The following is a 72,089-nucleotide window of genomic DNA, read 5'->3' on the forward strand; positions in this document are numbered from 1 at the left end:
TCAAATATCCAAGCCAAACATTGAGCATTTGTTCTTTTCTGTCACTTACTTTGTCAATCAAGGTCCAAGTCCCATATGGTCTGCCTCATTTTCATCTTCTTTCCGAGATTTCAGCAGTGGCTTCTCATAGACTGCCTTGCCTCCAATCTTACCTTCTTCAAATCCATTTTCCAATCTTGTGCCAAAATAATCTTTCTAAAATACAAATTTTATCAAGTTAATCCCTTGCATAAAATCCTAAAATGGTTCCCTCTAGCTTTCAGAAAGTGGTTGAAAGTCCTTTGAACCCAAGACTCATAATTATTTACTCCTGCCCACTTTTTTCACTCCATCTCCTAGAATGCCCTAAATAGGATCATCTTTTCAGGTATTCAGACTATTCGTAAGTGTCTTTAAATCTCTACCAAGAATGGACTCTCTCATCCCACAACACTCTTTTTTTATAGCTACTTCCAACTCATCTTCAAAACACTGCTCAAATATCACCATTTTCAGGAAATCATTTCTCATTTATCCCTCCATTTCCAGGTCAGATTTAGTTCCCTTTTGTGTACTCCTCTATCCGAGCATTTATAGTTCCAATGTACTAGACTATGAAGTTCCTAAAAACCAGAACTTATTCATCGATCTGTTCCTAGCACTCAACATAACGTCTGGGATGGAACAGGCATTCAATAAACATATTTTCAAAAAGAAAGAGAAAGAGGGGAGAAGGGAGCCTAGGTAAGTTTGAAAATCTATTTTAGAAACTGGATAGTTTCCACTGATTAATGGAAGACAAATATAGCTGGATAGTTAGTGGCCTAACTGTGCCCCACCTAACTTAAGCAAATTTTGGTGCTGCTAGACATCAACTAATAAAATGAAACCTAACCTCTAGAAAATCGGTCTAGCACCATCTGATAAAAATAGCCTCCAGCACCCTTCAAGCACTTGATAAAAATGGCCCCAAGATAGCACAAATCCTGTTCTACCCACATTACCTTATAAGAGATTATTAACAATAAGAAAATAAGCAACCAAAAGGGCCTAAGGAGGGGTTCTGGAATTCAAATAAAAGAAGCACTGTAAGGGAACTTCATGGGGTCATTTTATCCAAATTAATTCTAAAGTTAAATCTGTCTCATTATTTACTAACACTACAGATGGATATTCTAAATTTATTGTGGTAACTATTGTCAATTATCTTTGCAGGAATATTTGTATGAGTATATACGTTTTTGTGTCTGCATGTCTGTTTATTATTAGAGTAGTTCTGTTAATTATAGAGTCATTAAGGATCGATGATTAATAGATATTGAAAATTAAACAATGTCCCCTTTTGTAGTTTGTCCTAAAACTTCCTTGCCAAAGCTTTGCATATATAGATAATATCAGCCTTTTCATTTCATTCCCATTTTCTAACCGAATAGATTGCCCTGAATTCCTTGCCAGTAACTCAACACAACCAGAAAGGCACTTATCTTTCTCCTCTTCCTTAAATAGATTTCACCAACTGATTCCTCTGCTTCTATTATGTTCTTAACCTTTTTACAATGCTCCAGCCTCCAAATACCAAAATTATCTTTAAACTCTCCCTTTGCAACACTACTAGTATATATACATATATACATATATATGGTTTTGTGTGTGTGTGTATATATATATATATATATTCAACCAAATACCCAGTACTATCAAATATAATTCTAAAATTCATCTTAAATTTGTCACATTCTTTGTTTCTATTGATGTCATCAGAGTTCAAGCCTGTTTCTAATCTATACAATGTTTTCTCATCTGTACTATTGTCTAATAGTATAATCTATGCCACTTTCTAATCTATACTACTGCAATAGCCTCCTAACTTCTAACCTTTTGTCCTTTTCCACTTCATTCGAAGTTACACATTGCCAAAACACTCTTCTCAAACCTGTGCTTACAAAGTGCAGTTCTAAATGTGTTACCCCATGACAACTGTAAGAATATCAAAAAAAGATAAAATGTCACAATTCAAACAATTTTTGAGACTCACAACTGCTTACTTTGTAAAACCCAAGTGCCTTGTCATGGCATTCAAGTATTACAGGACCTGAAATTATTAAAAAGGAACTTAAATAGCACCTTAAAGAAAGCTCTCTAAACCCTCTCCCCTTTCCTGTCTCACATTTTTACCATGTTTAACATGCCTTACACTCCAGTAAGATTAAAATTATTATTATTCATTTGACATTTATGCCTCCATGACTATTCTCAAGTTGTTTCCTTTTCCTGAGTCCCTTCTTCTGAAATCTGTGTCAGAATGTACTCATTTAGGGGCAAGATGGCGGAAGAGCAGGGTCCCCAAATCACCTGTCCCCACCAAATTACCTAGATAACCTTCAAACCATCCTGAAAATTTACGAATTCGGCCTGAGATGTAAAGAGAGACCAGCTGGAATGCTACAGTGAGAAGAGTTCGCGCTTCTATCAAGGTAGGAAGACGGGGAAAAAGAAATAAAGGAACAAAAGGCCTCCGAGGGGGAGGGGCCCCGCGAGGAGCCGGGCTGAGGCCGGGGCGAGTGTCCCCAGGACAGGAGAGCCCCGTCCCGGAGGAGCAGGAGCTGCACCAACCTTCCCGGGCGGGCGGAAAGGGGCTCGCAGGGAGTTGGAGCAGGACCCAGGAGAGCGGGGATGCCCTCAGGCTCCCTGGGACACTAACAGACACCTGCGAGCGCAGGGGAGTGCTCCGAGCTCCCTAAGGGCTGCAGCGCGCACGGAGGGACCGACCGGAGCAGCTCGGAGGGGCTCGGGAGCGGCTCCAGGGAGGGAGCTGCGGGGCGGGAGCGCGAATCCAACAACACAGGCCCCGGAGCACAGGGCGCCGGGACACAGCCCAGGATCCGGCCTCCCCCCGGGACAGGCAGAGGCCGGGAGGGCCCAGGACAGCAAGGACGCTCCTGCCCCGAGCTGAGCAGATCAGCGGCCCCGCCCCGGAGCCTCCAGGCCCTGCGGACGGAGAGCCGAGAGCCCCGAGCCCGGTAGTTCCTGCGGAGGCTGAATCCAGGCTTCCAGAGTTGCCATAGCAACTGCAACTGTTCCTCCTGAGACCTCACGGGGTAAACAACCCCCACTGAGCCCTGCAGCAGGCAGGGGCAGAGCAGCTCCCCCAAGTGCTAACACCTGAGAATCAGCGCAACAGGCCCCTCCCCCAGAAGACCAGCTAGAGGGACCAGTGATACTCCCCCGTGTTCCAATACAACTTGTTTTTGGCCACTCTGCACTGAGCAAAATGACTAGAAGGAAAACCTCACCTCAAAAGAAAGAATCAGAAACAGCCCTCTCTCCCACAGAGTTACAAAATCTGGATTACACTTCAATGTCAGAAAGCCAATTCAGAAGCACTATTCTACAGCTACTGGTGGCTCTAGAAAAAAGCATTAAGGCCTCACGAGACTTCATGACTGCAGAATTTAGATCCAATCAGGCAGAAATTAAAAATCAATTGAATGAGATGCAATCCAAACTAGAAGTCCTAACGACGAGGGTTAACGAGGTGGAAGAACGAGTGAGTGACATAGAAGACAAGTTAATGGCAAAGAGGGAAACTGAGGAAAAAAGAGATAAACAATTAAAGAACCATGAAGACAGATTAAGGCAAATAAATGACACTCTAAGGAAGAAAAACCTACGTTTAATTGGGGTTCCCGAGGGCGCCGAAAGGGACAGAGGGCCAGAATATGTATTTGAACAAATCCTAGCTGAAAACTTTCCCAATCTGGGAAGGGAAACAGGCATTCAGATCCAGGAAATAGAGAGATCCCCCCCTAAAATCAATAAAAACCGTTCAACACCTCGACATCTAATAGTGAAGCTTGCAAATTCCAAAGATAAAGAGAAGATCCTTAAAGCAGCAAGAGACAAGAAGTCCCTGACTTTCATGGGGAGGAATATTAGGGTAACAGCAGACCTCTCCACAGAGACCTGGCAGGCCAGAAAGGGCTGGCAGGATATATTCAGGGTCCTAAATGAGAAGAACATGCAACCAAGAATACTTTATCCAGCAAGGCTCTCATTCAAAATGGAAGGAGAGATAAAGAGCTTCCAAGACAGGCAGGAACTGAAAGAATATATGACCTCCAAACCAGCTCTGCAAGAAATTTTAAGGGGGACTCTTAAAACTCCCCTTTAAGAAGAAGTTCAAGTAACTCTGAACGTGAATGGGCTTAATGACCCCATCAAAAGGCGCAGAGTTTCAGACTGGATAAAAAAACAGGACCCATCTATTTGCTGTCTACAAGAGACTCATTTTAGACAGAAGGACACCTACAACCTGAAAATAAAAGGTTGGAGAACCATTTACCATTCAAATGGTTCTCAAAATATACCCTAAAAACTACAGAACACTTCTGAAAGAAATTGAGGAAGACACAAAGAGATGGAAAAATATTCCATGCTCATGGATTGGCAGAATTAATATTGTGAAAATGTCAATGTTACCCAGGGCAATTTACACGTATAATGCAATCCCTATCAAAATACCATGGACTTTCTTCAGAGACTTAGAACAAATTATTTTAAGATTTGTGTGGAATCAGAAAAGACCCCAAACAGCCAGGGGAATTTTAAAAAAAGAAAACCATATCTGGGGGCATCACAATGCCAGATTTCAGGTTGTACTACAAAGCTGTGTTCATCAAGACAGTGTGGTACTGGCACAAAAACAGACATATAGATCAATGGAACAGAACAGAGAACCCAGAAGTGGACCCTGAACTTTATGCTCAACTAATATACGATAAAGGAGGAAAGACGATCCACTAGAAGAAAGACAGTCTCTTCAATAAATGGTGCTGGGAAAATTGGACATCCACATGCAGAAGAATGAAACTGGACCACTCTCTTGCACCATACACAAAGATAAACTCAAAATAGATGAAAGATCTAAATGTGAGACAAGATTCCATCAAAATCCCAGAGGAGAACTCAGGCAACACCCTTTTTGAACTTGGCCACAGTAACCGGAGAAGGACAAACAGTGTATGTTCTCATTCATTTGGGGAATATGAATAATAGCGAAAGGGAATATAAGGGAAGGGAGAAGAAATGTGTGAGAAATATCAGAAAGGGAGACAGAACATAGAGACTCCTAACTCTGGGAAATGAACTGGGGGTGGTGGAGGGGGAGGAGGGTGGGGGGTGGGGGTGAATGGGTGACGGGCACTGAGGGGTACACTTGACGGGATGAGCACTGGGTGTTATTCTGTAATTTGGTAAATTGAACACCAATAAAAATTAATTTATAAAAAAAAAAAAGAATGTACTCATCTTTCTAAGTTCCACGTCAAACGTCCCATCTTTCATAAGTGGTTCCCTGATCCTCGCAAATTAAAAATCATCTCTCCTTTACAGATGGCCAACAGACACGTGAAAAGATGCTCAATATCACTAATCATCAGGACAATGCAAATCTAAACTACAATGAGATATCACCTCACACCTGTCAGAATGGCTAAAATCAAAAACACAAGAAGCAATCAAAAGGAACCCTTGTGCACTGTTGGATGGAATGCAAACTGGTGTTGCTACTGTGGAAAACAGTAATATTAACAATAGAATTACCATATGATCCAGTAATTCTACTGTTGGGTATCATCCCAAAGAAAACAAAAGCACTAATTCAAAAAGATACATGCACCGCTGTTTATTGCAGCATTATTTACAATAGACAAATTATGGAAGTAGCCCAAGTGTCCAGTAATAGATGAATGGATAAAGAAGATGTGGTATACACACACACACACACACACACACACACACAAATGCATGCACACACACAATGGCATATTATTCAACCATATAAAAGAATGAAATCTTGGGACTCCTGGTGGCTCAGTGGTTGAGCATCTGCCTTTGACTCAGGTCACGGTTCCAGGGTCCTGGGATCGAGTCCCGCATCACACTCCCTGAAGGGAACCTGCTTCTCCCTCTGCCTATGTCTCTGCCTCTCTCTGTGTGTCTCTCATGAATAAATAAATAAAATCTTTAAAAAAATAAGATTGGCAAGAATGAAATCTTGCTATTTGCAACACTATAGATGGACCTAGAAGGTATAATGCTAAGTGAAATAAGTGAGTTACAGAAAGACAAATACCATATGATTTCACTCATATGTGGAATATAAGAAACAAAACAAATGAACAAAGGAAAAAAGAGACAAACTGAAAACGACTTAACAATAGAAAGCAGAGGGAAGGTGGGATGGGTGAAACAAGTGAAGGGGATTAAGAGTACACATATCATAATGAGCACTAAGTAATGTATAGAATTGTTTTTGTTTGGGTTTTTTTTTTGGTCTTTTATTTTTATTTTCTTGTATTTTTTTTATTGGAGTTTGATTTGCCAACATATAGTGTAACACCCAGTGTTTTGGGGGTTTTTAAGTGTTTTCTAGGGTTTTAATTTTTATTTGAATTCAATTTGCCAGCATATAGTACATCATTAGTTTCAGATGTAAGTTTTTATTAATTTATTAGTTTCATATAACATCCAGTGCTCATCATATCACGTTCCCTCCTTAATGCCCTTCATCCAGTTACCCCATCCCCCCACCTGCCTCCCCTCCAGCAATCCTCCGTTTGCTTCCCAGAGTTAGGAGTCCTCGTGGTTTGTCTCCCCTTCTGATTTTTTTCCATTCAGTTTCCCCTCCTTCCTTTATGGTCCCTTGCACTATTTCTTATATTCCACATATGAGTGAACTGTTGAATCACTACATTATACACCTGAAACTAACTGATTTAACACCCCCCACCTGCCTCCCTCCAGCAATCCTCCGTTTGCTTCCCAGAGTTAGGAGTCCTCGTGGTTTGTCTCCCCTTCTGATTTTTTCCATTCAGTTTCCCCTCCTTCCTTTATGGTCCCTTGCACTATTTCTTATATTCCACATATGAGTGAACTGTTGAATCACTACATTATACACCTGAAACTAATATAACACTGTATGTTAACTATACTGAAATTTTAAAAAATTTCCTCTCCTCTAAACTTTTACAACTCTACTTGAATATTTTCTTAAGGCACTAGAACATTCTGTCCTTTATTATAAATATCATGAATATCTCCCATCACTGTCATTTGACTATGAACTCCCAAAGGGTAGGGACTTCAGTTTATTTATTTGTATCCCCTATAAATATTTTTCCTGACCGTTAAGAAGAAGAAATCACTATCTATATGCTGTTTTCTGTTTTTAAAAAAAAGAGTGTTGATAGAAGGTAAATTACAATATTGCAAAAGAGATTTCACCTTTTAATTACCAACCACTAGCACTTTTGGGGGAAAGAACTGTTTTCAATACTAGATTTACATCAAGTAGGAAACAATGTCAGACTATTAAGCAATTTTATTCAATAAAAATTCATAAAACATCTACTATGTGCAAGAGGCATTATGCCAGTAGCTTTGAAAATACAAAGATACAACTCTATTCATTAATAATACAGACTAATGAAATAACACAAAATTTGACATAACTATAATACTAGTGTAAGTGCCATATGAGGAAAAAACTGCTGTGGAGATTTAACTACACGCACAACTAAGGGAGGAATTTCTACAGCAGAGTCAGAAGCATATGGAGTTGGAAGTCATTCAGTATGGTTTGTATCCTATGGTTTGGATCTTATATGTGGGGCAGCTGTTGGCAAAATATTTAACTGCTTTAGGTCTCATATTTCTCATCTGTAAAATGGGAATAATACCTACATTTAGCTAACATTCCTAAAACAGAGTAAGTGCTCAAAAAATGACATCTTCCCTCTTCCATTCCTACTGGTCTAAAAAGAGCTCATGACCTTCTTAACCTCACAGGTCTGGGTTGACTAGTGCAAAGAATCAAATTTGAAATGTTCTACATCCTCTCCCCACTGTTCAAAATGACATCGCTAGGAAAAGGTAAAATGAAATCAGCAGTAATTACAGCCAGAGTTCTGAGGCTATAGTATAGCAAGGGTCGAATTACTGAAAAGACTGCAAATCTCTTTTTGTAGACGATGATTTCAACTTGGGGTAGTAAAATCAAGTGCCATTAATCTAGCATATCAGAGTCAGTTCTATTCAGTTTCTCATGATGATTAATAATTGAGGCCATATCTCACAGTTACAAATATGCTTCAACCCTGAAATGTTCCCAATAAATTTACCATCTTTCTCAAATGGATGTTTTACTGTCAGAACATAGTTTCTTATCCTGTTATATTGGCATTGAGCAAGACAGGCTTAAGCTTTTACTGGTAAAAGCACCAAGATAGTTGTTTTATAAGGCTTTAGCATGCCATCATTTCAAAAGTCCATTTTTATTTTTTAAAGATTTTAGTTATTTATTCATGAGAGACACAGAGAGGCAGAGACATGGGCAGAGGGAGAAGCAAGCTCCCTGTGGGGAGCCCGATGTGAGACTTGATCACAGGATCCCGGGATCACGACCTGAGCCAGACAGACACTCAACCACTGAGTCACTCAGGTGCCCCATGAAAGTCCATTTTTAATAAGAAATAAAGTCTTCCTGCTCCCAGCTTCCCAGCTCCTCTGGACCCCTTTATTGATACAAACTTTTCCAAGTGGAGGAGAACCAGGCATTCCCTAAACTGCTAACCTTATAAACCCAAGTTGATATCAAACTCAATTACAAATATAACTACCTTTTCAAGTCTGTTGCTTTTATCAATATCCTGGCCTTAAGGTCTACAGCAACCCTAACCCAGGCTGGATTCTGAGTGAGCATCAAAGAGTCATTTGAAATCCACTGTTCCTCCAGCAGAGGAAAAAACAAACAAACAAACAAGGAAACAAGGAAACCTGGATTCTATATCTTAATTTGCTCTCAACTGCCTGATTACCCACCATCAAAGTACCAATCCAATTTGATTCAACATTCATTTATCAAACTCCTATATATCCCAGGACTCTGCTAAGTATTAAGTATAAAAAAACAAATACGATCAGGTATGATTTTAAGTTGTTTTAAAACTGAATGTTTGTAAAACAGAAGTAGACAAGTTATGTTACAGATTTCTTCTTAAAGTAAAATAAAATAAGACTGTATATCGAGATGAAGAGTAGCTTCAGAGAGGTCATCAAGGAAAAACCCCTGAGAAAAAAGGCATGTGCTCTCTGCCCATGTTGTCCAGACCAATGAGCCAGGTCACCCACTTGAGCTCATCACCATCTTTTATTATCTAGGCAGCACACTTCTATGCCCTGTTCCAAACATAATACAACAATGTGGTCCCTGCCCTCAAGGCTAACAATTCAGACTTAAGAGATAGCTTGTTCTGACAATTCCTAAATAAGCTTCAAATGTACAAGAGAGAAGCCAAATCAAAGGAAACAGTATCAGACATGTAGTAAATATATGATGACTAACTGACCTAACTTATGATGTATAGAAATCATTTTTCTTCCAAAGATAACAATGTACTTGTAGTCACCACTGTACCAAAACAAGTTGTTTGATAAATCAATGTATTCCAAATGGTCATAATATGATTTTAAATAATTAAAAACATAATATGATTTTAAATAATTAAAAAATATTTCTAGTCTCTAAGAGAATCTACATACTTTTAGATGAGACTTGCACACCATCTTTTTTTTTAAGATTTATTTATTTATTTATTTATTTATTTATTTATTTATTTATGATAGACATAGAGAGAGAGAGAGAGGCAGAGACACAGGAAGACGGAGAAGCAGGCTACATGCCTGGAGCCTGATGTGGGACTCAATCCCAGGACTCCAGGATTGTGCCTGGGCCAAGGCAGGTGCTAAACTGCTGAGCCACCCAGGGATCCCCACACACCATCTTTAAAACACTTTCAGAATATTTTAATCTTATAATTTCACAATACTCAACGGGGTGATCAGCATCACTCCAAAGTTTTGCAGCAAAACAGGAGAGAGCCATTGCTTGAGGACTTTAGTAAAAGGCAGATTATAGTGCAGATTATACTCAGTGCTTATTACATGATACATTGAATTAAGTAAGAAACTTAAACCACGGAGAGAATTCTAGGTCTGACTTCTAGTTTCCTAGACTTCAAATGTAGAACTTATAATCCTTGACAGTGTCAATTCATCTTCCAACTTGAAGTTAGATTACAAGAAAAGCATTAATCCAAAATATAGAATTGTACTGGGGTTATTACATCTTCATTACAAGCTGGTCAAAGTTGCTTGCTGATCTACAAGCCCCACTCACAACTATGCCCTGGGCAAAAAAATCTCTGGCTCTGAAAGCCTCCCATGGAAGTCATCTTTTCCATCCTACTTTCTTCTAGCAATTTTAAATAACAAAGCCAAACCTATCTAGAAGATTGGCAGTGTAAGTGCCAAGAGTGTGGACTCTGAGCCCAGAAGATGGGGAGGCGGGCACCCCAACTCTACAACTTCCTAGCTGTGAGACCTGGGACAACAGATGGAACGAGCTAGAGGACTCTCTGTGCCTTAGTTTTCTCATTCCCCCAAATAATAATAATAGCATACACCTAGATTGTCATAAAACATATACATTATTATATATAAATCACTTAAATCAGTGTTTAGCACATTGTAAATGCTCAGAAAATGTGTTGAAAACACGAATGTTGTGGTAGGGAGTGATTTGGAGAAATAGTCGCATATGTCAGCTGCCTCTATCTCACAAACACACATTACTTGATAATGACTTCACCTCCAATTTAAGACTGATACAAAAATATTAAGATCGAGGAGGGGCAAGATGGCGGAAGAGCAGGGTCCCCAAATCACCTGTCCCCACCAAATTACCTAGATAACCTTCAAACCATCCTGAAAATTTACGAATTCGGCCTGAGATGTAAAGAGAGACCAGCTGGAACGCTACAGGGAGAAGAGTTCGCGCTTCTATCAAGGTAGGAAGACGGGGAAAAAGAAATAAAGGAAACAAAAGGCCTCCGAGGGGGAGGGGCCCCGCGAGGAGCCGGGCTGAGGCCGGGGCGAGTGTCCCCAGGACAGGAGAGCCCCGTCCCGGAGGAGCAGGAGCTGCACCAACCTTCCCGGGCGGGCGGAAAGGGGCTCGCAGGGAGTTGGAGCAGGACCCAGGAGGGCGGGGATGCCCTCGGGCTCCCGGGGACACTAACAGACACCTGCGCCCCGGGAGAGTGCGCCGAGCTCCCTAAGGGCTGCAGCGCGCACGGCGGGACGCCGGAGCAGCTCGGAGGGGCTCGGGAGCGGCTCCGCGGAGGGGGCTGCGGGGCGGGAGCGCGAATCCAACAGCGCAGGCCCCGGAGCACAGGGCGCCGGGACACAGCCCAGGATCCGGCCTCCCCCGGGACAGGCAGAGGCCGGGAGGGCCCAGGACAGCAAGGACGCTCCTGCCCCGAGCTGAGCAGATCAGCGGCCCCGCCCCGGAGCCTCCAGGCCCTGCAGACTGAGAGCCCCGTACTTCCTGCGGAGGCTGAATCCAGGCTTCCAGAGTTGCCATAGCCACTGCGGCTGTTCCTCCTGGGGCCTGACGGGGTAAACAACCCCCGCTGAGCCCGGCAGCAGGCAGGGGCAGAGCAGCTCCCCCAAGTGCTAACACCTGAAAATCAGCACAGCAGGCCCCTCCCCCAGAAGACCAGCTAGACGGACCAGTGATACTCCCCTGTGTTCCAATACAACTTGTTTTTGGCCACTCTGCACTGAGCAAAATGACTAGAAGGAAAACCTCACCTCAAAAGAAAGAATCAGAAACAGCCCTCTCTCCCACAGAGTTACAAAATCTGGATTACACTTCAATGTCAGAAAGCCAATTCAGAAGCACTATTCTACAGCTACTGGTGGCTCTAGAAAAAAGCATTAAGGACTCACGAGACTTCATGACTGCAGAATTTAGATCCAATCAGGCAGAAATTAAAAATCAATTGAATGAGATGCAATCCAAACTAGAAGTCCTAACGACGAGGGTTAACGAGGTGGAAGAACGAGTGAGTGACATAGAAGACAAGTTAATGGCAAAGAGGGAAACTGAGGAAAAAGTTACAGACAATTAAAAGACCATGAAGACAGATTAAGGGAAATAAATGACAGCCTAGGGAAGAAAAACCTACGTTTAATTGGGGTTCCCGAGGGCGCCGAAAGGGACAGAGGGCCAGAATATGTATTTGAACAAATCCTAGCTGAAAACTTTCCCAATCTGGGAAGGGAAACAGGCATTCAGATCCAGGAAATAGAGACACCCCCCCCTAAAATCAATAAAAACCGTTCAACACCTCGACATTTAATAGTGAAGCTTGCAAATTCCAAAGATAAAGAGAAGATCCTTAAAGCAGCAAGAGACAAGAAGTCCCTGACTTTCATGGGGAGGAATATTGGGTAACAGCAGACCTCTCCACAGAGACCTGGCAGGCCAGAAAGGGCTGGCAGGATATATTCAGGGTCCTAAATGAGAAGAACATGCAACCAAGAATACTTTATCCAGCAAGGCTCTCATTCAAAATGGAAGGAGAGATAAAGAGCTTCCAAGACAGGCAGGAACTGAAAGAATATGTGACCTCCAAACCAGCTCTGCAAGAAATTGTAAGGGGGACTATTAAAATTCCCCTTTAAGAAGAAGTTCAGTGGAACAATCCACAAAAACAAGGACTGAATAGATATCATGATGACACTAAACTCATATCTGTCAATAGTAACTCTGAACGTGAACGGGCTTAATGACCCCATCAAAAGGCGCAGGGTTTCAGACTGGATAAAAAAGCAGAACCCATCTATTTGCTGTCTACAAGAGACTCATTTTAGACAGAAGGACACCTACAGCCTGAAAATAAAAGGTTGGAGAACAATTTACCATTCAAATGGTTCTCAAAAGAAAGCAGGGGTAGCCATCCTTATATCAGATAAACTAAAATTTACCCTGAAGACTACAGTGAGAGATAAAGAGGGACACTATATCATACTTAAAGGATTTATCCAACAAGAGGACTTAACAATCCTCAATATATATGCCCCGAATGTGGGAGCTGCCAAATACTTAAACCAATTATTAACCAAAGTTAAGAAATACTTAGATAATAATACACTTATACTTGGTGACTTCAATCTAGCTCTTTCTACCCTCGATAGGACTTCTAAGCACAATATCTCCAAAGAAACGAGAGCTTTAAATGATACACCGGACCAGATAGATTCACGATATCTACAGAACTTTACATCCAAACTCAACTGAAAACACATTCTTCTCAAGTGCACATGGAACTTTCTCCAGGCTCTTTCTCTCCAGAGCCTCTCCAGCCAACTGTCCCTACTCCATGTGGTCTCCACATGACCACATACTGGGTCACAAATCGGGTCTGAACTGATACCAAAAGATTGGGATTGTCCCCTGCATATTCTCAGACCATAACGCCTTGAAATTAGAACTAAATCACAACAAGAAGTTTGGAAGGACCTCAAACACGTGGAGGTTAAGGACCATCCTGCTAAAAGATGAAAGGGTCAACCAGGAAATTAAGGAAGAATTAAAAATATTCATGGAAACTAATGAGAATGAAGATACAACCATTCAAAATCTTTGGGATACAGCAAAAGCAGTCCTGAGGGGGAAATACATCGCAATACAAGCATCCATTCAAAAACTGGAAAGAACTCAAATACAAAAGCTAACCTTACACCTAAAGGAACTAGAGAAAAAATAGCAAATAGATCCTACAGCCAGCAGAAGAAGAGAGTTAATTAAAATTCGAGCAGAACTCAACGAAATCGAGACCAGAAGAACTGTGGAACAGATCAACAGAACCAGGAGTTGGTTCTTTGAAAGAATTAATAAGATAGATAAACCACTAGCTAGCCTTATTAAAAAGAAGAGAGAGAAGACTCAAATTAATAAAATCATGAATGAGAAAGGGGAGATCACTACCAACACCAAGGAAATACAAACGATTTTAAAAACATATTATGAACAGCTCTACGCCAATAAATTAGGCAATCTAGAAGAAATGGACACATTTCTGGAAAGCCACAAACTACCAAAACTGGAACAGGAAGAAATAGAAAACCTGAACAGGCCAATAACCAGGGAGGAGATTGAAGCAGTCATCAAAAACCTCCCAAGACACAAAAGTCCAGGGCCGGATGGCTTCCCTGGGGAATTCTATCAAACGTTTAAAGAAGAAACAATACCTACTCTACTAAAGCTGTTCCACAAGATAGAAAGAGATGGAGTACTTCCAAATTCCTTCTATGAGGCCAGCATCACCTTAATTCCAAAACCAGACAAAGACCCCACCAAAAAGGAGAATTATAGACCAATATCCCTGATGAACATGGATGCAAAAATTCTCAACAAGATACTGGCCAATGGGCTCCAACAGCACATTAAGGTTATTCACCATGACCAAGCAGGATTTATTCCCGGGACACAAAGCTGGTTCAACACTCATAAAACAATCAATGTGATTCATCATATCAGCAAGAGAAAAACCAAGAACCATATGATCCTCTCAATAGATGCAGACAAAGCATTTGACAAAATACAGCATCCATTCCTGATCAAAACTCTTCAGAGTGTAGGGATAGAGGGAACTTTCCTCAACATCGTAAAAGCCATCTACGAAAAGCCCACAGCAAATATCATTCTCAATGGGGAAGCACTGGGAGCCTTTCCCCTAAGATCAGGAACAAGACAGGGATGTCCACTCTCACCACTGCTATTCAACATAGTATTGGAAGTCCTAGCCTCAGCAATCAGACAACAAAGACATTAAAGGCATTCAAATTGGGAAAGAAGAAGTCAAACTCTCCCTCTTCACCAATGACATGATACTCTACATAGAAAATCCAAAAGCCTCCACCCCAAGATTGCTAGAACTCATACAGCAATTTGGTAGCATGGCAGGATACAAAATCAATGCCCAGAAATCAATGGCATTTCTATACACTAAGAATGAGACTGAAGAAAGAGAAATTAAGGAGTCAGTCCCATTTACAATTGCACCCAAAAGCATAAGTTACCTAGGAATAAACCTAACCAAAAAGGTAAAGGATCTATAACCTAAAAACTATAGAACACTTCTGAAAGAAATTGAGGAAGACACAAAGAGATGGAAAAATATTCCATGCTCATGGATTGGCAGAATTAATGTTGTGAAAATGTCAATGTTACCCAGGGCAATTTACACGTTTAATGCAATCCCTATCAAAATACCATGGACTTTCTTCAGAGAGTTAGAACAAATTATTTTAAGATTTGTGTGGAATCAGAAAAGACCCCGAATAGCCAGGGGAATTTTAAAAAAGAAAACCATAGCTGGGGACATCACAATGCCAGATTTCAGGTTGTACTACAAAGCTGTGGTCATCAAGACAGTGTGGTACTGGCACAAAAACAGACACATAGATCAATGGAACAGAATAGAGAACCCAGAAGTGGACCCTGAACTTTATGGTCAACTAATATTCGATAAAGGAGGAAAGACGATCCACTGGAAGAAAGACAGTCTCTTCAATAAATGGTGCTGGGAAAATTGGACATCCACATGCAGAAGAATGAAACTAGACCACTCTCTTGCACCATACACAAAGATAAACTCAAAATGGATGAAAGATCTAAATGTGAGACAAGATTCCATCAAAATCCTAGAGGAGAACACAGGCAACACCCTTTTTGAACTTGGCCACAGTAACTTCTTGCAAGATACATCCACGAAGGCAAAAGAAACAAAAGCAAAATGGAACTATTGAGACTTCATCAAGATAAGAAGCTTTTGCACAGCAAAGGATACAGTCAACAAAACTAAAAGACAACCTACAGAATGGGAGAAGATATTTGCAAATGACATATCAGATAAAGGGCTAGTTTCCAAAATCTATAAAGAACTTATTAAACTCAACACCAAAGAAACAAACAATCCAATCATGAAATGGGCAAAAGACATGAAGAGAAATCTCACAGAGGAAGACATAGACATGGCCAACATGCACATGAGAAAATGCTCTGCATCACTTGCCATCAGGGAAATACAAATCAAAACCACAATGAGATACCACCTCACACCAGTGAGAATGGGGAAAATTAACAAGGCAGGAAACTACAAATGTCGGAGAGGATGCGGAGAAAAGGGAACACTCTTACACTGTTGGTGGGAACGTGAACTGGTGCAGCCACTCTGGAAAACTGTGTGGAGGTTCCTCAAAGAGTTAAAAATAGACCTGCCCTACGACCCAGCAATTGCACTGTTAGGGATTTACCCCAAAGAGTCAGATGCAATGAAACGCCGGGACACCTGCACCCCGATGTTTCTAGGAGCAATGTCCATAATAGCCAAATTGTGGAAGGAGCCTTGGTGTCCATCGAAAGATGAATGGATAAAGAAGATGTGGTTTATGCATACAATGTAATATTACTCAGCCATTAGAAATGACAAATACCCACCATTTGCTTCAACGTGGATGGAACTGTAGGGTATTATGCTGAGTGAAGTAAGTCAATCGGCGAAGGACAAACAGTGTATGTTCTCATTCATTTGGGGAATATAAATAATAGTGAAAGGGAATATAAGGGAAGGGAGAAGAAATGTGTTGGAAATATCAGAAAGGGAGACAGAACATAAAGACTCCTTACTCTGAGAAACGAACTAGGGGTGGTGGAAGGGGAGGAGGGCGGGGGGTGGGGGTGAATGGGTGACGGCACTGAGGGGGGCACTTGACGGGATGAGCACTGGGTGTTACTCTGTATGTTGGTAAATTGAACACCAATAAAAAATTAATTTATTAAAAAAAAGACAATTGTTAAAAATGTCAGGTAAAGTATTAGTGTGCCAATCGGTAAATACAATACTTCAGTATTATTTCTAAGTGTGGATACTACAAATCCTACCCTTTTATGTTTCCAAAAGCAATTCAAAGCCTGTACTCAACAGGCTATTGAGAACCATTTGGCTATTAGCAATTCTGGTGATATATATATATATATATATATATATATATATATATATATATATCACATTATATTGGTGTTGAGTACTTCAAATGCATCAACTCTAATCTTCACAACAACCCTAAGAAATGTAAGTAGCATTATTCTCTCTTTATAAGGAAACTGTATTTATGAGAGGCTAATTTCTGGACCAAGGTAACACAGATTAAAAGTGGCAAGTCCAAATTTCAAACCAAAGTTGATACTAAAGGTGCCGTGTATTCAAAACATACTATCCTGGGACAGGCCACAGAAATAATGCATCCCTAAATACCTGAGTTCCTACCCGTGAATAAAGTGCCCTATCTCTAAATAGTTCTTCAGGACACTTGCTGAGTTAAATAATACATGAACCAGGCACCAAAAACCATATTCCAATTCATCCATGATGAAATTTATTCCATAAATTCTGAATAGCAGAGCCTGGTGGCTCAGTCGGTTAAGCATCTGCCTGCCTTCTACTCAGGTCTTGATCTCAGGGTCCTAGAATCAAACCCCATGTGAGGCTCCCTGCTTGGCAGGGAATCTGCCTCTTCCTCTGCCTCTGCCCCTGCCCCTCCTCTGCTTGTGCTCACTCTCTCTAATAAATAAATGCAATCTTAAAAAATATGCCTTATGATTAATTTGACTATTGTACCAGTTTGAAGTGCTGACACATTAGAACAAAGAACAGTGTCCCAAGGGCACATCTTCCTTTCAAGGCTTTTACGTCACCACTATCATTAATCATATTTTCAATAAATAAACAAGATAAATTCCAAAATATAAATTGCTCTTTTTCATTTATTCTAACAGCTCTTATCTAATCATATACATGTTCACAGGCTTATCCTCAAATTTTTAGATTGTCATTAAATTCTTTGAATTGTTAATCAGTTATCACAGATTCTATATGTGAATTACATTTTCATTACTGTTCTGGGATTATAAAAATCTTAATTTCCCAAAACATGTTCAATATATACTTTCATTTTAGTTCTAGAAAATAATAATATGATGCATTTTTATAAAAACATGCAACATAGGGGCAGCCCGAGGGGCTTAATGGTTTAGCACCGCCTTAGGCCCAGGGCATGATCCTGGGGACCTGGGATCGAGTCCCACGTCGGGCTCCCTGCGTGGAGCCTACTTCTCCCTCTGCCTCTCTCTCTCTCTGTGTGTGTCTCTCATAAATAAATAGATAAAATCTTTAAAAAAAAAACCACGCAACATATATACAAACCATAAATGCTACCAAAATTACTTCCTGATAAGATTTTTGTAAGAGAAATAAAAAGCAATATTCTCTGAGTATCTTATTTCAGTGCTTCCTATTAAATCATAGAATTTTATCAATGGAAAGCACATTAGGAATAGTTTATCCAAGTTCTTTATTTCATAGACCAAGAAAAAATGCTCAAGAATATAACAGTAAAGATTCAGCTTTCTGAGTAACATAAGACAGCAAGATTAGATTTTGTGGGGAAAAAAATCTTCAGAGATTTTAATTGTACTATCACTATTTCTTGCTGCATTTCTGCTTGAGTACATGACATGATTGATCATTTGAAATAAAATCAAGACAAATTTATCTTCAAGGTGGATAATACCTCAACCTGAATCAGAGATTATTATAGAAGCTATTATTTTATCAATTTATAATATTTAATTAATGAACCTAGGCATATAAAATGTAATTAAGTATATTCTTTATAAGCTATACATGCAAGATTTACAGTCATAACCTTAATAAATAAAATTCAAAACAGAAGTTTAGCATATGTGAACTTGTTTAACCTATTAGAGCTCTCGAATAAAATGAAAAATGTCATTAACTAGGAACAAACCCCCCAAAAAATGAGGTTAAGGTAATGGAATAGCAACAGTGACATCTGCTGTCTGTTTTTATAGTTGCCTTTACACTTCAAATCTTCAATTTTCTTCTATATTTGTCAGTCACATCTGTAACGAAAGAAATGCTTTAATGACCGAGCACATTGTCTACTCTAGTGATTTGCTTTCAGAGAATCTGAAGCAAACTACTTTGAATATATGATCTGTGTCACAGATCTTTTAATACACATAATCTGATGAGAGATATCATCAAAATTTAGAATGTATAATAATGGTATTCATGAGTCATTAACAGGTTAATAGTCATATTGCTACTGTTCTTTATGTTCCAGTAGTAATATTTAAAAAAATAATAAAATAAAATGGTTTTACCTTTAATTTCTATGATACAAAGCACAATGCAGTTACCATGAAATTACAGCATTTAGATTCCTTCATGGGAGAACAGAAATGCAAAGTTTAGACCTAGCAATCCTTAGGTTGCTTCCACCACTAGTAGCAGTCCTACAAATGGGAGAGTAGGCAGCAGGGTATGCATCCCTCCTGGATATGCAATTTCTCAGGCCCCACCTCAGGACTGCTGAAATACCACAATCACACTCACTTGCTTGATTAATGAATTTTTCATAAGTTCTTACCTGTTCTACAATATTCATTTTTACTCTAGAAGATTAAGATATTGAGCCATTAATGACAAGTAGCTCCCTGGAGGGAGGAAGTTAATCAGATAGATGTTCTTTTTGACAGCCAACTGGTGAGCGTTTTAGTTGAAGAAGAGAGGAAAATGGCTTTGTCTATGGAATGCTGGCCCAAGAAGGCAGGCAGGCTGTGGAGAAAACTGAGTATTAAGAGTTTAAGAATATTTAGTGCTTGATCAAGGTCAGGAGGAAAGAACACACAGAAAGAAGATAACACTATAGACAGACCTTTACAATTTTGTTCAGTTCACAGAATGCCCATAAAACAATGTTTACATGGATATGAAGTAATGAAAGTATTATTATGAAATAATAAGAAGGAAAGAACTAAGAAGATTCCTTAACTCTTAAACGAGTGGTGCAAGACCAGAAAATCACAGGCAAAAAGTAAGTGTCCCAAGTATATTTGTCTTATTTGGGTAGAGGACAGCTGAATTTTCCTATTTGTTATAAGAAGGAAAAGGTACTCCTCAGTCTAAGGTGTGACAAATGACATCCTTCTATTGACAGCACTCACCACAAAACAGAATCTGTGGAAGCTGATCTCAAAGTTTTGCATAAGTGAAAACAAAGGTTATTGGTTAGATAAAAGAAAATCAATTTTTAAGATGACAGTATAAAAAATCCTCTAATGGCAAGAAGCCATTTTCATTCTAAGGAAAAGTGAAATTCAAGAGCTCATATGGGAAAAAGAGATCATTTGCTCTGTTTATTCTTGCCTGAACAGACACATTCTAAATTGGCCATCAGTGAAGAATAGGATAAACATTCAGGAGCAAATGTGCCTACGCTTTTAGTCCTGACATTTGAAGAAAATTTATAAAGAAATTTTATATAAAAATAAATATTTTCAGACATGTAATAAAGGCAGTGTATTTTAGGGATCAAAGGTCATGATGAATATCCCAAGCCATTGAAGTAATTTTTCAATGAAATCATAATTTGATCATTTAACCTCTAGAAACAGCATCAAGCAATGATCAAAATGGTCACTGGAGTGTACACTGGATATATAAAGATGGGTAAGTCATGGACTCCGCACCACAGAAGTTTCAATACAGAAATAGCACATAAACATATGCAAAAGAAAAAATTATTCTTGCCTGAGATTTTCCAGGCCTGCATCATTAGTTTAAGAGTTAAAAAAAAAAACTCTGGGGTGTCTGGGTTGCTCAGTGGTTAAGCGTCTGCCTTTGGCTCAGGGTATGGTCCCATGGTCCCGGGATCGAGTCCCACATCAGGCTCCCTGCATGCAGCCTATTTCTGTCTCTGCCTCTGTCTCTGCCCCTGTGTGTGTGTGTGTGTGTGTGTGTGTGTGTGTGTCTTCCATAAATAAATAAATAACATCTTTAAAAAATAAGAGTTAAAAAAACTTCTTGGTTCTTTGCCTTTCATTGTTTCATTCTTTGTCACAATTACTCATTACCCATGTAAAAAAATTGTTTTATGGGAATTTTGGGTACCAGGTAAACATCAAAGTCAGTTTTCTTTGGAGATATTAGGAAGGCTCTATTCTGTAAGAAAATGGGCTGCATCTTTGAAAATGAGAAGGCATTCAAAATGTGGACAATAGGGAGACTGGCATCTTATGAAGAAAAAGAGGTGAGAGGAACAGCCCTAAAACAAGATGGCATATTAGAGAAATCCAGGTCAATATGGCTGAGAATGGCCGTGAAGAAGAAAGGGATGAGAGATGGAGCTGACGGAGAAGTAGGAGTCAGATCCTGGAAGAGTGAGTATGACATGGTTCAATTATGGTCAACATCAACTTTATACCTGTTTCCTTTTGTTTTGTTTTTCAGATAGAGGCAGGAGAAACCTTCTCAACCATGCTTCTCACAAGTAAGGGTAGTAGATTTCCCCCACATTATTTGGGAAAAAGAGGACAAGAATAAGCAATTTAAAAAACGAATCTTGATAAATCATTCCAAATAATTCAACAGTAAAATACATGAGAACTGAAAATGAGGATAGTATCCTCATAAATAGTAAAGGTTTTATCAGTTTAAATACCTTCTTTGTATATTTACTGTGTCAGAAGTATACATCAGCAAGCTATAGCCTCAAGAACAATTAGGAAAATAAACCATTCAGTTGTCTTCAGTAAACATTCTTTCTAGACACACAGCTGGAAACTTCCTTTCATTCAGCACTTGCTCATTGGTGAAATAGTCTTAGTCCTTTCCCAAGAGCATGTGTGCCAAGATTTAATGGATCTGGACAGACATCTGCTTAGGGCTATGAAAGCCACCTGGATTGTGCAGAAAGCTTTTTGGTTCCAAGAGGAAAACCTTATAGGTTTTATTTTCTCACAACTGCATCTGCGATAGCAAGTGCCTCCTAAAACAAGAATTTAAGGGATCTTTACAAGAATAGCTCATACCCAGAGTCTTGACAAAGAGTAACAAAGAAAGTAAGATATTGTTTCAAGACGTGATGGCTATGCTATGATTGAACTATCTCTTAAGTACCATGTGTCCTACAAGCTCTATAATACTACCTGGAATATCAAAACTTTGAAGAATAAAGGAAGAGCATAGTAAACATTAAAGAGATGGCAGTGAGGAAACCTGGACTCATAGCTAGGTCCTTTGGTATCTCTTAGTATCTTTCACTTAAACAAGTATACATATATTATACATAAAATAATCAAAAGGAGAGAACAAAAGGAAAATATATCAGGAAAAAAACTTAAGTGTACATGAGGCCTTCGTTGCACTCTTGCCTAGACATACAAATATTTCCATTAGGACACAAACCCTCTCCTACACAATAATGCACAAGACTTCATCCAGGAAGCTTCTCAACTTCATTTGCTATTCCTATTTCATTCTTCCATAAACAAAGTCATTTATAACAAGCTCCCAGGTGATGTCAGTGCTGCTGATCCAGGGACCATACTTGGAGTTCAAGGCTTTCAAGCATAATGAGCATAACTCGCTTGCCTTAGGAAAATTTTCTTAATTCCTACACAAAGAGACCCACCCAGGAGACTCATTAGCTTCTAACCCATGACTCTCCTATGGAGCATTCATGTTGTTTCTCTGGCTTTCTTTGTTAAACATGCATCTTCCATCTTAACTTCCTCATAAAATACTATGCAATTCTGAGCAGAGCAGGTAAATCTACACTCAATTATAAGAGGTAGTGTTTATTTAATGGCATAAATAAGGAATCTACATCAGACAGCTATAGGTCCAAATCCCACTATTGTCTATCCTAGCTGAATGACCATAGGAAAGTATTTAAACCAGCCAAACTTCAATTCCCTCATCTGTAGAATACAGATGAAAACAACAAATACTTCAAAAGTTCATTCTAAGGATTACATGAAGTAATCCATGTAGCATTACATGGTGAGCACTCAACAGATGCTAGTTATTAGCATCATCACAATGCCACAGCAGCTACAGTGCTTCTAATGTATACTCCCATCTCTATCAATGACAGCATTTTAGATCTGAAACTTACAAACTGATTTAGTCTAGTAGAATACTTTGCTCTCACAACCAACAACTATACACATCTGCTAAGTATATTAATCTTTTTTTTTCTTATAAATACTGATGAAGGGGTGCCTGGGTGGCTCAGTCAGTTAAGTGTCTGCCTTCTGCTCAGGTCATGGTCCTGGAGTCCTGGGATTGAGTCCCAAGAACAAGTCCCACATCTGGATCCCTGCTTGGTGGGGAGTCGGCTTCTCCCTCTGCCCCTCCCCTGCTCCTGCTCTCTCTCTCTCTCTCTCTCTCTCTCTAAAATAAATAATATTATTTAAAAATAAATAAATAAATAAATACTGAGTGAAGATCAATACCTCCAATCTTTACATGTATATTTTAACATAGGCAAGTATTTATCATTCTTTTGGGTCACCCATTACCTTAAACTTTCTATTATTCTGGGCTTTTACTTGCAAACAACAGCACTGAATCAAGCTAATTTAGCAGAAAGCGATTTATAGAAAAATATTTAGCCAGCTCACAAAATCCCTGAAAGAGACAAAGAACAAGGCTTGGGGGCTCACAGGCAATTACTGAGCCAAGAACAACACAGTGAGGGAAAAGGAACAGCTACACTGTAGGTCTCTCCTAATAAATTCCATTAACAACCCCCACTCACAGGTTAGTACACTTGGTTCTGAAAGCCAGAAGTCCCCCACAGCCACTCTTAAAAAAAAAAAATCACCTTCACAACTATGTTTGCAAAAGGTTCAATCTCCCTGTATGCAGCCATATGAGTTGACTTTATATCCCAATTTTGTATATGTATTCTAGTGGCAACAGAGCTTGGAAACACATCACTCTCCAGACAAGGACTATCCAGAAAAGGGTTGGAATGGAATGAGTGTTGAATGAGCTAACCTATTTTAGTACTTACCAAAACCTACTCCCTATATTTTGGGGTCTTGCAACTTACAAGTACTGGTAGATGGCAGAGCCTGCTACCAACTGCAGGAAACAAAACGCCAGATACTCGCCTTAGTGGTCCTCACAACCGAAACATGAGCCCATGACCTAAATTTTACCAGTCAGATGTATCCACTCAATTATGAACCAGATGGGATCCCTGGGTGGCGCAGCGTTTTGGCGCCTGCCTTTGGCCCAGGGCGCGATCCTGGAGACCCGGGATCGAGTCCCACGTCGGGCTCCCGGTGCATGAGGCCTGCTTCTCCCTCTGCCTATGTCTCTGCCTCCCTCTCTCATTCTGTGTGACTATCATAAATAAAAATTAAAAAAAAAAGAGTTCAATTATGAACCAGGAATGCAAAGAAGAGGAAAATGTGAGCAATTTAGTCTGGCAATGACACAAGATGGAGCATGATAATATCCCGAGGGTGGCAATGGCCGCAGTTCTAATGGACCCAATCCAAGATCCATTATCACTACTGTCAGCCTTGCAAAGTACAGCACCCAATGTCAGCAGCAGCAGCAGCAATGGACATGATCTGGAGTATTGTTCCTAACTCTGCAGCCCTGAAGATTCTGTGCAGGTAGTATCGAAATAATTTATTCATTTTTCTGCCTACATTGCATAGAGTTGCTTTAACTAAGAACACTAAGTAACGTATAAATTGCTACCAGTTGCAGTTATAGGCAATGATCCCTCAGAAAAATGGAACTGGATATCTGACCACATTGGAAATAAAAACAATGAAAATTCAGTGTTAAGAGATGAGAATGGCAGCCCATGGCACAAATTATCAGATTATCACCTTAAAGAAGTAGTCTTTGAGGAACACATAACCCTTGCCACAAGTATATGATCGGCGTGAGGAATTCAAGAACTTTGAGGCACGGAAGTTGCTTCTAACAGTGCTACAATGCTTAAATGGGAAGGAATGACAAGCTGAAATCACAAATTCTTGGCTAGAGGCATGAAGTGAAATCCCGAGTTTCTCTGACTGCTAAAAGAATGTCTTATCACTTTCTGCCGCAGGGCTGAGATAACTGGAAATCAAACTCAAACTTTGATCCTGGAGCTTTCTAAAAATTATAATGTCAGATGAATTCACAGCCCACTGAGATCACTTATGTGAAAGTAAAGGCATTGATCATGATAGAACAAAACTGAGATTTGGAATACAAGAAAATGGATGAATTTGGATGTCATAAGTACCCCAAACCCACCAAATCCCATGACAGGCCCTTGCTGACCAAAGCAGTGTTTCTCTTTGTCGGATGAGACACAGAAGGAATAAATTATCTATGGTAATGGAGGTGGCTGTCACAAAAATCTAGTTCTTCAGGTAGCAGGGATAGCAGAGCTGATGGCAGCTTTGAGTCCATTGCTAGGGATGTCAACAGGGCGGGCTGTAGTTCTTAGCAGCAATGACAGCAATGTCTCCACTGAGCTAGTTCTGCAGCATGATTTGGAACATTGTTCCTATCTGCATAGTCCCAAGGTTCTCTAGCCCAGTGTCCTCTGAATAAATAATTTCCTTCTCAGATCAACAAAATTTGGTTTCTGGCTTATAGCTAAGAACTATTATGTTTAAAAATTTCAATAATGTTTTTCTATTTTACCCTTGACTCCCTCCCCCCAAAAATATGATCAGGATATAAAACATTTCAACTCTGTTTGACGACTTTGGAACAATAAGTCCATAACTGGTCTAAATTTTCCTTACAATAAGAACTCATGTTTAGAGTGACAGGCTCCCTGCCTGGAAAATTTAATAAGAGATTCATGGCTGTTTGCTACTTACAGAGAAAATTTATTCCCTTCCACCTTTATCCATCCTTGTCTCTTTTATATGCAATATTATTATTCACAGTTTTCCAGTGAATTATCAAAGAAAAAGCAAACACAAATGGCTCCCTATGCAGCAGCAGTCAACTAATTTATCAAATCATAACCTACAAATTCCAACATGAGCAATTGCCTGGTCAATCTAACACCATGACAAACTAAATGCCTCATAAACAGTCACAATCCCTTAGAAAATCTATGGCAAAGACTTTCAAAACCTCCAGCAAAGCACAGTATTGGTAGAAACCACAGATCAAATATAGCTCATACATTGTTGATAAGGCTATTCAAGTCTATATATATACATATTTGTTTATTTTGGGGGGGTCTGTTTTGTTTTGATCTGTAAAGAATGAACACTCGTTTTGCTGCATTAGACCCATAATAGGTCACTATAATGATGGCCACCCAAGTGGGCTGTTTATGTACCTTTCCAGATTTGTTGTATCTCATCATCTCCTAGGCCTTGGATATATTGATCAAAGATAATCCAGCCCCATATCCTCAGTCCCATATCCTCCTCTCCTACCACTACTGCCTAGGAGAGCCTGTCTCCAGGCAAGTTTCCACATGGCCTTCATCTGAGCTACCACAGCAGACACAGTGGCTCCTTTCACTGATTTTAGGTTCATATGGAGCTAGGCTGGCTCCTTTTTGTCATTCAAATGTCAAAGCATTCTTTCTCTCTCTCTTCTCTCTCTCCTGTTCTCTCTCTCATTTTCTCTCTTATTTTCATCATAACACATATCAGTACTTGATACTCTTGTCCATGACATGACACTAGGAATTTTATGTCTTGTTCAATACTGTATCCCAGTACCTAGAACAGTGCTCACAACACAAGAGGAGCTCCACAAATGTTTGGTGACTAAATAAAGATTGAAATTTTCCCACCAGGTTTAATCACAAAGAGGTGATGAGCTATTTTGGCAATTTTAATAGAGTTTTGATGAAGAAACCCAATTGAAAAGGATAGGAAGTGAGAAAATGAGCAGAGTGTAGTTCTATAGAGAAATATAACTATGGATAGAGAATTGCTGAAAGGGTTGTGCATATAGAGAGTCTTTTTAAAGATGAGTAGATGAGGATATTTAAATGCTGGTGCAAGGGAAAGAACTCAAGATTCAGACACTCCTCTACTGTTGTTATTATCCATTCATTCACTCATTCTCCTGGGCTTAGGAAACCAAGTGAAACTAATAAAATGATCAGCATGCACTCTTCAGGAAAAGCACATGCTGTGGGAAATAGTTTCAATAACCAACACATTTGTGTGACAGTGCCATTTTTTGAGCTCAGTGAGGTGAATAAACAAGCTGAACTTTTTGTCATTAGCTTTCAATAGGATAGCAGTTTTCTAGACAAATTCAATCTTTTCTGACTCTCAAAGAGCAATTTTATGTTGAAAGGGCTCTATATTCAAGAGAGAGACTTTTATATTAAGCCTGAGAACTGAGGAGACTTACAATTGCTAATGTGATGAATAAAAAATAAACATAATTGTTTCCTCATAAAAATACTTTAGGTAGCAGGAGTAAAAGCAACTAAACATAAAGCCTTCCGATGTGGATTATTTTCAAATATTTCATCAACTCCACACAATATGGTAATTCTTTAAGTGGTCAAATTTTGCCTTTTTGTTCTTCCAAAGGACACTCTACTGATTCAGATAAAATTTCTTAAATAAGATAAAATTTTCATAGTATAACACAATCATCTTAAGTGAGCCCTTTAAGTGGTCATCTCAGAAAAGACATAGATATAGGTAATATACCAGTAAAATCACTAAGTTCCAAACTTTAAATTTATGATTCTATTAAATGAAAGTAATACAAATAAGAAGACAAAACAATAATATGCCCCGATTCCTATTTCTGCCTAAAATATACCTAGGTTTTTTAATATTTTATTTTAAAATATTAAAAATCCATGTGAGGTCTAGAGAATAAGAACAAATACACTCAATATATTGTAAAAAACAAAAAAGCCTTAAAATACAGAAGGCAGGTGGAATTGGAAGGATGAAGGAAAGCATGGTCCCAACATAGAAAAAACAGAAGCTGAAATAAGATGAAGAGATACCATGGGTGCTCCAAACTCTGAAGTGGCAAGCAGTGATAGGAGAAGAAGATCTGGGAAACTACTCAAGTTATTGTTAGGAGAACCACATTTAGTGCAGCCAGTTGGGTCAGCAATTCTGGGGGTGATTGCTCTATGATGGTCACAAATCTTTCTCTTCCCTGCATTCACATCCCTGCAATGTGACATTGCAGCTCCTTCCTTCAACAAGTGGATTCTATCTCATTCCTCAAATATGGATTGGCCATCTGACTTGTTTTGGCCAATGGAACATTACCAAATATGATGCAGGTAAGTCTTAAAGTCTTTTTCTCTTGTTTTACTTAGAACTGAGACAACCATGTGAACAAGCCCCAGCTGGCTTGTTAAAGAAAGAGTGGATTCATGGGGGAGAACCAAGAAGTTCAACCAACTGTCAGACTTATTACTGAGACCATCTGAGACCAGTCAGCCTCAAACCAACCCACCAACTGACAGCAGAAAAGCAGAATCACAGAACCACTTGCTGGTCACAGATGCATAAACAAGAACAGCAGAGAAAAGTAGAACCAGCCAAGACCAGCTGAGCTACCTAGCAGATCCACAAAATTGTCAGCTAAGTAACTCTGCTATTAAGTCACTAAGTTTTAGAGAGGTTTTTGGTGTTGTTACAGCCATAGATGACTGATAGAAACTCCCCTTCTACTACTGCACCATGTAACATACAGCAGAATCATCTGTCTCTGGCAAGGATAGTTAATGTGAATGCATACCTTGCCAAGGAAAGTTAAGGTACCTGGTGGCTGGCAACATCTATAAGAAAACAGGGACTATTAAAACCAGAATACTAACTACTGGCTAACCTTCCCCACAATAACTGAAGTAAGCTATGGTAAACAGAAGCAGCATTCACTGGTTGTCCTCAAAGACTCTTAAATACAAAGATGAACACACAACCAAGAATCATCAAAATATTTATGGAAAAGGGCACCTGGGTGGCTCAGTTGGTTAAGTGTCTACCTTTAGCTCAGGTCATGATCTCAAGATCCTGGGATCACGCCCCACATCACCTCCCGACTCAGTGGGGAGTTGGCTTCTCCCTCACTCTCTGTACCTCCCAACCACTCCTGTTCTCTCTCTCTCTCTCTCTCTCTCTCTCTCTCTCTCCATAAATAAAATATTTTTAAAATATATTTAAGGAAAAGCAACACAATAAAAGAGAAGCACTAAATAACAGAAGAAATAACACATGAGCTCAGTGAGAAAAAATATTAGAGGAAACAAAGTAAATTTAAAAGCAATCTAATTAATAATTTTAGTGAAATAAGAAACAAAATCAGGCCATGAAAAAGAACCAGTTAAGATATGGCAAATGAAAATATGATTGTCGGGAGGAGGGGCAAGATGGCGGAAGAGCAGGGTCCCCAAATCGCCTGTCCCCACCAAATTACCTAGATGACCTTTGAACCATCCTGAAAATTTACGAATTCGGCCTGAGATGTAAAGAGAGACCAGCTGGAACGCTACAGTGAGAAGAGTCCGCGCTTCTATCAAGGTAGGAAGACGGGGAAAAAGAAATAAAGGAACAAAAGGCCTCCGAGGGGGAGGGGCCCCGCGAGGAGCCGGGCTGAGGCCAGGGCGAGTGTCCCCAGGACAGGAGAGCCCCGTCCCGGAGGAGCAGGAGCTGCACCAACCTTCCCGGGGGGAAAGGGGCCCGCAGGGAGTTGGAGCAGGACCCAGGAGGGCGGGGATGCCCTCGGGCTCCCTGGGACACTAACAGACACCTGCGCCCGGGAGAGTGCGCCGAGCTCCCTAAGGGCTGCAGCGCGCGCACGGCGGGACCGACCGGAGCAGCTCGGAGGGGCTCGGGCGGCGGCTCCGGGAGGGAGCTGCAGGGCGGGAGCGCGAATCCAACAGCGCAGGCCCCGGAGCACAGGGCGCCGGGACACAGCCCAGGATCCGGCCTCCCCCGGGACAGGCAGAGGCCGGGAGGGCCCGAGACAGCGAGGACGCTCCTGCCCCGAGCTGAGCAGATCAGCGGCCCCGCCCCGGAGCCTCCAGGCCCTGCGGACGGAGAGCCGAGAGCCCCGAGCCCCATAGTTCCTGCGGAGGCTGAATCCAGGCTTCCAGAGTTGCCATAGCAACTGCTGCTGTTCCTCCTGGGGCCCGGCGGGGTAAACAACCCCCGCTGAGCCCTGCAGCAGGCAGGGGCAGAGCAGCTCCCCCAAGTGCTAACACCTGAAAATCAACGCAACAGGCCCCTCCCCCAGAAGACCAGCTAGAGGGACCAGTGATACTCCCCCGTGTTCCAATACAACTTGTTTCTGGCCACTCTGCACTGAGCAAAATGACTAGAAGGAAAACCTCACTCAAAAGAAAGAATCAGAAACAGCCCTCTTTCCCACAGAGTTACAAAATCTGGATTACACTTCAATGTCAGAAAGCCAATTCAGAAGCACTATTCTACAGCTCCTGGTGGCTCTAGAAAAAAGCATTAAGGCCTCACGAGACTTCATGACTGCAGAATTTAGATCCAATCAGGCAGAAATTAAAAATCAATTGAATGAGATGCAATCCAAACTAGAAGTCCTAACGACGAGGGTTAACGAGGTGGAAGAACGAGTGAGTGACATAGAAGACAAGTTAATGGCAAAGAGGGAAACTGAGGAAAAAAGAGATAAACAATTGAAGGACCATGAAGACAGATTAAGGCAAATAAACGACAGCCTGAGGAAGAAAAACCTACGTTTAATTGGGGTTCCCGAGGGCGCCGAAAGGGACAGAGGGCCAGAATATGTATTTGAACAAATCCTAGCTGAAAACTTTCCCAATCTGGGAAGGGAAACAGGCATTCAGATCCAGGAAATAGAGAGATCCCCCCCTAAAATCAATAAAAACCGTTCAACACCTCGACATCTAATAGTGAAGCTTGCAAATTCCAAAGATAAAGAGAAGATCCTTAAAGCAGCAAGAGACAAGAAGTCCCTGACTTTCATGGGGAGGAATATTAGGGTAACAGCAGACCTCTCCACAGAGACGTGGCAGGCCAGAAAGGGCTGGCAGGATATATTCAGGGTCCTAAATGAGAAGAACATGCAACCAAGAATACTTTATCCAGCAAGGCTCTCATTCAAAATGGAAGGAGAGATAAAGAGCTTCCAAGACAGGCAGGAACTGAAAGAATATGTGACCTCCAAACCAGCTCTGCAAGAAATTTTAAGGGGGACTCTTAAAACTCCCCTTTAAGAAGAAGTTCAAGTAACTCTGAACGTGAATGGGCTTAATGACCCCATCAAAAGGCGCAGGGTTTCAGACTGGATAAAAAAGCAGGACCCATCTATTTGTTGTCTACAAGAGACTCATTTTAGACAGAAGGACACCTACAACCTGAAAATAAAAGGTTGGAGAACCATTTACCATTCAAATGGTTCTCAAAATATACCCTAAAAACTATAGAACACTTCTGAAAGAAATTGAGGAAGACACAAAGAGATGGAAAAATATTCCATGCTCATGGATTGGCAGAATTAATATTGTGAAAATGTCAATGTTACCCAGGGCAATTTACACGTATAATGCAATCCCTATCAAAATACCATGGACTTTCTTCAGAGACTTAGAACAAATTATTTTAAGATTTGTGTGGAATCAGAAAAGACCCCGAACAGCCAGGGGAATTTTAAAAAAGAAAACCATATCTGGGGGCATCACAATGCCAGATTTCAGGTTGTACTACAAAGCTGTGTTCATCAAGACAGTGTGGTACTGGCACAAAAACAGACATATAGATCAATGGAACAGAACAGAGAACCCAGAAGTGGACCCTGAACTTTATGGTCAACTAATATACGATAAAGGAGGAAAGACGATCCACTGGAAGAAAGACAGTCTCTTCAATAAATGGTGCTGGGAAAATTGGACATCCACATGCAGAAGAATGAAACTGGACCACTCTCTTGCACCATACACAAAGATAAACTCAAAATAGATGAAAGATCTAAATGTGAGACAAGATTCCATCAAAATCCCAGAGGAGAACTCAGGCAACACCCTTTTTGAACTTGGCCACAGTAACCGGAGAAGGACAGTGTATGTTCTCATTCATTTGGGGAATATGAATAATAGTGAAAGGGAATATAAGGGAAGGGAGAAGAAATGTGTGAGAAATATCAGAAAGGGAGACAGAACATAAAGACTTCTAACTCTGGGAAACGAACTAGGGGTGGTGGAGGGGGAGGAGGGCGGGGGGTGGGGGTGAATGGGTGACGGGCACTGAGGGGTACACTTGACGGGATGAGCACTGGGTGTTATTCTGTATGTTGGTAAATTGAACACCAATAAAAATTAATTTATAAAAAAAAAAAAAAATAAAAAAAAAAAATAAAAATTGAAAAAAAAAAAAAAAAAAAAAAAAAAAAAAAAAAAAAAAAAAAGAAAATATGATTGTCAAAATAAAAACTCAATAGATGGGCTGAAGATAGTAGCTATATTTGTGGTGAGCATAGCATAATGCATAAGGTTACTAAATCACTATGTTGTTCACCTGAAGCTAAGGTAACATTGTGTATCAACTATACTTCAATGACAACATTGACAACAACAAAAAATATTAGATGGTCTGGGGAAAAAATGAATGAATACAGCTAAAAATTAATGATTCCCAAACTGTACCCCAAAAGGAATAAAAAGATGAAATGTATAAAAAATTTTAATCAGATAATACTAGTATCTAATGTTATACTTCCTGATTTTAATTCATTGTAATATGATTATAAAAGAGAATATCCTTGGTCTTAGGAAATTCACACGAAAGTGTTTAGGGCTAATAGAGAACCAACTCTGCAACTTAATCTCAAATGTTTTCCAAAAAATTATATACATATAAAGAGAGAAAAAATGATAAAGCAAATGTGGCATAAGGTTAACAGTTTCCAAATTTAGTGCACAAGTTCCTTGTACTGTTCTTGCAATGTTCCTACCTATTCAAAATTATTTACAAATAAATGATACACAAACTATACAGTACGTGGAGAATAAATTCAAAAGATGCAACCTCATCTATCAAAGTTCCATAAGAAATGACCAGAAATAAAGGGACAGAGAAGAGAATCAAGAAAATAATGGAAGACACACTCTTGTAGCTGAAGAAAGACCCTGACCTTAAAACTGATGGACCAAAGAGGATAAATGAAAAAAGTCTAACACCTGGACACATTGTTATATAATTTTAAACTACCAAGGATAAAGTCAAAAAGGTAAAAGACTTGATGGAAAGATGGCGAAGAGTTACCAGGGAGGGTGGGGAGGAGTTGGTATTTACTGAAAAAAAGAATCAGATTAGTATCACATGCCACACCATTCCTAGATTCAAGAAGATACTGGAGAAATATCTTCAAAGTTCTAGTGAAAATTACTTTGAACTTGAAAATGTTTTCAGTCAAAGTATTATTCAAATATGAAGGCAAAATAAATTTATTTTCAGATTGTCAAGGGTAAAGAAATGTTATTTCCTATAAGCCCTTACAAACAATATGTGGTATTATCAAAATATATTGTACAGTTTAAATATACATCACTTTTATTTGTTAATTATACGTCAGTAAAGTTGGGATGGGGGTCAGAAAAACGAACAAAAACAATCTAAGAAATGGTTTAAAAAAAGCAACCATAATGATGAGCAATGTCACCAATAAAACATTAGCTAAATATATTTTAATATTAAAAAATAATAATCTGGAACTCAATTATCTCAGATGATCTCAGCATGGGAAGGAAATACCAGGAGGAGGGAGTAGAATGAAGCAGAGTTTTGAGGTCCCTGTCTTGTCCAGAAAGGATTTATTTACTGGTTTATTTTAGATACTGATAAATATATATATATATATACATATATATATATATGTATATATATATATATATATATATACTTAAACGTATACCTTAAAAACTAAAGTTTAGCCTGTAGAGTCCAGAGGAATAGAATGTATAATTAACCTAACCATAAGAAGGGAAAAACAGAACACAAATATTTCCATCAAAACAAGAGCAGAGGGGCAGCCCGGGTGGCTCAGCGGTTTAGCACCACCTTCAGCGAGTCCCACGTCGGGCTCCCTGCATGGAGCCTGCTTCTCCCTCTGCCTGTGTCTCTGTCTCTGTCTCTCTCTCTCTCTCTCTCTTTCTCATGAATAAATAAATAAAATCTTTTAAAAAAATAAATAAAAGAGCAGAAAATTGGGAAGTTGAAAAAAATAATTTGGAAGTATATAAAACATACATTACAAAGTAACATGGCAAGAATAATCCCAAACATATTAACAATGACAATAAATGGCAAATTATATACTCCATTACTATATTAAAAGTAGAAAGTAATATTACATTATTAAATGCAGCTATAAGCTGTCTATCCCAGACACATCCCAAACCAAAAGACCCAGAGAAAAAATAAGTAGATAATTAATTTTTTTAAAAAACATATGATTTCACTCATATATGGAATTTAAGCAAAACAGATGAACATATGGGAGGGGAAATAAAAATGGACAGAGGAAAACAAACCATAAGAGACTTTTTGTTTAATTATTTCTTTAAATTCAATTTAGTTAACATATACTGTATTACACTTTACCAGGGTAAAATTTAGTGATTCATCAGTTGCATATAACACCCAGAGCTCATTACATCAAGTGCCCTCCTTAATGCCCATCACCCAGTTACCTCTTCATTACACCCACCTCACCTCGAGCACCCTTCAGTTTGTTTCCTAGAGTTCAGCATCTCCTATGGTTTGCCTTCCTCTCTATTTCATCCTATTTTATTTTTCCTTCCCTTCCCCTATATTCATGCATTTTGTTTCTTAAATTCCACATATGGGTGAAATCATATATTTGTTTTTCTCTGACTTATTTCACTTAGCATAATATCCTCTAGTTCCATCCACATCATTGCAAATAGCAAGATTTCATTTTTGATGGCTGAATAATATTCCATTGTATATATACACCACATCTTCTTTATCCATTCTGTTGATACATCTGGACTCTTTCCATATTTTGGCTATGGTGGACATTGCTACTGTAAGCATTGGGGTACATGTGCCCCCACTGAATCACTATATTTGTATACTTTGGATAAATACATAGTAGGGCAATTGCTGGGTCATAGGATAGCTCTATTTCTAACTTTTTGAGACTCTTAACAATAGAGAACAAACAGGGTTGATGGAGGGAGGTGGGTAGGGGATGGTCTAGATGGGTGATAGGGATTAAGGAGGGCACCTGTTATGATAAACACTGGGTGTTGTATGTAAGTGACGAAACACTGAATTCTACTCCTGAAACCAATATTGCACTGTATGTTAACTAGAATTTAAATAAAAAGTTGAAGAAAAAAAAGGTAATGTACACCCAAAACTAATATGTCAATTATATCTCAATTTAAAAATTAATGAAAAAATTTTAAAACAATTCAAAATAAAAAGAGTAATCACATTATAAATAAAGTTCAAAATATCAAGTGAGTGTATATATGTGTGTGTGTGTATATATATATATGTAATTAAGATGTTTCATACAATAAAGTATATAGTCAAGATATATCATGAAATTAGGCACAGTTTTGGGGTGCCTGTGTGGCTAAGTTGGTTAAGCATCTACCTTTAGCTCAGGTCATGATCTAGGGTCCTAGTACTGAGCCTTACATCAGGATCCTGGCTGAGCCTGCTTCTACCTCTCTCTCTGCCTGCAGCTCCCCTTGCTTGTGCTCACTCTTGCATGTGCATGTGTACTCTTGCGCGCTCTCTCTCTCTGTCAAATAAATAAATAAAATCTTTTAAAAAAGGAATTAGGCACGGTCTTAAAATATTTAAACTTTAATAGAAATGAAAAAATAGATCTATAATCACAGTAGGAGATTAGAACATTCTTCTCTCAATTCACAACAAATGAAGTACACAAAAATAAGTAGTGATAGAAATTTTGAATAAAACAACTTTGATTTGAACAAACAAGGTTTGATCAAATTGATATGCAGAAAAGGACTATACCATCATCTGCTTACTAAGTCATGCTGACCAGAATTTTAACAATGATCCTAGAATTCATATAATTCTTCCAATGTATTTCCGGCATTGAAGGCTGTTCCAAATCAATCACTCATATCACTGTTGTACAAATATTATAAAGGTCTACAGTGTGAGGTCTTGTTGATAGCATCTCCTGAAAGTTAACAAGCACATAAGGAAAAAAAAGAAAGGTTTGGGTTTGAAGGAATGCTACAAAACAGCAGCAGATGGTAAAGCCATCTTTTGACACAGAATATCAGGAAACCAATCCATTTAAAGTTGGAAGTATAGCACATACCCTGTATTTATTACTGAGTTTTAAATGTATAACTATAAAATGGTCTGACCTTTTAAAGTCATGGGCTCATTGAAAATTCTGACATTTGTAAGCACAGCATCTGTTAGAAGCCATTCATTCTTCTTTCCCTTACTGTTGCACACAAAATAACTGTATTATCTTGCTCAGCAAATTTGATTTACCCCAAAGTTGAGTGAGTTAAAGTGATAGTAATCCATGTTGCAAGATAATTTCTAAAGGAAAAAGTCTGATTTGACCAATAAAATCCTTATTAGAGAAAAAAAACCTAAAACTAGAACTATACATGTCAAAATTGCTAGTCTTTCTTCTTTAGTCACAACAATTTACCTTTCAAAATTGTTCCTTACACAATTATGAGAGTGTCTGGGTCCTACCCAAACACTTCTTATGAGAAAAACAGAGATGATGATGACTCTAAAAGATTTCACACAAAGTTATCTATTCATTCTACCAAATATTGTTCCCAAGATCATAAAAGAACCTTGTGTATCTACATGCCAATACTATAAATGTTAAAAAACATTTGAGTGAGGTTAAGAATATAAAGATTTTAGACTGAAAGGAAAACTTTCAACCACTGATGAGTGATAACATAAACCAACATAATACCCTAAGATGTGTTTATAATAAGGGATATAGCAAATCTTTGATAACTATTTATAGCGATTTGTTTTACCTATGCAACATAAGAGGTTACTGTATTAGTTTCCTGGGATTCCTATACTACAAATTGAGTGGCTTAAACTGAAATTTGTGGTCTCAAAGTCTAGAGGCTAGAAGTCCAGGTCAAGGTGTCAACAGAGTTGTTTCCATCTGAAGGCTGTGAGGAACAATCTGCTCCATGCCTGTCTACTAGCTTTTGGTAATTTCCTGGCAATCTTTGCTGTCCTTTGGCTAGTAACATATCACCCCAATGTTTGCCTTTATGTTCACATGATGTCCCTGCATTTGGTCTATGTCAAATTTCCCCTTTTTATAAGGTCACCATTCATACTGGATTAAAGCTTACCCTAATGACATCACTTTAACTCAATCACCTCTGTAAGGCCTTATTTCCAAATAAGGTCATAGTCAGAGGTACTTGGGGTTAGGACTGCAATGTATCTTTTTGGGGAATAACACAATTCAACCCAGAGTAGTTACTTTAAGGTAAGTAGTAAATATACCTTTATTAGCATAACCACACAATGACCTTGGCAGTGAGAAACAGCAGCAATCAATAACTATTCATAGTTTACTAATTCCAAAAGACCATGCTCTATAATCTGAATTCTTCCCTACTTTCAATGTATCTATAAGTGAATTCCAACACAAACATCCTATTTTCCACTAGTCTCAAATGCAGGTGTCCTACTTGTAATAAGTCTGGAAGAAAGGACCTACTCTTCCTTTGGCCTCCTCATTACATATACACATGTATGCATGCACACACACATAGGTACAGCAAGCCTACTTGGAAACCTATTGTCTGAACACAAATAATCTCTTTTTTAAAAAAAATTAAGTATCAAAAAATATGATGTTTGTACTGTATAGGCAAACAGTTAACTGGAATTTAAGTAACCCAAAGATAAGCCTGTCTTCCCCTAAAATAAACTGACACAGCAAAAATGCAGGTCAGGATAAACTAAACATGAAAATAAATGAATTTCAAAACATGTTACTTCATAGTACAACAGAATAAGATATCGATATTAATATATAATATATCCTATATCCTAAATAATTATTTTACTTTAAAATGTTATTTCTGGGATGCCTGGGTGGCTCAGTGGTTGAGCATCTGCCTTCAGCTCAGGTTGTGATCCTGGGGTCCTGGGACTGAGTCTGGCATCAGGATCCCCAAAGGGAGCCTGCTTCTCCCTCTGCCTATGTCTCTGCCTCTCTCTGTGTATCTCTCATTAATAAATAAAATCTTAAAAAATAAAATGTTATTTCTAAAAATATGGTGAACTATAAAGCTCCTGGCTCTCTTTCTTTCAAAGAAACACTGACTTAACAATATATGTGCCAGAATACCTCTGTGAGAACTCTAGAGGTGAAAAGCTATAACATGCGGGCACTGGAAAACCAAGAAGAGATTCCAGTGAAAGGAGTAGGAAAATGTATCCCATTTAGTACACCTGTATGTATCCCTTACTCTATGCGGCATAGTACAGAACATCTAGAAAAAAACTCCATAGCAGAACCCCTTTCTCAGCATGGAAATATGAAGCGACCATACATCAAAAATTCTGACTTGTATAAAGGCTTCTGTCTTGGTATCGGTCTTAGCTGACTCTGAGTGCTGACAGGACCAGATCAGAGTTCAAAAGCTGCTGAAAACATTTGAGCTACAGTTCCATAGGCAAAGGCCAGGAAGACCAAAAGATCAGAAAAAGTTTCAAAGGTACAAGAACCTCTAATGAGGCTGAATGACAAAGGTATTCCCCTCTACAAAACCAGTACACAAAGACTGAGGGAAGTGGTTGTTTTTTCAAATATCTAAATCCAATGAGAAATTACAAGGCATGCAAAGAAACAGAATTATAGCCCAATGGATGGTACAAAATAATATACCAGAAACCAATCCTAAAGAAATGCAGATCAAGAGCTGCCTGACAAAGAACTTAAAATATCAAAATAGATGTTCATTTGACTAAAAAAGAACATAGACAATTAAATTAAATTAAGAAAATAATGCATGAACAAAATAAGAGTATAAACCAAGAAACAGAAACTACTAAAAAAGAGCCAAATACAAATTCTAGAGCTATAAAATGCAATAACTGAACTGAAAATTTCATTAGGGGATTTCAATTGCATACTTGATAGGGTGAAAGAGTCAGAGAACTTAGACAAGCCATTTCAAATCATCAATTCCAGGAAATAAAAAGAAAAAAGAATGAAATACAGTGAGGAGAGCCTAACAAACTGTTAGAACACTAATAAGCAGATAAATATTTACATTATGAAAATATTTTTAGGAGAAAAAAAAGAGAGAGGCAAATAGCTTATTTGAAAAAATAACAGGTGAAACTTCCCAAATCTGAGGAAAGAAATTGGACAAACTTTAAAATCTCATAAAATTCTAACTAGAATAAGTCCAAAAAGAACCACACAAAGACATATTATAACCAAACCGTCTAAAGCAAAAGACAATCTTGGAAACAGGTTTCTCAATAGAACATCAGCAGGACAGAAGGCAACAGAATGATATTCAAAGTGCTGGGGGAAAAAAAAACTGTCAACCAAAATATTATATCCTGCAAAACTGTCCTTCAAAAAAATGAAACAGAGGGGTGCCTGGATGACTCAGTGGTTAAACATCTGCCTTTGGCTCACCTCATAATCCCAGGGTCCTGGGATGAGCCTCGAGTCAGGCTCCCTGCTCACCAGGGATCCATCTTCTCCCTCTCCCTCTGCTGCATCCCCTGCTGCTTGTGTTCTCTCTCTCTCTCTCTCTCTCTCTCTTTCTCTCTCTCTCTCCCCCCTCTCCCTCTGCCAAATTAAATAAAATTTTTTTTTAAATGAAGAGATGTTAACTAAACTTTTTGTGGTGATCATTTTACAATATATACAAATATTGGATCACAATGCTGTTCACCTGAAACGAATAAATATTATACATCAAATACATTTCAATTTTATTTTTTAAAGATTTTATTGATTTATTTGTGAGAAAGAGAGAAATAAAGAGAGTATGAGCTGGGGAAGGGGGAGAGGGAGAAGTAGATTTCCCACTGAGCAGGGAGCCCAATGTGGGGCTCAATTCCAGGACCCTGGGATCATGACTTGGGTCAAACTGAAGACACTAAACTGACTGAGCCATGCAGGTGCCCCTCAAATACATCTCAATTTTAAAGAAAGAAGATATTAAGACATTCCTAGATAAACAAACCCTGAGGGAATTCACTACCAGTAAACCTGCTTGATAAGAAATGCTAACAGAAGTTATTCAAGTTGAAATATAGGGACAATAGAGAGTAACACAAAACCATAGGAAAATATAAGATTCTCCAGTAAAGATAAATATATGGACTAATACAGTAGCTTGACCTATTGTCATTTTGGAGCATAGAATTTAAAGGACAAAAACATTTTTTTAAACCATAAGTCTATGTCAATGAATATATAATATATAAAGATGTAATTTGTGACAATAACAAAAAAAGGGGGTTGGAACAGTAAAGGCCTTTTGTATGCAACTGAAGTTGTTAGCAGTTTAAAATAAAAACTATAATTTTAAGATGTTTTCTATAATTGGAATGGTAACCACAAAGAAAATATCTATACAATCTACATCAAAGGAATCAAAACACATCATTATTATAAGTCAACAAAATACAGGAAGATAGGAAAAAAGAGGGGGAAGGTACAAGATATATAGAAAACAGGGGTGCTTAATTCACTACTTAGTTGACGTAGTTGGTTAAGCAACCCACTCTTGATTTCCACTCAGGTCGTGATCTCAGGGTCCTGAGATCAAGCCTGCTTAATATTCTCTTTCTGGTGTGCTTGAGTGGCTCATTCAAATAAGCATCTGCCTTTGACTCACATCATGATCCCGGGTCCTGGGATTGAGTCCTTCATCAGGCTCCCTTCTTGGTGGGAAGCCTGTTTATCCTTCTCCTGCTGCTTCTCCTGCTTGGGGCTTGTCAAATAAATAAATGAAATCGTCTTAAGAAAGAACAACGTTGGAGGCATTATACTCACTGATTTCAAACTACGTTACAAAGCTATAATAACAAAAACATTACGGTATTGGCATAAAAACAGACACATAGATACTAGAATAAAAAAGAGAGCCCAGAAATAAACCCATGCATATATGGTCAACTAATATATGACAAAAGCCAAGTATACATAATAGGAAAGGAAAAATCTCTGTAATAAATGGTGTTAGGAAAACTGGACAGCCACACGCCAAGGAATAAAACTGGATCACTGTCTTAAGATATGAAATCAAAAAGCTCCTAGAAGAAAATAAATGCAGCTAGTAGCTCCTTGACCTTGGTCTTGGCAATGATTCTTTTGGATTTGACATCCAAAGCAAAAGCAAGAAAAGCAAAAATAAACAAATGAGACTATATCAAACTAAAAAGCTTCTGCACGGCAAAGGAAACCATCAATTAAATCTAAAGGCAACCTACCAAATGGCTGAAAATATTTGCAAGTCATATGTTTGATATGGAGTTAATATCCAGAATGTATAAAAGAGCTCATACAACTCAATACCAACAAACAAAAGAACCTAATTTAAAGATGGACAGAGGATCTGAAAAGACATTTTTCCATAAAAGATATACAGATGGCCAACAGGTACATGAAAAGATGTTTAACATCACTAATTATCAGGGAAATGCAAATCAAAACTATGATGAAATATTACCTTACACCTATTAGATGCCTAATATCAGAAAGACAAGAGATAACAAGTATTGGTGAAGATGTAGAAAAAAGGGGACCCTTGTGCACTGTTGGTGGGAATTTGTTGGAGGGAACTGGTACAGTCATTAAGGAAAACAGTATAGAGTTTCCTCAAAAAATTTAGAATAGAACTATCAGATGATCCAGCAATTGCACTTCTGGATACTTACTTATCTGAAGAGAATGAAAACACTAATTCAAAAGATGTCTACCCCCTCTTGTTCATTGCAGCATTATTTACAATAGCCAAGACACAGAAGCAACCTAAGTGTCCAGTGATGGATGAAAGAATAAAGAAAACATTACACACACACACACACACACAGGAATATTACTGAGCCATAAAAAGAAGGAAATCTTACATTTGTGGCAACATGAATAGAGCTTAAGGGCATTGTGTTAATGAAATAAGTCAGATAGAAAAGGACAAATACCATATGATGCCACTGATATATAGAATCTAAAAAAAAAAAAAAAAAAAGTGAACTCACAGACACAGAGAACAGATTGGTGGTTGCCAGAGGTAGAGGGAGGGAAAGGAATGTGTGAAGAGATCCAATGGTACAAACTTCCAGTTACAAAACAAATAAGTACTGCCAATGTGATGTACAGTATGGTAACTATAGTTAATAATAGTGTATTGTATATTTGAGAGTTGCTAAGAAGGTAAACCTTAAAAGTTCTCATCATAAGAAAAAAATATAATTCTGTTTTAAGGATGTTAACTAGAAAGATTGTGGTGATCATTTTGCAATATATACATATATTGAATCATTTATGTAATACACTTGAAAGTAATATAATGCTGTTTGTCAATTAAATCCCAATTACAGAAAATTCTACAGTTATCCCCACCTAATTCATGACAGTCCTAAGCTAGCTTTTGGGATGAAGCCTCTACTTTAAGAAACTTAGAAACATGGGGATCCCTGGGTGGCTCAGTGGTATAGAGCCTGCCTTTGGCCTAGGGCATGATCCTAGAGACCTGAGATCAAGTCCCGTGTCAGGTTCCCTGCATGGAGCCTGCTTCTCCCTCTGCCTGTGTTTCTCATGAATAAATAAATAAATAAAATCTTTTTTTAAGATTTTATTTATTTATTCATGAGAGACAGACAGAGAGAGAGAGAGAGAGAGAGAGAGAGAGAGGCAGAGACACAGGCAGAGGGAGAAGCATGCTCCATGCAGGGAGCCCGATGTGGGACTCGATCCCAGGTCCCCAGGATCACACCCCGGGCTGCAGGCGGCACTAAACCGCTGCACCACGGGGGCTGCCAATAAACAAAATCTTAAAAAAAAAGAAAAAAAGAAAAAGAAACTTAGAAATAAATAAGAAAAGAGAGGGATAAACAAATAATGAGAAAATGGTAGAGTCAGTTCTCAATAAAAAGCATAGGCAAAGGTACAACAGAGGTAGTAGAATAGTATTGGTAAAGGTAATACAATAGAAGGTGACTCGTTCTGCTGGGAGTGTCAGAGAAGGCATCACAGAGAAGATCTGTCTCAATAGGAGCATGCAAGGAGAACAATGGGGAATATTACTGCAGAAAGAACAGGAAAAGGCACAATGATTTTAAAAAGTATGAAGCGTTCAGGAACCTAGAAGCAGTTCAGTGTTGCTGGAACATGTGTGGATATGAGCAATGGGTGAGAAAGAAAACTGTTCAGGAGATACATCACTAAGGACCTTATGATGATAAATTTCAGTTTTAATCACAATTGAAACAACTGCAGAAGGGTTTTAAGCAAGAGAGTTTTGTATTTTAGGACAATAACTCTGGTAGCAACAGGAAACGTGAATTGAGATGGGGAAAGCTGAGAATGGAAACTGTTGTGATGTCTCCAAAATAGATGATGCAAGTCTGAACTTGAGCAGTGGGAAAGGAGTGAATAGGATGGCTTCTAGAGATATTTATGAAACAGGAGTTGATAGCTGTGTAATATGAGACAGAAAGGAAAAATAAGGCAAGTTTCTCTAAAGGAAAAAGAAAAATTTGGCTCAAAAGGAAAAAAGGCACAAAAGTGAGAGAAATCTGCTAGAGAAGGAATAGATTCTCTTGTCCCATCACCAAAGAACTTCTTCTTTTGCCTAAAATCACTGAAACAAATTTCTACATAGACACTTTAAATTTAATTATAAAGCTGAAAAACCTAGAACATTAAAAATCTAATCAGATATACCTTTCCTAAGTTTTTATTGACTTTTAAATAAGCAGTTAGTTAAAACTACTGTCTTCCACATCAAGGGTTATATTAACCTAAAGGAATCACACAGGCTTCATTTTTCTTGAGCAATTAGGAAAGGTTTGTTTTCAGTTTTCAAAGCGAAGAAAAATCTAATTTGAGAATATTTTCTTTTTTTTAATTTTTATTTATTTATGATAGTCACACACACACACAGAGAGAGAGAGAGAGAGAGAGAGAGAGGCAGAGACATAGGCAGAGGGAGAAGCAGGCTCCATGCACCCGGAGCCCGACGTGGGATTCGATCCCGGTCTCCAGGATCGTGCCCTGGGACAAAGGCAGGCGCTAAACCGCTGCGCCACCCAGGGATCCGAGAATATTTTCTTTCCTCAACTAGTAGTCAATCATATTATCTTCATGGTAAGCATTTCTCAGGCTTACAACACAACCACATCCCAACTGGATGTTCACAATCCTTAAAAGGATGCTACCCTCTTCAGCATCTAAAAAAAAAAAAAAAAAAAAACTTATGAAAGGATCTGAGTGGCTAGGTGATGGGAAAAACAAATACAGCTGCCCAAATTATAGCCAAGTAATCCACTTTTATGTAAGTGAGGCAAGAAGATTTTCCTATTGAAGTATCACAATAATTATCAAATCTCAGCTTTAACTGTCACAGTGAAGAACTGGTGTGAAAAGATAAAGCTTGGGGGATCCCTGGGTGGCTCAGTGGTTGAGCGTCTGCCTTTGGCCCAGGGCGGGACCCTGGAGTCCCGGGATCGAATCCCACGTCCGGCTCCCTGCATGGAGCCTGCTTCTCCCTTTGCCTGTGTCTCTGCCTCTCTTTTTCTGTACCTTTCATGAATAAATAAATAAAATCCTTTAAAAAAAAAAGAAAAGAAAAGAAAAAGCTCTAAGAAATTCAGAAATCATTTTCCTGTACACTTTGTAACTTGAAGAGAAGGACTTTGCAATCCAAATAGCACTTTCTGAAACCCCTGAAACAGAGCAGAAGAACATTAGGAGATAAAATACAACAACAAACAAGAAAGGCATGGTTTCTGGTCAGAAAGCAATCAGGAATAAACAGAACATTGTCTAATACTTCATTTAAGTGGATATAGAAAAGAACACAGACAAGATTTATTACAAAAGCACAAATAAAGAGGAATAATATTATAATAACATTATGAACATTGTATCTGAAACTAATTGGACCAAATGGAGAAACTTGGCAGGCAAGTGGAAACTGTGAAATCCTTTCCCATCTCCCTTCATGACTTGGAATATGACCATTTTAAAGCAGAAAGGTCTAAATTCCCAGATTTAGAGGTGCTTTTTTTATCTAGCTTAGTGAATGAGAACATTGCTTTTCTTAGTCTAGCTTAATGTTTGATGACATTCCTACTTTCCCCCCATCCTTTTTCAGTTTAGCCTTTTTGGAGCCCTGAAAAGGACCTAGATTCCCTTCAGGCTTGCAAAGTCCAAATTTTTTAAAACTTTATTTATTTATTTATTTATTTATTTATTTATTTATTTATTTATTTATTTAGAAAGAGAGACAGAGAGACAGAGAGACAGAGAGAGACAGAGAGACTATGAGCAGGGGGAGGAGCAGAGGGAGAGGGAGAAGCAGACTCTCCCCTGAGCAGGTAGCTCAATGCTGGGACTCAATCCCAGGACCCTGGGATCATGACCTGAGCTGAAGGTCCATGCTCAACCAACTGAACTACCCAGGCTTGCAAATTCTAGACACTATGTGATCCTCAGAATTTTTTTCCCACTGCCCAGCATCCAGGCATCCTTGCCAGCAGTTCCTCCATCTCTTTTGGGAAACCTTCTCTTTCACAGGGTACAGTCTTGGTGAAACTATAATCAAGATGCCCTGCCCTCAACTTCTGATGAAATTCAAAGAGGTCCCTCAAGAGACCCTCTGAGGGATGAGATTCTTCCTCTACCTACCCTTGCATGGTCTGGGGTTGGGACCTTTCAGATTCCCTATCCTAGTTCTTCAATCTCCCATGTATTTATTTTAGTTATAGCACCATATTTCTGAGCCTGGTTCTCCATTCTTTCCATCAATCCCAGGTATTGAGGGCCTTCCCAACCAAAAAAAATCTTTTTTGCTTAATGCGACTGAAGTTGGTTTCTTCTATTTGCAATTCAAGGACAGTGACAGGTTCATAACACTGGAAATGCTGGTGACCATTTTTAAACTTCTCTATTCAATCTAAATTAAACCCAGAACACAATTTTGTTTATAGAAGAGACTCTTAATGGTAATAACCCATAATGCATAGAAGGTAGCATTGCAAGACATTACCACACTTCAAAGATTTCTGTAAAAAACGTCTTCCTTAACAGCAAAAGATTCAAGCAGATTGAAAGGGATCAGGAAACTCAATGATGCTGGGGCTCCCAATTAGAGGAAACTGTTGTTTATCTTCCCAGCATTAAATTATACCTAAGTCTCTCGACATGAGATAAACTTAAATTATCCTTTAGCCTCCAAGGCAGAGTTCCTATACTTAACTTAATTTCCGTTAGCCTTGTCCTGGCAGCTTTTGTCTTCCCTGACCATCTCAGGGGATGGTTTCAATAGGCAATGCAGAGCAGCACCTCTGAGAAACCCAGCCAAGTTTTATCAACTGGCAAGAGCATATACCCTTTTTCAATTAGCTCACATTTCTTATAGATTAATAATAATTCACTCTGAGCAGGTGTGCTGTGTTTTCATTACACAATATTTCCATCATTGCACAGCTGTGTATCCTTAGATGCCCCACACTGGAGCTACCAGCAGGCTTCACTATGTCTCATTCTAGGTGAAAGGCAGAAATCAGGAGGAAAAAAAAAAGAGTACAATTGTTAATATCATTCTTCCACATTAATAGGATTCAAAATCCTAAATAAAATTTTAAGACAGCTTTCTTTTTCAAGTCTGGTAGGAGAATCTTTTTTTTTATAAAAGGCCTGATGCCTTTTTTAAGGGCTCATCTGAATAATCTTTGCATTAACTAAAAGTCAACTGATAAATAACTTAATCATTAGAGTGACAGCCCATAATATCCACAGGCACCACCAACTCTCAAGGGAAAAGGACTATATAAGGCATGCAAACCACAGGCAGAGAATATTTGGAGACATCTTAGAATTCTTCCTAGCACAACAGTCATGATCTAAAGTAGGTAAATCAAAATATAGAGGAACGAGCATACTATCCAAGCTTATATTTAGACATTTTACAACTAAAAAAAAAACAGTTAAACATAGGTTGCTTTTGAAAAATGGATCTGGGCAAGAAGTAAAATTGCTGCTTCTTATCAAATGCCTTAATGCACTATTTGATTTATTTAACCCTATACATACGTTATCTCAATAAAATCAAAGGAAAAGGAAAGTTCATTAACAAATTATATGGTTTATTTTTACTTTGTGTGTCATCTAAAGCTGTGAACATCTCTAACTTTTTGATGTGACTCTCTCCTGTTTTTCCTATCTTTCATACTAGTTCTTTCTTTTCATTTTATTTATTTTATATTACACAAGAAAAAATGCTATTGTTGAAAGTTAGAAACCACAGATGGGCAGTGGAAAAATCCCACCTTCACAGGCATATTCTTCTATACTCTTCTTAGATGTTCAAGTTAGTCTAGATTAACTCTGGACTTATTTCTTTAATCCTCCAATTACTCTCCCTGGATGACTTCATCCATTCCTGTGGCTTCAAGAACCTTCTCTGTGCTGATGGTAATCAAATATGTACTTAATAGCCTTGACCTCCCTCTTGAGTTCCACATACATATTTTTTAATTGTCCCAGATATCTCCAACTACTTAATGCACCAGCATCTCAAATCTATTAAGTCTAAAATTTATTATTTGCTACCGCCAAGTCTTCTCTTCATATTTCCTCTATCAGTTGATAGTATAACCATTCACTCAGTGTTTCAAACTATAATTTTGGCATCTGTCACATCTGCCTATTCCTCATCATTCATGGTCACCAAGTTCTTTTGACTATACATCAGAGTTGCTCCATATCTGACACTGTCTCACCATCACCACTGCTACCTCTTGACCAATCCTCATGTCTCTTATTTCCACCTACTAATCTCCCACTTTCTAATCTATCCTCTATTCTCTATGCCCCCAGGGCCCATCTTCCTAAAAGCCAACTTTGATGATTCCACTCGCTGGTTGGAAACTTTCTCCCTAATTTCCTTTACAATAAAGCCCAACCCAATTCTCATCCTCATCTCTATTGGGTCCTCATCCCTCCCCTCATGCTCTTTCTCACCCACTCTCCCATGCAAGCACAATCTACCTTCTAGCCATACTGAATTTCTCACCATTTGATAAATATGCCTTGTTCCTTTATAATTACCTAATTCTACACATGTAACCATCTCTGCCTAAAATGTTCTAGCCTCATGTCCATCAATTCTTGTTCCTTCCTTGTCCTTCTCCCTCTCACCTTCTTGCACACTGCCTCCTATAGCAAACTTCTCACCATTTTATGAACACGCTTGTTCTTTGACAATCCTGTGTCTTTTCACATATTTTTCTCTCTACATGGCACATTTATCAAACTCCTACTCATTTTCCAAGATCCAGCTCAAATTCTGACTCCTCTAGCAGAGATTTCCTCATCTCCTCAAAAAAACTCATTCCCTTAACTCACAACATACAATTCTTAATATGATTACGGTATTTTTCATTATTATCTCATTTATTATCTTCTTCACTCAACCAAGACCATCTTCAGGACAGACAACCTCTATTATTTGTATCTATATCATTAGTACCAAACACAATTCCTAGTACATGCCTAATTTTACAAAACAAAATTAATTTGCACATATACAGTCAGTTGATTTATGAAAATGGGGACAATATGGTGCATATCCTTCTGAAAAAGTGAATCTTGTCCTTCCCTCACACCATATGCAAAAATTGATTCCAGATTAATTATAAATTCATATAAATTCCAGATGATTTAAAAATAAAGCTTCCAGAAGATAAATTTGGAATATATCTCTTTTTTTAAGATTTTTTAAAGATTTTATTTATTTATTCATGAGAGACACAGAGAGAGAAAGAGGCAGAAACATAGGCAGAGGGAGAAGCAGGCTCCACGCAGGGAACCCAATGTGGGACTCGATCCCGGGTCTCCAGGATCATGCCCTAAGCCAAAGGGCAGGAGCCAAACCACTGAGCCACTCAGGGATCCCCAAGATTTTATTTTTAGGTAATCCATACACCCAGTGTGGGACTTGAACTGACAATCTCAAGACCAAGAGTTGCATGTTCAACCAAATGAGCAAGCCAGGTACTCCTGGAATACATCTTTATGACCTTGGAGCAAGCAAAGACTTCTTAAACAGGATACAGAGTGTGTTAATCATAAAATAAATGATTGTTATTAAATCAAACTACATAAAAATTTAAAAACCTTCTGGTCATAAAAATACATAACTAAGAAAAGGAAAAGTCACAGAGTGGAAAAGATATTGGCAATACATCCACCTAACAAAGAATTTATACCACCTACAAATTTATTTTTTATAAAAAAGAAACCAGGCAACCAATAGGAAAAAATATGAAGAAATTATTCACAGAATATAATAACTGATATAAATATGAGAAAGTATTTCATTAGTCATCAGAGAAATGTAAATCAAACTCACAAATGAGGTATCAACCTGTAAATGTTACCTTATAAGGTAAAAAGGTCACTGTGGATGGGATGAGTTAAGGAACTTAAAATGGAAAGATCATCCTGGATTATTTAAGTGGACCCTAAATGCCATTACATGTATCTTTAAAAGAGGGAGACTTGACTACACAGAAAAGAAGGTGATATAAAGACAGAGTAGAGAGAGATTTGAAGATGCTATCCTTGAAGATTGGAGTGATGTGGCTGCAAGCCAGAGAATTCTGACAGCCACTAGAAGCTGGAAGAGGCAAAAAATGTATTCTCTCCTAGAACTTCCAGAGGGAATGTCACCCTGACAACACCTTAATTTCAGCCCAGTGATAAAGATTTTGGACTTCAGGCCTTCAGAACTGTAATAGAATAAACTTTTGATGTTTCAAGCCACCAAGGCTGTGGTAATTTATTACAAGAGCTATAAGAAAATAATACAGGTACTAAATATCAACCCCATCTCCATTTAATAACACTGTTAAATACTGAAAATTATGTGATAGCTCTAGAAATAATATTTTTTTCAATTTTTTCTAATAAGTGCATTTTTCCAATTTCCCAATTGATATTATAGACTGGGGCATCTTATATAACATAGAGATATTCACAGCAAGGAACAAGATATGACAAACATGGAATATAATGTTACTCAGTACATCACAAGGATCTTTAAAAATATGTTTGTTGCAATGTTTCTAGTACCAAAGTACCTTTTGTCTGCTAAGGGCTAAGCTTTAACACTACTTAAAACTCCAAATGGTGTTAAATACAGCCTTCTAGCTCAAAAACTCAGTGTATAAAAGGTACTTATTTAATTGATTAAGGATTATTTAAAATGCAAGTATATACTGACACACTGAGATTTCAAAAGGTTCTCAAATAAAACTTAAGTGCTTTACAGTAATTCATTAATCCACTTATCTTCATATGAATGCTTCAATTTAAATAAAAATTAAAAAAAAATAAAATAAAAAGGGATCCCTGGGTGGCGCAGCGGTTTGGCGCCTGCCTTTGGCCCAGGGCGCGATCCTGGAGACCCGGGATCGAATCCCACGTCAGGCTCCCGGTGCATGGAGCCTGCTTCTCCCTCTGCCTGTGTCTCTGCCTCTCTCTCTCTCTCTCTGTGACTATCATAAATAAATAAAAATTAAAAAAAAAATAAAAAAAATGAATGCTTCAACTAATTACAGCATATTGTATTCTCAATGAATATATCCCAATTCACCCAAAAGATTAAAGTTTTATCCAATGCATACTTATCAGGTACTAATATATACAAAGCAATGTGTTGTTACTTGCTGCTGTTGGGAGGTAGAGGAGTGGGCAATACCAAAAAAAAAAATTTTAAGTGCTGATTTCTGCCGTATAGAAGAAACTACAAGCACTAAGATAGACCTACAGGAAGAAAAGAAACATAAGTAACTATATTTATCAAAATATTGTTTTTCTAAGTGCTATAAGAGTTTTAGGTAAAAAGGTTAGAGTTCAGAAAAAGGAGAAATTTCTATACAGTGTGCGTGGGAAGAGGGAGAAGGCAATGAAAATGGTTCACAGAAAAGGTGGTCCTTGAATGATCTATCGTGCCAAGATGAACAGTCCCAGTAGTGAGAACAGCATACACAAGTACAGAGGTGACAAAGTGCCATGTGTCCAAATTTCTGTAGAGATCATTTTTGCCTGGGACATAACTTTGCAGGAAAAAAAAAGATAGATTGGAAACAAACAATAAAAGCCTTAAATGCCATGCTAAGGTGGCTGGATTTTGTCTATTAGCCATGAAAATCCACAAGAAGTTCTAAAGCAAAGGAATGATAAGATCAGGAAGAGAACACAGGGGGGATGTGATTCAGGTTATATCTCTGCCCCTTACACTAATCTCAGGCAAAATTACTTGTGGAAATAGCTCTGGAGCTATTTCTATAAATGGAGATAACTAAAATAATGACCTCCTAGAATTGCTATGAAGGTCAAAATAAATAAGGAATGTAACAGTATTGTATAAACTTTAAAACAGGATAAGTAAAAGGTATAAAATATAAAGTTCAGACTTACATTAATAATTCCGGCAGAGTTAATAAGGGCCTGAAGTATCAACTGGAAACCTAAGGACCGGATGCATATCTCAGAGCCTGCCAAAATTATTCAAACTATACAATCCTAAACTTGCTCAGTTGCTTGCTCCGTCTTTCCCATTTCTTCCCACAAAAGTTGCAATAATGGCTCTAGCCCATGCTTTCTCCTCACTCTGCATCCTGACAGCCCCCCAGCCTTCCCCAGTGCCCCATAGCACTGAATGCCTCTTCCTCTTGCAAACTGTAAAAAAATATTTTTCAGCAATCTTCTCTCATTTTGAGGAGCAGCCAGGGTGGCTCAGTGGTTTAGTGTCGCCTTCAGCCCAGGGTCTGATCCTGGAGATCCAGGATCAAGTCCCACGTCAGGCTCCCTGCATGGAGCCTGCTTCTCCCTCTACCTGTGTCTCTGCCTCTGTGTGTGTGTGTGTGTGTGTGTGTGTGTGTGTGTGTGTGTGTGCTGCTATAAACATGCATGTACCTCTTCCAATCTGTATTTGTGTGTCCTTTGGGTAAATACCTAGTAGTGCAATCGCTAGATCGTAAAGTAAGTCTACGTTTAACTTTTAAGGAACCTCCAAACTGTTCTCCAGAGTGGCTGCAACCAGTCTGCATTCCTACCAACAGTGTAAAGAGGGTTCCCCTTTCTCAGCAACCTCGACAACACCTGTTGTTTCCGGTGTTGTTAATTTTAGCCGTTCTGACAGGTCTGAGGTGGTATCTCATTGTGGTTTTGATTTGTATTTCCCTGATGATGGGTGATGTGGAGCATCTTTTCATATGTCTGTAAGCCAATTTGGGCGTCTTCTTTGGAAAAATGTCTATTCAAATATCCTGCCCATTTCTTAACTGGATTGCTTGGGTTTGGGGTACTGAATTTGAGAAGTTCTTTAGAGAATTCGGATACTAACCATTTTTCAGATAGGTCATTTGCAGGCATCTTCTCCCATCTTGTAGGCTGCCTTTTAGTTTTATTGATTGTTTCCTTCACTGTGCAGAAGCTTTTTTTTATCTTGATGAAGTCCCAGTAGTTCATTTTTGCTTTTATTTCCCTTGCCTCCAGAGATGTGCCTGGTAAGAAGCTGCTGTGGCTGAGGTCAAAGACGTTGCTGGCTGTGTTCTCCTCCAGGATTTTGATGGCTTCCTGTCTCACATGTAGGTCTTTCATCCATTTTGAATTTATTTTTGTGTATGGTGTGAGAAAGTGGTCCAGGTTCACTCTTCTGCATGTTGCTGTCCACTTTCCCCAACACCACTTGTTGAAGAGACTGTCCTTTTTCCCATTGGATATTCTTCCCTGCTCTGTCATAAAATTAGTTGACCATATGGTCGTGGGTCCATTTCTGGGTTCTCTATTCTGTTCCATTGACCTAGGTGTCTGTATTTGTGGAGTACCATACTGGATTGATCACTACAGCTGCTTTGTACTATAGCTTGAAGTCCACAATTGTGATACCTCTAGCTTTGCTTCTTGTCTTTTTGAAGACTGTTTTGGCTATTTGGGGTCTGTTTTGGCTCTGCACAAATTTTAGGATTGTTGTAGCTCTGTGAAAAATGCTGTTGGTATTTTGATAGGGATTGCATTAAATGTGTAGATTGCTTTGAGTAGTATACACATTTTAACAATGTTTGTTCTTCCAGGACATGATCATGGAATTTTTTCCCACTTCTTTGTGTCCTCTTTAATTGCTTTCATAAGTGTTCTATAGTTTTCAGAGTACAGATCTTTTTCTGTCTTTGGTTAGGTTTATTCCTAGGTATCTTAAGGTCTTTGGTGCAGTTGCAAATGGGATTGATGCCTTGATTTATTTTTCTGCTGCTCCATTATTGGTGTATAGAAATGCAACAGATTTCTGCACGTTGATTTTATAGCCTGCAGCTTTGCTGAATTCGTGTATCAGTTCTAGCAAAAAATGTTCTGGTGGCATCTTTTGGGTTTTCTACATAGGGTATTATGTTGTTTGCAAACAGTGAAAGTTTGACTTCTTCCTTGTTGATTTGGACGCCCTTTATTTCTTTTTGTTGTCTGATTGCTGAGGCTAGGACTTCCAGTACTATGCTAAATGACAGTGGTGAGAGTGGTCATCCCTGTCTTGTTCCTGACCTTGGAGGAAAAGTTCTCAGTTTTTTTCGCCATTGATGATGATATTAGCTGTGGGTCATTTGCATATGGCCTTTATGATGTTGAGGTATGTTCCATCTATCCCTACTTTGTTGAGGGATTTTATCAAGAATGGATGCTGTATTTTGTCATAGGCTTTTTCTGCATCTGTTGACAGGATTGTGTGGTTGATCTCCTTTCTTTTATTAATGTGGCGTATCACGTTGATTGGTTTGCGAATACTGAACCACCCTGCAGCCCAGGAATAAATCCCACTTGATTGTGGTGAATGATTCTTTCAATGTACTGTTGGATTTGATTTGCTAGTATTTTACTGAGAATTTTGCATCCATGCTTGTCTGAGATATGGGCCTGTAATTCTCCTTTTTACTGGGGTCTTTGGTTTTGGAATCAAGGTAATGGGGGCCTTGTAGAGGGAACTTGGCAGTTTTCCTTCCATTTCTATTTTTTGGAGCAATTTGAGGAGACTAGGCATGAAGTTTTCTTTAAATGTCTGGTAGAATTCCTCTGGGAGGCCATCTGTCCCAGGACTGCTGTTTGTTGGGAGATTTTTTTTTTTTTATTATTGAATTCAATTTCTTTGCTGGTTATGGGTCTGTTCAAATTTCCTATCTCTTCTTGTTTCGGTTTGGGTAGTTTGTTTCTAGGAACTTGGCCATTTCTTCCAGATTTGTTGGCATATAAATTTTCATAATATTCTCTTATAATTGTACTTCTGTGGTGTTGGTTGTTATTTCTCCTCTCTCCTTCATGATTTTATCTGTTTGGGTCCTTTCTCCTTTTTTTTGTTAAGTCTGGCTAGGGGCTTATCAATTTTATTAATTCTTTCAAAGAATCTGCTAAGTTTTGTTGATCTGGTCTACTTTTGTTTGTTTCTACATCATTGATTTCTTTTCTGATCTTTATTCTTCTTCTGCTAGTTCTAGGCCTTATTTGCTGTCCCTGTTCTAGCTTCTTTCAGCATAAGGTTAGGTTGTGTATTTGAGACTTTTCTTGCTTCTTGAGTAGGCCTGTATTGTCATATACTTCCGTCTGAGGACCATCTTTGCTGCATCCCAAAGGTTTTGTACCATCATGTCATCATTTTCATTTGCTTTCATTTGCTTTTTCTTCTTTAATTTCCTGGTTAACCCATCATTCTTTAGTAGGATGTTCTTTAATATCCATGTATGTGTGGTCTTTCCAAATGTTTTCCTGTGGCAGACTTCAAATTTCATAGCACTGTCCTCTAAAAATATGCATGATATTTTCGTATTTGTTGAGGGCTGATTTGTAAACTAGTATATGTTCTAATCTGAAAATTTTTCCATGTGCACTCAAAAATATATATATTTTACCTGCTTTGGGATGAAATATTCTGAATATATTTGTTAAGTCCATCTGGTTGAGTATGTCATTCAATGCCACTGTTTTCCTGTTGATTTTCGCTTAAATGATCTCTCCATTGCTGTAAGTTGGGTGTTAAAAGTGCCCTGCTACTCTTGTAATATTATCAGTGCGTTTCTTTATATTTTTTATTGACTGAATTATATATTTGGATGCTCCCAATTTGGGGGCATATTTACAATTATTAGATCTTCTTGTTGGATGGACCCCTTAATTATAATTCCCTTCTTCATCTCTTGCTATAGTCTTTGATTTAATATCTAGTTTGTCTAATATAACTAAAGCTACTCCAACTCTCTTTTGGCATCCATTAGCATAATAGTTCTCCATACCCTCACTTTCAATCTGCAGATGTATTTAGGTCTAAAATGAGTCTCTTGTAGGCAGTCTATAGACAGGTTGTTTTGTTGTTGTTTATCCATTCTGATATCCTATGTCTTCTGATTAGAGCATTTAGTCCAATTATATTCACAGTGATTATTGATAGATATGAACTTAGTGCATTGTGTTACCTATAAAGTTGGTGTTTCTGGTAATGTTTTGTGTTCCTTTCAAGTCTTTGTTGGTTTGGGTCTTTTTCTCCCCAGAGTCCCCTTTAATATTTTTGCAGGACTGGTCTAGTAGTCACAAATTCCTTTGGTTTTTGCTTGTCCTGGAAACTCTTTATCTCTCTTTCCATTCTGAATGACAGCCTTGCTGGATACACATTTCTTGGCTGCATATTTTTCCCATTCAGCACATTGAATACATCATGCCACTGTCATCTGACCTGCCAAATTTCTGTGGACAGATCTGCTGTAAACCTAATCCATCTTCCCTTGTAGGTTAAGGAATTTTGTTTTCTCTTGCTGCTTTCAAGATTCTTTCCGGTCTGTGTACTTTATGGATTTGACTATGGTATGCCTTGGTAATGGCTAGCTTTTGTTGAATTTAATTGGAATTCTTTGTGCTTCAATTCCAGTATCTGTTTCCTTCCCCAGATTAGGGAAGCTATAATTTGTTCAAATAAACCTTCTGCTCCTTTTTATTTCTCTTCTTCTTCTGGGACTCCTACAATAAAAGTGTTATTACACTTTAAGGAGTTGCTGAGTTCCCTAAGTCTATATTCAGGATTGAATACTTTTCTTTCCCTATTTTTTTCAGAATTATATTCCATAATTTACCTTCCATATCACTGATTCATTCATCTGCTTCATCCTCATTGTCATGGCATCCCTTCAGTTTTGCATTTCAGTTGCAGCAGTTTTTCTTTCCACCTGACTAGCTTTTAGTTCTATCTTTATTCTCTAGTGTCTTCCATGCCTTTCTCAAGCTCAGCTAGTATCTTTATGATTATTGTTTAAATTATGATTCAGACATCTTACTTGTATCTGTATTGATTAAATCCCTGCCATGACTTTTTCCTGTTCTTTCTTTTGCTATGAATTCCTCCATCTTGTCACTCTGTCTGGGTTACAGTTTTTGTGTGATTGTTAAGAAAGTCTATTGTGTTCCTGCCCGAGAGTAATGTCTATATTAAAAAGAGGTTAAAAAAAAAAAAAAGGAAGCTAGATCCTAGGTATGTTTTGGTCTGCTTGTTAAAAGAAGCTAGATCTAAGAAACAAAACAAACAAAAAAGCTAGATCCTATTTCTCCTAGAGCTTCTGGAGTTTTGCAGCACTCTATGATCAGTAGACATGGTGCATGCAAGGGATTTGTGCTGGTCTTCTAGTGGGAAGGGCCTGCTGAGCTGATTCTCAGGCAGACTTGCCCTAGTGGAGATGCACCTTCAGGGTACAGTGGGAGGAGACTTGGTGTAGGTGTCTCCAATCACCACTGGAGGTGCTGTGTTGTTCCCTGAGGTTCCCTGGTCATTGCTAATGGACAGTGGGGAAAATGGCATTACCCCACTCTCTCCTCCCTGGAGCAGGGAGTTGTGCTCTCCATTCTTCAGGAAGCCCTGACAGAAGAGCAACCAATCACCCCTCTTGTGTTCCAGACTTCCATCAGATCCCTGCCTTCACCCTATGTCCGAGCTGTCTGCCTGGCAAGTGGCACAGTACTACTCTGTGTTTCATCTCTCAAGTGTGCATCTCAAAACTCATCTCAAAACTCCAAATTTTATGGACCTGTATGACACTGAACTGGCCTGATCTTCTAGGGGTGTCTTGCTGCACTTTGTCACTTGCCAGTTTGTCCCAGAAAAGCAGTCACAGATCCACAGTCTAGGGTACTTTACCAGCCAAGAAGATGGCACCAAGGCTTACTGCCTTCAGCTGGTGTCTTTGTTCCTATGGTAGGGAATGGACAGAATGTTGGCACTGCCAGTTCTTCTGTCCCTGGAGAAGCCATGCCACCACTCCCAAATGCTCTCCAAGAAGGGGGAACTGTTTCTCCCTGTGCAACCCAGGATATCCTGAGACCACACTTCCTGCTCCCGGATCTCTGCCTTCCTTCTCTGCAAAAGCCTACCAGGAACAATCCCTGAGATGGCTCAGACTTCTAAAACTCAGACTCTACACTCCACTGCTTATAACAACTTGCAGTAGTCAGCCCCTCTCCTTTTCCCAGTCAATGGTTTAGGGGAAGAGGTTTTTCTTGTACAATCCCCTGCCAGCTGCTGCTTCACTCTTTCTCTCTCTCTTTCCTCTCTCTGCAATCAAGGTTCCCTCCCCTCCGCAGCACCTGCAGTTCTTTTCTACCCCAAATCAACTCTCCGCAGCCCCTATCTTCCATGAAGTGGTTGTTTTTCTATTTGTGGATGTGCAGTTTTGTTTTCTCAGTTCTCAGAGTTCTTGGGTATTCAAAATGATTTGATATTTATCTAGCTGTGTTCAATGGATGAGCCAAGTGCAGGGTCCCCCTACTCCTCTGCCATCTTAACTCCTTTCCAATCACCCCTTTTGACACATGTACTTCATTTATTAAGTGCTTACTGTGTATCAGGCAATACTAAGCACTGAGGACAGAGATATATGTATAACACTGAAATGAAAAAAAATTATAATCTAGTAATCATAACAATAACAAATTACTCAGTGTATGAATAGAAAAATATAAACAGTAATGATATGGTCAGGAAGCATCTTAGAAGGGTGAGTAGACAAAAGCCTTACAAGAAAGCGGAACTATCTCTGATAGTTTGTTGTTGGTGTATAGAAGTTAAGTTTTTTTTTTTTATTTTATATCATGTAACTTTATGGAAATCATTTATTCTAACAGTTTCAGACTGGAATCTTTAGGTTTTCTTATATGTCATCTGCAATAACAACAAAAAAAAGAGACGATTTTACTTGTTCCTTTTCAATTTGGTTTATTTTATTTCTTTTTGTGGTCTGTTTTGGCTACAAATTCCAGTACTATGTTGAATAAGAGCACCAAGAGTGGGTACCCTTATCTTGCTCCCAATCTTAGAGGAAAAGTTTTCAGCTTTTTACTATTGAGTATAATGTAGCTTTCGAGCTTGTCATGTATGGTTTTGTTATGTTGAGGTACCTCCCAGTTATACCCAGTGTGTCGAGTTTTTATGATGAATGGATGTTGGATTTTATCAAATGATTTTTCTGCATGTATTGAGATCATATGAGTTTTATCCTTCATTTTTAAAGTGGTGTATGACATTAATTTGTGGATGTGGAACCATCATTGCATCATAGAATAAGTCCCATTTGATCACAAAGTGTAATCCTTTTAATATATTGTTAAATTTGGTTTGCTAACATTTCATTGAGGATTTTTTCACCGATAATGATCAGAGATAATAGCCTGTAATATTCTTTTATTGTAGTGCCATCATTCAGCTTTGATATCAGGATAATACTGACCTATTTAAATTGGAAGTGTTCCTCCCTCTCCTATTCTTTTGAAGCATTTTGAGAAGGATGGGTATGAATTCTTTAAATGTTAGACAGAATTCACCAATAAAGCCACCTCGTCCTGAACTTTTGTTTGTTGAGAGGTTTTGGATTACTGTCTCAATTTCCTTTCTAGTAATTGTTCTATTCAGATTTTCTATTTCTTCATGATTCAGTATTGATAGGTTTATGTTTCTAGAAATTTATCTGTTTCTTTCAATTTTTTGGGGTAAAAACGTAGTGGTCTCTTATGACCCTTTTTACTTTGTATCAGTTGTTATGTCTCTTTTGTTTCTGATTTTGAGTCTTTTTTTTTCTTGATGAGGCTAAAGATTTGTCTCTATCTTTTCAAAAATCAGCTCTTACTTACATTGATCTTTTCTATTTTCAGTCTGTATTTCATATATTTGCACTCTAATATTTGCTATTTCCAACCTTCTACACCTTGGGCTTAGTTTGTTCTTTTCGAGTTCCTTGAGGTGTAAATGTAGGCATTTATCACTATAATGTCTTTCTTAGAACTATTTTTGTGGCATTCCATAAGTTTTATGTTTCCTTTTTCATTTGTCTCAAGATATTTTATTTCTCCTTTGATTCTTTCACCCAATTATTCAGAATTATGCTGTAATATCCAAATATTTGTGAAATTTCCCATCCTCTTATTGTAATTGATTCCTACTTTCATGCTGTGGCCAAAAAAGATGCCAATCTTCTAAAATGTATTGAGACTTGTTGCCTAATGCAATCTATCATGGAGAGTGTTATAAGTGCACTTGAAAGGAATGTGTTTTGTGTTGCTTTGGATAAAATGTTCTGTAGATGTCTGTTAGGTCCATCTTGTCCAATATATCATCTATATTCAAGTTTCCTTATTGATTTTCTGCCTAGACAACCTATTCATTGCTGAAAATGGGATGTTGAAGTCCCCTTCTATTATTGTATTGCTATTTCTCCCTTCAGATATGTTAATATTTGCTTTACATATCTAGGTACTCCTATACTGGGTGCATATTATTTACAGATGTTCTATCCTCTTGATGAATTGACTCCATTATCATTATATATTGACTTTTCTCTCCCAGTTTGACAGAGTGGTCTCAAGTAGATGAAGCTTGCCAACCAGCCCAGCCCATTTTCCTGTCTCTCAAATCTGTATGACTGTCCAAGCCATCATCTCTGTTCTTAGTGGCTCCCAGTCAGTGAGGGTAGGCAAGACCCATCTGTATCACAAAGGGGAGGATTATAGTCAGCACTTAGATGCAGGCTGATTACAATCTGGACCTTTAAGAGGCAATTTATATAAAAGTATATAGTTCATGGGCAGCCCAGGTGGCTCAGCGGTTTAGGGCCACCTTCAGCCCAGGGCGTGATCCCAGAGACCTGGGATCGAGTCCCACATCAGGCTCCCTGCATGAGGCCTGCTTCTCCCTCTGCCTGTGTCTCTGCCTCTCTCTATCTCATGAATAAATGAATAAATTCTTTTTATTTTTTAATTTTTTAAAGATTTTATTTATTCATTATATATATAGTGGGGGGGGGCAGAGACACAGGCAGAGGGAGAAGCAGGCTCCATGCCAGGAGCCTGACGCGGGACTCGATCTCGGGACTCCAGGATCACGCCCTGGGTCAAAGGCAGGCACTAAACTGCTGAGCCACCCAGGGATCCCCGAACAAATTCTTTTTTAAAAAAGTATATGGTTCAGCCCCATTCAGGAGAACCTAGGTAATGGCCATTTTTGCCTGCTCCTTTTGTGCCAAGTACAGATTGATGGCAGGGAAGGGTATTTGTGCATCCATTTGAAACTGCTTGTTTGCTGTAGTCCTACAGGACTCATGCATGCAAGCCCTGTTGGCTATTAGAGTTAGGTGGTTTGAGGGCCCATCCCTCAGGTTGTAGCCACAAAAGCTGGGGGCCCATACATGTGTACAAGCTTCTTCCATGGAGATCTTGGCAACTAAGTTTTACTGTTGTAGCAAGCTGGTTGGAGAAGGCTGTGGAAATTTCCAATAGCTTCACTAGTCTTTAGAGGGTATCACAGCCAGCCACTAGATACATGCTAAATTGATAAGGAGTGTGGCTCAGTCAAGTAAGCATCTGCCAAAAGTCCTGGGATCAGCCTTGCTTTGGGCTCCCCCACTCAGTAGGAAGTCTGCTTCTCCCTCTCCCTCTTCCTACCCCCCACCCCACTGGTGCACACACTCTGTCTCTCTCAATAAATCTTAAAACAGGGCAGCCCCGATGGCGCAGCGGTTTAGTGCCGCCTGCAGCCGGGGTGTGATCCTGGAGAACCAGGATCGAATCGCACATCGGGCTCCCTGCATGGAGCCTGCTTCTTCCTCTGCCTGTGTCTCTACCCCTTTCTCTCTCATGAATAAATAAATCAAATCTTAAAAAAAAAAATTTTGTTACTTAAAAAAAATCTTAAACAAAAAAACCCAGACCCTCAAACAATAGCATGTAAAGTCAGATCCCTTTCAGGGAGACTAGAAGATGGGCATTTTTGCCTGCTCCCTCACTACTGAGCCCTGGAAGTATAGCAGTGGTGAGTGTTTACATTACACGCTCTCACTCATTAGGAACTGCTTCTTTCTTTGCTACAATTCTGTGAGATTTCCAAATGCAAGCCCCACTGGCTATGAGAGCCAGATGATCTGGGTGCCTCTCCCTCAAGCCAAAGCAACAAAAGCTGAGGTGCCAGATGTGTGTGTACAAGCTGCTTTCAGGGAAATACTGGTGATTTGGTTTTATTGTTGAAGGAGGCCAAGAAGAGAAGACAGGGGAAGGGCCCACCATTTCTTTTGGGCTCTGGGGAGGACTGCAGACAGCCCCTGGATGCATGCTACAACTAAAAGCTGGAAACTCAGGCAGCAGCTTGTAAAGTATGCTGTTGGACCCTGATTTTCAGTGAAACGCTGGGAGATTTCAGTGAAAAGAAAGGCTTTTCCTGCTCCTTCTACTGAGCCTAGGGAGACAGTTGCCTCAAGTGATCTCACCCCCATTAAGAACTACTTCTTTGTATGCAATAGTCTTGTGGGTCTTGTAGATGCAAGCCCTGTTGGCTTTCAGACCTAGAGGTCTTGACTCTGCTGGTTTCTGCACGTTAGATATAAAAACCACCTCTCCACTCTGACAGAGTGGTCTCATGAAGATGAATTTCGTCAGTTTAGCCCAAGGTCCTAGTCATCTCTCAAACTTTTATGATTACCCAAGCCACCACCTTTGTTCTTAGTGGCTCCCCTCCCTCAGGCAAGGGTGTGCAAGATCCAACTGTGTCACAAAGGGGAGGATTGCAGTCAGTCCCTCAGCTGGGAGTCATTAAGTTGGGGTGCTAAATTTGTAGTCCAAAAACTTTGTTCCCCAGAGAGAAGCTAGGATTTGGGAATTCTCTCTCAAATTTTATGACACTCTACAGGGATATAGTTTATGATGAAATCATCCCAGCCTTTCCTACGCATTAAGTATTTTCTCTTCTGCCCAATGTGTGGAGTTGGCTCAGCTGGTTTTTGAATTTCTTTCAGAGGGTACCTCTCTCAGTGTAGCTGTACATTTGGTGCACCCATGAAAGGAGGAATATTCAGGAGCCTTCTATATTGCCACCTTGGTCAAATCTCCAAATGCTGGATACTTCATAGTCACCGTGGAATGGTTTACTCAGTCCTAAACCCTTCTTCTAGTACTGGGGCTAAAAAGCTTAAAAACTATTTCCCAATCTCTTGCACCTAGGGTTCTAGATTTTATCGAAGTTCCTACAATCAGATGTTAAACTTGACTGTGGCATCCACTTGCGTTGGAGACTTGAAACAGCAGTGGCATAGTCTGGGACAACAGCTGTAAGAGCAACTTCCTAAGTTGGTAGGCAATTTTCATTCATAGAAGAAACTCTGGCGCTGATAGGCGTGGTGATTATCTTTCCGATATCAGAGCATCTCAACTGTGGCAAAGGCAACAATCCCTCTCCAGCCAGTGTGGGTCTGGGAATCATTCCTGGAAGCTCAACCTACAATCAGTAAGCCCTTTAATACTCTGATGAATCTCCTTCTGCTTAAACTAGAGTGAATTTTTATTCTCCATAATTAAACACTGACCAAAATACTAACTACTGTTATTTCTTCTGGAGAAATTTTCCAACTGGGAAGAAAATGATTTGTGACCAAGATGGCAATTCAGAGAAAGATTTCACTCCACATATTTGACTTTAAGTCAGTGAAGTGGGAACCACACTCATAAAAAAAAAAAGAATGGCAAGCAGTGGTTTGTAACAGGCTTTGGCAAGCATTTGGGAGTACTGAAATTTGGTGTAGTATTTAAAACTGTATCTGAACTCCTTGACTATAACTTAGTTTAATAACATGCTACTGTTTTCTGCTATATATTCCTTCCTATAAGCATATACCAGAATTTTTCCATATAAACATCTTCTAGGAGCAGTGACTATCTGCATGCACCCGCAGACCCTGGAAAGGTCAAGCACTGGGTATGAACTCCCAACAGGAAGCGTAAGAGAAGTCAGAATCCAGGTCTCCTTATTGCTGGCCCTTCAACACTGTTCTGTCTGAATTTAGCTACTCTTCTTTCTTCACCTCTATGTCCTTGAAAGGCTCTCAGTATCACATTCTCTACCTTTAACTCTACTTCAAATAGTGACTGATCAACAGCTGAGGAAGATGTGTGACACTTTCTGTGGCTTTGACTTCATGATCCCATGATTATTTTCTAGTTGAACAAGCAATAGCTATAAAATAGACCCAGTAAATTTTTGTAGCAAATAGTCTGGAGACAACAAATATTTATTGAGTGCAAAGGCATAAAGCATTCCAGGTAGTTGAGATACATACAAACAAAAAAACAAACAAACCTAGTCCAAACTGACCACTTTGCTTCTGACAGTTTCTGCTTATGTATGTCACTGTGAACAAATTAAAACAATAAAAAGGCACAAATGAAGACCTTAATCTAGATGTGTTTCTACACCTACAAAATAACAACTCACCTAAAATCCCTTTTACTATAGTAAGTAATTTCCTCCCAACAGTTTATGCAGACCTGGAAAGTTTAGAATTTAACCGTTTTATACTCCCTGTGTGTGGAAAAACCAACCACCAAATAAATCCTCTATGGAAATTTTCTGGATCTTGATGGTGGTTTGGGTAACTCTGGCTTTTGCATCAAAATTTATCTAATAGTACATGTAAGATTTGGATGTCACTGTGACATAAATTTTATCCACCACACACAATATTTAAAAATAAATATTAAACTCCAGTTAATTTACATGCATGCTAAAATGACTAGGAATGACGTACACTTTGAAATGCATCAAAAAATAAAGTAGATGGATAGAAGGCAAATATATCATCTTAAGAATCATGGAATCTGGGGGATCCCTGGGTGGCTCAGTGGTTTAGCACCTGCCTTCGGCCCAGGGCGTGATCCTGGAGTCCCGGCATCGAGTGCCGCACTGGGCTCCAAAACATGGAGCCTGCTTCTCCCTTTGCCTGTGCCTCTGCCTCTCTCTGTCTTTCATGAATGAATGAATGAATGAATGAATAAATCTTTTTAAAAATCATGGAATCTAGGTAAACATTCTTTCAACAATTCTAATTTTCTTTATATTGAAATTTTTTATGAAAGTTTGGGTAGGGGGGGAATGGTCCCCTACAGCAGACCAGTCACAATTTGCAAATTAGTATCTACCCTGGGACCACCTTAAGTTGCACAGATAACCTTATTTAAAAAAAAAAGAAAATATTAGCAACAAATAATACGAATTAGATCATGGAGAAAGATTTTCTAGGCATATGGAAGGTGGAAGGGAAGGAAAAAAAAACATTAAGAAGCTCATTTAATAACACCCTGCTAAGGAAAAATCTGCAACCACCAGCTGAAAACCATAATGGAAGTTTTTACAAAAATATCTGCAGGGTGTGTTTTTAAAAGTATTCTTATTACACTTGAAAACAGAAAGATTGTTTTGCTATTTCAGGGTAATAAACTACCACTATTGCCTTCAAAGGAGGGGGATCACACTGGGTGAAGGGCCATCTACTATAGAGCACCTTGGTAGCTCTGGAGATAGGGGTAAGGCAGGGAGAGAAAAGGTGGAAAAGGGAAGGGAAAAGGGACAGGGAAATATGAAGGAGATGAAATGTGAGAAGATGGAGGAGAGAGAGAAAAGAATTTGAAGTTCCAGGGCCAAGGAGGGAAAAAGAGGAACCAACTAGATAAAGGCTGAAACACATGAATTCAGTAAAATCCCATGGTGGTGGGTGGCCAAAGGACATTTTGAGACCTGAGAGGCTGCCTGATTCATTTGAGGTTGTTTGCATTGCTGCTATATATATAAACTCTGCTTGCTATCCTTTCTTCCAAATCTTCACTAAAGGCTCTTAAACTCATGAATGTTTAATGTAAATAGGCTTTTAGGCAGGGAGCTCAGTTTTGTTTCTGGGTCAATGGAGTGCAGAAATCTTGAAGAGGGCTTCAGACTTTCACAGGCCCTGGAATGAGAGGTGTCTAAGTCAATTTTATGGAAATCTCTAGGGGTCACGATGAATGGAAAGGAGGGACGACAGACATTGGCTTATTCAAGGAAACGCTGGCCTGCAGAGAAAAAAAAAATTCAAACTCACTTTTTCTCATCCATTTTTAACCCAGAACACCGTCATTACCAGGTTTGGAAATGCTAGACTCATTTTCAACTTTTGGTGATCAGTCTTTTTTCCATGGAGTAACACTGCCACCTACTGGTAATTATAAAACATATTTTCTAATAGTTTTAAATTTGCAAAATCGAGAATTGGGAAACTTTTTCACTTACTGACAAATTCTTCCTTTGTGCTGGAACACAAACTTATATGAGGTTCTTTGTCCTCAAAGACTTTATATTATCTAATGGCAAATTTAATAAAACTTCTTACCATTCAGGATTCAGGCATCATTTCATTGGTATAATCTTTCTTAAGAGCAGGTTCCCATCCTTCTGAGGCAGAAAGTGACTATTTCCCTTGGACTCTATTCTATCCTGTACACATTTCTTTCTTAACCCATACTATATACTATTGTACTTATTTTTTTACAATTGTCTGTCTCCCAGACCGGATCATAAGCCCCTTAAAATTTAGGCACTGTATTCTTTCCACATTTATACTCCCAGCACCTGGAACAGAACCTGCATATTACAGCTAATAAATATATGATATATGAATAAATTAATGACAGTCAAAAAGCATAGGCAAAACAAGTAGCACTCTATAAAACTTTTATTAATTTAAAAGTTTAAATAAATTTTAAATAAATATTTTAACAATTTTAAATAAATATTTTAACTCTAAATGTGCTCATTATGTACTTCTTTGTGTAGGTGGTATATTTTATCTTGTCCAAAAAAACATTTTACAAAATCCATATACAATGAATCAGTAGAATAAAGAACAAAGAGAAAGTTACTTTATCAGATGATTTTCTCATCAGCCTATAATCTATAAACTCTTTTTTTTTATAAACTCTTAATTACCATAGGATAATAAAAATAAGACACCAGTGGACTCTGTCTCAACTCTTAAGAGAACCAAGTAGCAAGAAACATTCAGAGTAAATAAATTTTATTTGATGAGATATAAAGGAATCTAAAACATGTTCTACCTGAATTATCCATATTAACTACATAACCCAGGATCAGAGAGTACAGTTTGAGATCTATTGAGATCCTCCTATCAATTCTAAGGAACTCCAGAGCACTCAGGTCTCTCCCTGGAAATTAATTTCCCCATGGGGAAAGATAATCGGCCCTCGATTAAGCATCCCATCTGAGTCTGAATAAAAACTAAAGAACTCTCTCTCCTTCAAAATTCTCTGGGAAGTCATTTCCAGGGAATATGGCTACTCACCTTCAGTCAAGATAGGGTCAAAGAATATGCAAAAGTAGTGCAGGGACAGCAGGCCAAGCCTTATGACATGGCCTTGTTTCACAATGTTTCACAGGGTTCTGTATATAGGCACTGTTAATAGAGAACCTGAACACCTTATGTCAACAAGCAAAATCTGATGTAAATTCCTTTAAGTTCTTGCTGTTTGCTTCAGATTTTCTATTTGGCATCCATTCTTCTTTCCTTTTTGTCTTCCTTTCTAATGTTGATCTCACCCTTTCTCAGTTAAGTTCTGAGACCTTAATTCATAAACCATCTCTTGTTTTCATTTCCTCCACCAAGTCTCCCTACATATTGCAACACTAAGTCTCTTCTGTCTTGAAGGGAAAAAGCCCCTCCTCGAATCCTGTTTCTGAAGACTCCAGTGACATATTTAATCTCTTCTTCCTTTCACTGTCAACCTTCATAAAAGATTTTACATGCTGCCACAACTCTCTTCTCCCTCTTATGGTGCAATTCCTTGAGATCTGAGTTTCTGCATATTCCTGTGTTGGTACTTTCCCCAAAATCATCAATAACCCCCAAGTTGTCATATTCAGTCACTCCTACTCTATTTCTGGAGCCTTTGACAACAATGATTACTGCTCTTTATTGACATAGGCTTCTCCCAGATTACTGCCCTCCATCCTCTTCCTACTTCAGATCAGTTCTTCTGTTTCCTTCCCTGGAACCTCTTCTGTCTTCTACCTCTAAAATAGAAGGTAAAAGATATACTAAACAGTTTAATTCCTCATCTTGTTCTCACATGCTATATTCTTCCTTAGGGATTTCGCCTATAATTTCTGTCCTTTGTTGGCTTGATAAAGATCTATTAATGGTCAACCATGTAACAAGTACTTTCCTTGGAGCTTGTGACTTAGCAATGAACAAGAAATAACAAGATCCCCATTGTCATCCACTGATATTCTAGTGTGCATGTGTGTTGGAAGGGAAGGGTGGGTAGTGACAGATACTAAACAAATTAAAAGGCAAATGAACAAGAAAGTATCAAAATAAATTTCCGAGCCTGGTCAGAAAGTCTCTTAGTACCCAAGGTTGGCATAGATTAAGCCCGAGAACATCTAACTAGGAAGCTTGCCAGTTGAGGGTTTTGAGTATAGGTGAAGATCATCGCTCAAAGTGAGCCCACTTAAGCTGAGTTGACTCTAACTTCTGGCCAGATCTCTAACACCAGAGGCCAGATCAGCCAAGAAGTATCACTAGGCTCTGACCAAACTGCAGGAGAGGAGTCCCAAATGCTGGGATTTGGGAGAGCAGCAACTAACAAAGGATATCACCACAGCAATCAGGGGAGCCTTGAGACCGTATGTGAATCTGAGAATCCTGACTTCAAGCAGTAAGATCACAGAAGCCACCTCTGTTTCACAAATGCAGATGCTATCTTAAAGTGAGAAGCTGAGACCCTGAGCAGTTATATTAAGACATTAAGCACTGTTGAAAGGAAATTTTTAAATTCTTATATGAGCCTAAGTTTTAAACCTGATTAAAACAATCTCCCTGTATTTTTTGTTGCTGTTTAGTTTGCTCCCTCATATTCCCATTCCCCCAAGAGGCACCTGGTTGAGGACTGTAAATGGTGTATCGGAGCAGTGATAGCACATAAACTCTTCCCTGTAGTTCTGAGTTTTGAAATCGGTAGATTTATGACATGGCTACATATTTGTTTCTAATTCTGACTTCTTGCTTGAGTTCCAGACCAGGATTTCTAACAGTCTGATACAAAACAAAATGTATCTCTCCTACCTACAGACCAGCTTTTTCCTAAATCACTTCTATCATTAAAATGGATTTCTGATCCTCCTAATCAATCAGGTTGAAAACTTTGGAGTCTCCAAAATGTCACAAACCTAACCTGAAACACTGCTCAGACATGTTTACTGATATATTCACTGGCACTCTGCTAACTCAGGACCCCTTTAACTCTCATCTAAAATATTACAAAATCTCTTAACTGGCTTTCCTGGGGACAGGGCATGAGGACAGGCCTGTGTGAGTGGCCACAACATATGAGAATATTTGTATTCACATATTAATACCTACTAGAGAATACCAACCAAAAAAGAGGCAGGAAACAACCAAATATACAGAATACTAACCAACTGAAATCATGTAGCATCTGCCACTGTCACCTTAGTGCTGGCATAAGGGACAAAGTAGCCATGGTGGCAGCCACAGAGGCTATGCAAGGGCCCGACAGTATGGACTCCTTCTCACCAAGGCTGATCTAGCCAATCACTACTGCAGATGATCCAACCTGCCAGTAACAGAGATCAAAGCTGAGCCCCTAATATGATACATTCATTCCCTCAAAGAGATCAAGACTCAGCACAAATTGATTACACTGGACCCTTTTCACTCTGGAAGGAAGTGATTCACCTGACAAAAATCAACACATATTAGTATGGATTTGCCTTTCCCAACCATAAGGCCTTAGCACCACTTCCTGAGAGCTAACAACATTTCAGATCCACTTTAACTATATCCTACATAATATTACTTCAGACCAAGGGATCCTCTTTATAGCAAAGGATATAAGCAAAGACCATGGGATCCACCAGTCCTATCATATTCAGAAGCTGCCAGCCTAAGAGCAATGGAAGAGCCATTCTAAAGACATGACTGAAGCACCCCTTTGGAGATGATACCACATGGACAGTATCTACCCTCCACCAAAATGCAGTTATACTCTAAATCAATCAGCATTATATGGTGCTGCATCTGTAATAAGTAAAATACATATAGCCAGGAAACAAAGTGGTAAAGGAGGAATGGCCTCACTTGCCATCATTCCCAGTGACCCATTTAGCAATTCATATTTCCCTTCCCAGCAATGCTAGGTTCTACAAAGCTACAGATTCTGTTCTCACCAAGCAATACAGCTCATTAAAGTTTAAGTTACAACTGCCACCTGGTCACTTCAAGCACCTCTGGCCAAGAGACCAGAGGGCAAGGAGAAAAATCACTAATCTGGGAGAAGTAACTGACTTTCGTCATCATGAAGAGATAGGACTTCTGTATTTTTATCTAAGAGGGAAATACGTTTTTATCACCAAGATGGCAAACATGTTTGTCATATGAAGAGTATATATGAAAGGTGTCTCTTCATACTCCTTTGTCTAATTTTGACAACAAATGGACAAATACAAAAGCCACAATCTGGAAACTAGAGAGAGCATGGTGACTAGGCCTCAGAACCTCTGAGATATAAGAGACTCAATGACCTCAGATAATCTGTCTAGACCAGCAGAGGCATTAGCCAAAGGTAAGGGGAAATCTAGAATTGGTAGCACAAGGATATAATGAATTATTAGTTGTGGCCCCAGGACCAGCTATAGCAAGAAAGACTAGAGTTAAGGAGTTAAGTCCTATTTACCATCCTATTTCCACAGAGACCAATCATAACCCTAGAGGAACTAATCCCAGATGGAGTACATTTATCATATAAAGCAAATAGATGATACTGGAAACTGTCAGGATGTACTCTCTAGGTCTTTCCTAAGGACAGAGGCACTCTACCTCAGGTGTGAAAATACTGTATGCAGCAGGTCCCAACTGGCATCTCCCTAGGAACTAACCTCAATTGAAGGGAGCTTTCTCGCTCAAGGGTATGTTATGTTCCCTTTCCAGAGGAAGCCCACATCAAATAAATGGACCATGAGAGGTATAAGGGCTAGTCCCCTTGCCTCAATTCAGAAAAACTCTGAAGAGCCATCTCAGGTCCAGAGCTCCATATTCAGAAAGTTAATTGCATCACAGTCCAACTTCTCTCTCTTCCAATCCTGCCTTATTCACTTCCTTATGAGTATTTTTCCCAAAAGTACTCCCCAGTAGATCTTTGGCATGCAATCTCTGTCCTTTTGACATGTTCCCATTCATCTCTGAGCAACTCCTTGCCTTCTGGCATGTTAAAACAATGCAGGCTTATTGTCCTACTTTTCCCGCCCTGGAATTAGTCATTTCTAAAGAAGCACTATTCCTGAATTAGAAGAAAAGACTGTAAGAGAAATTAGTGAATCCAGGAAAAGCCTTTCAAATTTCTATTTTAAAAATCTTCAAGTTGAAAGCTGGAGAAATCAGAATACTTCTTTATAACTGTAAGTATTTTCCAACAGTCTATCACCATCCAATGAGATTGAACATGTGTATACTTACTTTATTATTACTTAGCACTATTTCCTCTCATATCCTACTGTTATTATTCACTTTTGTTAGTGTACTTCCTCAAGACTTCTCTAATCTCTGAATCCTCACACATCTGTATATATTTTTCTCCCTGACAAGTAACTGAAAGTTTAGCCGACTATAGGATTCATGGGGTATAATTTCCTCACTAATCCATTCATATTATCCTATCAGCTTCCAGTCTCCAAAGCTGTATACAAGAAACTCAATCTCAGTCTGATTTTTTTTTCCCTTTGTGAGTAACTTGTTTTTGTTTTGTTTTGTCTTTTTATCTAGAATCCAATAAGATTTTATCATTACCCTTAGAATTTGAAAATTTTATAGGCATATACCTAATATTAGTTTTTCTCATTAACCCTAATTAAAACTTGGGTTGAGGTGAGGGAATGCTTCAAGATGCAAGCTTAGGTCTTTCTTCTGATACAAGGTCTTAACATTTTCTCTCTTTTTTTACCCTTGTGGAACTCCTTCTGATATTATATCTCTTGGATCTATCAAGTCTGTCTTCTCTCATTATTTCTTTTTAGTTTAGTTTTTTTTGGGGGGGGGTTATTTTTAAGAGTTATACATGTACATCATTTAAAACTTTATAAGACTTGCTATAAAAAAACACTAGGTGGGGGGGATCCCTGGATGGCTCAGCAGTTGAGCGCCTGCCTTCAGCCCAGGGCCTGATTCTGGAGTCCCAGGATCGATTCCCACATCAGGCTCCCTGCATGGAGCCTGCTTCTCGCTCTGCCTGTGTTTCTGTCTCTCTCTCTCTCTGTGTGTGTGTCTCTCATGAATAAATAAATAAAATCTTTAAAAAAAAAAAAACAAAACACTAGGCTCCACACATGTCAAATTACTCCTGAAGCAATTGTTTTCAACCCTTTCTGCTGGGCTTTGGTGTTTATCCCCATCTGCTAAATAATATTCTTATAATCTTACATTCTTACTTTTAATTAAAGGCATTAATACCTACTAAAAATATTTATTACAAAAGATGAGAATTTAGTTTTCAAATATAACCACCATTCTCAACACACACACACACACACACACACACACACACACACACGGGTTCCTTGTTCTTCCAAAACCTTATCATGACAGATCAAAATCCATCTTTTTTTCCTATCCAATCGCT

The sequence above is a fragment of the Nyctereutes procyonoides genome, unplaced genomic scaffold, assembly GCF_905146905.1.
Source record: "Nyctereutes procyonoides isolate TBG_1078 unplaced genomic scaffold, NYPRO_anot_genome, whole genome shotgun sequence".
NCBI classification, from domain to species: domain Eukaryota; kingdom Metazoa; phylum Chordata; class Mammalia; order Carnivora; family Canidae; genus Nyctereutes; species Nyctereutes procyonoides.